This window comes from Pyrus communis, chromosome 11, assembly GCF_041283825.1.
Source record: "Pyrus communis isolate YQ-2024b chromosome 11, ASM4128382v1, whole genome shotgun sequence".
Taxonomy (NCBI): domain Eukaryota; kingdom Viridiplantae; phylum Streptophyta; class Magnoliopsida; order Rosales; family Rosaceae; genus Pyrus; species Pyrus communis.
Window position 1 is genome coordinate 16,306,332 of NC_142575.1, and position 71,645 is coordinate 16,377,976.

General features: G+C 38.4%; 4 protein-coding genes and 1 pseudogene across 6 annotated transcripts; 2 read left to right on the top strand and 3 right to left on the bottom strand.

Moving 5' to 3' along the window:
• The first annotated feature begins 11,343 nt into the window (after nucleotides 1–11,343).
• Nucleotides 11,344–18,275, top strand: LOC137742312 (putative apyrase 6). The gene is made up of 8 exons (XM_068482153.2): nucleotides 11,344–12,124; nucleotides 12,208–12,320; nucleotides 12,429–12,542; nucleotides 13,105–13,159; nucleotides 14,132–14,290; nucleotides 14,900–14,997; nucleotides 17,366–17,562; nucleotides 17,859–18,275. Exons 1-8 carry the CDS (start codon nucleotides 11,557–11,559, stop codon nucleotides 18,127–18,129), a joined length of 1,575 nt encoding a protein of 524 aa, XP_068338254.2. The 5' UTR covers nucleotides 11,344–11,556; the 3' UTR covers nucleotides 18,130–18,275.
• Nucleotides 18,276–18,815: 540 nt separating this feature from the next.
• Nucleotides 18,816–23,591, bottom strand: EMB1379 (embryo defective 1379). 2 transcript variants are annotated; one of them, XM_068482154.2, is made up of 6 exons: nucleotides 23,220–23,591; nucleotides 22,504–22,700; nucleotides 20,640–20,720; nucleotides 19,765–20,004; nucleotides 19,423–19,500; nucleotides 18,816–19,348 (listed from the first exon to the last, which is right to left on the bottom strand). In XM_068482154.2, the coding sequence occupies exons 1-6, from the start codon at nucleotides 23,332–23,334 to the stop codon at nucleotides 19,106–19,108; spliced, it is 954 nt and encodes a 317-aa protein (XP_068338255.1). In that variant the 5' UTR covers nucleotides 23,335–23,591; the 3' UTR covers nucleotides 18,816–19,105. The 2 variants fall into 2 exon arrangements, with proteins under 2 accessions (XP_068338255.1, XP_088535585.1); XM_088679459.1 differs by having other exon boundaries at nucleotides 19,016–19,348; nucleotides 19,426–19,500; nucleotides 23,220–23,587.
• Nucleotides 23,592–25,930: 2,339 nt separating this feature from the next.
• LOC137742048 (Fe(3+) dicitrate transport system permease) lies at nucleotides 25,931–29,292 on the bottom strand. Of its 2 annotated transcripts, XM_068481788.2 has the most exons (4): nucleotides 28,898–29,266; nucleotides 27,229–27,273; nucleotides 26,946–27,108; nucleotides 25,931–26,305 (listed from the first exon to the last, which is right to left on the bottom strand). In XM_068481788.2, the coding sequence occupies exons 1-4, from the start codon at nucleotides 29,043–29,045 to the stop codon at nucleotides 26,098–26,100; spliced, it is 564 nt and encodes a 187-aa protein (XP_068337889.2). In that variant the 5' UTR covers nucleotides 29,046–29,266; the 3' UTR covers nucleotides 25,931–26,097. The 2 variants fall into 2 exon arrangements, with proteins under 2 accessions (XP_068337889.2, XP_068337888.2); XM_068481787.2 differs by having other exon boundaries at nucleotides 26,946–27,273; nucleotides 28,898–29,292.
• Nucleotides 29,293–38,523: 9,231 nt separating this feature from the next.
• Nucleotides 38,524–46,078, top strand: LOC137742961 (serrate RNA effector molecule). The gene is made up of 13 exons (XM_088679240.1): nucleotides 38,524–39,076; nucleotides 40,066–40,184; nucleotides 40,634–40,691; nucleotides 41,550–41,624; nucleotides 41,722–41,796; nucleotides 41,871–41,918; nucleotides 42,096–42,164; nucleotides 42,252–43,052; nucleotides 43,290–43,338; nucleotides 44,164–44,441; nucleotides 44,560–44,742; nucleotides 45,520–45,600; nucleotides 45,728–46,078. Exons 1-12 carry the CDS (start codon nucleotides 38,634–38,636, stop codon nucleotides 45,578–45,580), a joined length of 2,259 nt encoding a protein of 752 aa, XP_088535366.1. The 5' UTR covers nucleotides 38,524–38,633; the 3' UTR covers nucleotides 45,581–45,600; nucleotides 45,728–46,078.
• Nucleotides 46,079–67,317: 21,239 nt separating this feature from the next.
• On the bottom strand, nucleotides 67,318–68,470 carry LOC148692964 (zinc finger BED domain-containing protein DAYSLEEPER-like; annotated as a pseudogene).
• Between the last annotated feature and the right edge of the window lie 3,175 nt (nucleotides 68,471–71,645).

The window sequence follows — 71,645 nt, forward strand, 5'->3', positions numbered from 1 at the left end:
TGCGGAAGCATTCAACAAAATGATGTGCAACCTCCTGAAGAAGGAAATCAGCCAAACAAAGAGAGACTGGCACGAAAAAATAAACGAAGTACTTTGGGCATATAGGACGACACATACCTACTCAAGGTACGCCTTATAAAACTCCTACTTAAGGTACGCCTTATTCTGTTGTATATGGCATGGAAGTTGTTCTGCCACTTGAAAGTTAAACCCCTCACTAAGGATGGTTATACTAGAAGGCTTGACTGAATAGGAAAATGCAAAGATATGACTTCAAGAGTTGGAAGCACTCGACGAAAGAAGTCTCAAAGCTCAACAACACCTGGAATGCTACCAAGCATGGCTATCCAAGGCATTCAACAAGAAGGTCCACCTAAGGTCTTTCCAAACTAGAGATCTTGTCTTGGCATTACGAATGCCTATCATCATAACTCACAAGACAAAAAGTAAGTTCACATCAAAGTGGGATAGACCTTATGTAATACAAGAGGTATACACCAACGGCGCTTACTTTATTATGGTAGAAGACGGTTTAAAGATCAACCCTATCAATAGCAAATTCTTGAAGCGTTACTACCCCTAAACCAAATAAACAAAACTCCTCGCTTGCATGAGCCTAAACTGCACATGGCACAAAGCTCCTCACCTGCATGAGCTTAAATTGCACATGGCAACAATGCTCCTTGTTTGCACGAGCTTAAAAGGTGACACCCAATGCTCTTTGTTCACACGAGCTTAAAAGGCGACACCCAATGCTCCTGGCCTGCAAGAGCATAAACTATGTATGGCAAAACAAAATAAAACAAAAAAAATCAAAATCATCATCATCATCAAAATCACCATCAAAACCATCAAAAAACAATCCAGCATTCCTTTGAACTATCCCTCCTCAACCGAGGGTACGTAGGCAACTTGAAACTTCAAAACTTCAAGTACAGTCACATCACCAACAAAACGCAAACACTTTGAAGAATAAAGAGCAAATTTAAAATGTGAATACTTTATTTCTTTAAAGGAAGAAGTTGGCTCCAAAGCCTTATTACAAGAGGAAAAAAAAAAAAAGGCTTAAAGTACAAAGAACGGAAGACGCTACTTGAAAGCTATGTCCCTAAAACTACGACGACGATCTTCAAGCAAGCCTTCCAAAGTCTTGAAAGTCTCCCCATCGGTGGAAGACAAGATGGGAAACTCCATAGCCATGCCTTTCTATTGCTCTAGGCATGAACTCTCATCTTGATGCTGAGAAAGTGTAGCTTCTTGCTCCAAGAACATTTGTTTATCACACTGGTACGGTACGGGGATCGAGATGAGACATAGTGAGCAACATCCACGCAAATTCGCAACGTTCTACAAAAGCGTTGACGTTCTTATCTCCAGCGAGAAGATTGTCTTATTAAAATGACAACCCGCAAATGAGCGGTAAAGAGATCACATGCAAGGGCTCTAAAAGAGCTAGTGTGAAAGAGAATCATAATTGATAAAAATTCATATCCTTCTTTGAGGACCCATGTTGATACATTGCGACAGTGCAACTTGGCACATGGAATGCACACCCAAATGCGTAAATACAAAAAACGTTAAGTTCGTACCCAGTAACCAACTGTAACATCAAAATGGTTGGCTAGCAATGGGCCTCAAGGCGGACCAACATAAATACGTACAAGATTGCATAGCCTTAGGCAGAAACCAAAAGCTTGGTACGTTCACCAAAATCTGGGAGATCATTTAAATTGCGCTCTATCATCACTAAGCGAGGTTATTTGGGGTAAACATGGGAATTCGATGTTCAATTACAAACCCAAAATACATGCAATACTTTATCGAAAATCATCGATATAAACTCTCCGACATTATCCAGTCTCCCAAACTTTATGGTATAAGTAGGGTGGTGAACCCTTAAAATCGGCCAAGAAGTTTAGCAGCAATGTGTGTGGATAAACATGTGACTAGTTTGTCGATTCATCAACCAAAACCATAACTATTTATATGGTCCACATTTTGGTTGGATTAGTCCACATATATTCCCTTGAATCCACTGTGAAAAAGGGTGATTTCGTATCTTTGAAAGGGATGATTTAGAAAATCAATTTCCCCAACGAGTAGGCTTGGCAAAGTGTGGTTGTAGGCACAAGATCCTTACTTTGGGTAAGGAGATGTGTCGTAGCATCATTATTTGACCTAAGTGTCCCAAAACGTCGTGCAAAGGCAAGTAAATTGCTCAATCACTAGGCTCTAGGTCGGCCACATGTGGTGTGTTCCCAGTTGAGAGACAGCCCATTGGCCCCAAGGCAAAGTTTCAGGCTCATTCTTGGAAGTGGTGCAAAGATATTTCACTTTATTTTCTTCAGTGGTTTCATTGATCATTGTCATCTCGAATATCCTTAAGAAAACTCAACGATGTTCTTCTGGAATGGATAAAGTATAAGGTCTCTAACATGGCAATTCAGTACCATTAATACAACGAGGAGCATGCCAGTGCTCTTAATCAAGTTGGATAGACCTGAAGTCATTGCTAGAGAAATGATTTACGTGTAAAGTTAGTGTGCGTAGTATCGCATTCATCTAAACAACTAATTTTCCCACATTCCTTACTAATCACGTGTTTAATTAAATTTGGTCACATGTATACAAGAAACACGATTCAATTAACTTGTATTCGAGGACAATATCAATAAGATTATCCATAACGAAAAACAAACACCAAACTTGAATCCAAGAACATGGAAAAATGTTCACAAAGTAAACCAAAGTTACTAAGGGGATTTGGCCAACAAGGCCATTCATGTCAAAATTCTGCTCTTCCAACGATGTTTGGTGGAGCAAAATTAGTCTCACATATTGACTATGAGAATGGTAGTCCTCAACATTGGTAGGGGCACAGACAAGTGCATAACCAATGATCTATTCCATCAAGATGGAAGTAGATTCTGCAGGGTTGAGGTTCGGGAACAATATCCCTTATTCTTGAAGTTTTAGGTTTTAGATGCCAAGGATCATGCTTTAGGCATGATGCCACACCTTGGCAGGCTCTAATTTTACCATATATTGTAGAAACAAACTCTAAATTGGATTATGAGAGAGACAGACCCCAAATTGGGTTCGGTAGGCTTTAGTAGAAGCTAGAGGGGTTTGTTCGGTAGGTCTCTGCCAAAGCGGAGTAGTACCATTTGGTGACCTCTGCTGAGGCAGAGCATACCCTTCAGTGCATCCCTATCGAAGCAGGGCATCATCGTTTGGTAAGCTTTGACCAAACTGGGTTGAGCAATTCGGTAGACTCCAACCGAACTGGGTCTATACCATTTGGTAGACTCCAACCAAAGCTGAGTCTATACCTTTCTCTCAAGTTTGTGGTAGTACTCAGATCCAAGAATTTGGTAAACTTCTATTCTCTACATTGCTGCATCAGGAGCGAGTTAGAAACATGGAATGACGAGAAAAGTATTCTCCAGTCAAAATTCGATCGGATTTATAAACTTCAAAATTGTACTCATTCATGGACATAATCATGGTGTACTTTCAGGCAATGTCTTTCATAATTAGACAGTCCGTAGGAGCCAGCCAAAGAGCCATGGAATCCTCGTTCAAGAGGTACTTCCGTTTGTAATGCTTCGGCATAAGTCTTTGAATGAAGATCATGGCAGAGGCTTATTCAGCTCTTCCATGCCATTATTGGCTACAATGGTTTCTCAGCTTCTTAATAGTCAAGTAAAGATTCACGTCTTACACCCCACATAAAGTGGCTTCTATTAGAAACATCCAAATCAAGAAAATCGAACTTATGACGGTTCGACAATCCACTGAATTGAGGGGAAAAAGATTATGATTAGTGCTATGGTAATTAATCATCCATAAGCATCAAAGTTAGAATATTTGAGTTCTAAGACACGGTTTACATGAAAATCAATTTTTCATCGGTGTATTGTTTTATGAAAACTTCGGGTTTCAAACGCACTAAATTCGAAACTACAAGTTTGAGTTTAGTTATTGATAGGAGCATATTTATGCATCTTTGTTAGCCTATTTCCTTGCATTTACGTAGTTAGTTTCTATTTATTATAGTGATTCAAGCTATTTTCGTGTGTTTGTAGGTCAAATTGACTAAAATAGCAAGAAAGTGCATTTTGGTGCATTTTGGAGCAGTTTTGGGCTTGGAATGGATAGCACATGCATGGAGAAAGGTGGATGGACAAAATTGAAGTTCAAGAGAGGCTAGGAATGTGCTAAAGAGTTAAAGAAATTAATTCAAGACTTGGAAGACAAGGAATCAGCAAGAAAAAAAGAAACATGAGTCAAACTTCCTTATTTTGACTTCGTCAATCCTAATCTTTTCCTACTTAATTTCTAGCTGTTAAGGGGGGTTCCTAATTAATTTAGGACACTTAAATATAAGTTCTAGAAGCCCCAATCCCAGTCAAAGAGGGATGCCGCACCAATTCTCCCTTTCCCTTTCCTTGCCGTGCAAGGCTTTCCCTTTCCCTTTCCCAATTCTCTGCCGCATATCCTTTCCCTTTATCCCTAGGATTCTGACATTTATTTCTCATTTTCCTTGTGGATTTGGGATCAAACCTGTTTACCAAATTAAGTTAGGCTTTGTTTTTCTTAAACCTATAAATAAAGGCCCTTGCCGCAGCCTTTAGGGGAGCCATTCACTATTATTCATACTTTCAGCCATTATTTCATACAATTCATCACTCAAACCTTCACCCAACCCTTATGCCGCATCAAAGAAGAATGAAAGAAGACCCCTTGGGACGTGCTTGCCATTCAAGCTTGGATTGTTGGAGCGTTTCTAGGTGTACTCAATCTTTTGTTTTCAATGTTTAATTTAAGTTTTCTTTGTTTTGCTGTGAACATGAGAGGCTAAACTTGTTTTAGCTAGAGGAGACTTTAAAACCATGATTATATTTCCAATATGAATTGATTACCTCCAGTTGTGATTTCATAAATCATGAATGCAATTTACTTAACTGCTTGATTGATAACTTATTCTTGTATGTTGATTGAGGGTGCACACTTAGTTTGCATGCATGAATTTGATGCTAGAATATAAGGGAGTTTCACATAATCGTTATGAACTTATATTCACAAGTAGTGGAGGTTGCTAGTCACAATCGTGTTATGTAAATTCCTGGCAGGAGTATCATGATATTCATAGTTACAAATGTCTTGTCAATGCTTATATTTTCACAAAGCTTAATGATCTTTGATTGTATCTCTATTATGCTATTCATGTAGGGAACTATTGAAGAATAATTTGGTTGCCGATGCGTATTCCATCCAATTCAATAACTTAAGGAAAATCTGAGGGTTAATTAGTGATGTTCACAATTAATCTGGGGTGTTAAGGTTCATGGTTTATTGAAAAAGCAACTGGAAATCAATTTGTATGCAAGTGTGTCATGTGTGGAGAAGGACCCTCTAGCTAGCTTATCACCCATAAATTCACCTAATTTTGTCTAAAGTTGTTTAACTCTTTAAATTTGTTTGTTTTATTTTGAATTCGTCAAAACCAATCCCACCCCCCTTTAATATTTTGTGTTTTACTTAGTTAGAACTTGTTTTAGTTTGTTTCCTTTAATGTTTTGAGTTAAAGTTAAGTTAGAATTCGTCCAAAATCACTCTTAGTTTCTGTTTTGAGTCTATTTGCTTGTTTTGTGCTGTTTTGAGTCTTTTTAGTTTGTTTTGAGTCTTTGAGTCTAGTTAAGTGTTTTTAAGCCTAGTTTTATGTTTTAAGGTCAGTTTAGAGTAGAATAGCAATCCCTCCGAATCCCCGGCCTAGAACGATCCCTACTTACATCTTTACTACAATTGTCAATAAGAGGGTTTAATTTGAGTGCTAGTTTATATCACATCAAATTTTTGGTGTCGTTGCCGGGGATTAGCAACTTTGCTATTCCCCCGTTGTTTCATTTTGTTTCTTTTTCGTGTGTTTTTGTTTTAGTTGCTGACCTTGTTTTGTTTTCTTGTTTTTAGGTACTAGTTTATGACACGAAGCTCTCAACCTGTTCGTGCAAATATCTTGGACTTTGATGACAATTTTGAGCGGACTTTGAGAAGGAAGAGGAATCAACAAGAATCTAATCCACCCAGCCCTGAACCTGAGCTTGAAAAACAAGAACTAGAAGAAGAAGGAGAGGTCACGGCAAGGGAATTAGAGGAAGCACAGGTCATGGCAGTGGATAATCGAACAATCAAGGAACTTTCAGCCTCGGGATTGGACAATGCCGCACCCCTATGCATTCAATATCCTAGGGCAACTTAAGACAAAACCGATGAGTTCGAATTGAAGTCTAGCTTGCTGCATCATATTCCCAAATACCATGGGCTGTCCATGGAAGATCCAAACAAGCACTTGAAGGAATTTGAAGTGGTATGTTCAAGCATGACCCCAACCAACGTGGATGCCAACATTTTGAAGATGAAAGCTTTTTCGTTCTCTCTTTTGGAAAAAAGCTAAGGATTGGTTGTACGAATTGGCACTTGGAACCGTCACTTCTTGGGAAAGCATGAAAAGAGCATTCTTAGAGAAAATTTTCCCAACTTCAAGAGTTATTCTTTTGAGGAAGAAGATTAATGGAATTCAACAAAATCAAGGGGAGTCATTTCTAGTGTATTATGAGTGTTTCAAGACTCTACTTGCATCATGCCCTTAACATTAAATGAAAGAAGAGCTTCTAATTCAATATTTTTACGAAGAACTTCTAATTCAATGTTATGCAGGATGCACCCCTCCATGCCGTGGGCTCTAATGAAGCTTAAAGAGAGGTATCGTTCGACTGGAAGACGTTAAAGCAAGCGCTTCTTGGGAGGCAACCCATGCATTTGAATAAAGACCTAGGAATCGCCAACACTCCACAACCATATTTACGTTCCTAAACCCTACTCTTTATTGCTTTTACTTTGCCATGATAGTTGTGTTTGTCAGTTGTGTTGTTTGGTTGTTTGTGTGTGAGTCTATGTTTGAAACATTGAGGACAATGTTTGATTTAAGTGTGAGGGGGGGTAAACAAGCTGTTTTTGCATGATTTTCGTGGGATTTTATCACCTATCACTTCTAATGTTGTTACTCACTGTTTTAAAGTGTTTTTAGTGTGTTTTGAAGTGTTTTAATGTGTTTTAAACAGAAAATACAAAAATTTTGAAAAAAATTCAAAAATGTTTTGAAAAACCCAAAAATAGTTGTTTTTAGAGTAGTTTTTTATGTTTGTTTATGTCTTAGGGTACCTTCCAACACAATGATGAGGATTTGGTTTTTAATTGCATGACTGTTAAAGAAAGTTACAAACATGGATGAAAGTTTGATTTGCTCTTTGGTTTATGCTTAATTGTAGTTGTCGTTTACGAATTCACATGTAATCACAAAGAAAAAATTAGTTTTTGTAACATGCTTAAAGGAAGGAACTCAAACTAACGCTACAACCCTGAGAGACTTGAGCCTAAACTTTATTTGGAGAGTTATTAATCTTGATTTCTTGTTTTCTAAAGTCATTGCATGATCTCATTGTTTCTTTGCTTGGTTGCTACTTAGAATGCGTTTTCATCATTATAGATCCAAATACTAGAACTCATGTCTGTTTCATTCAAAGCATGGTATTGATTGAATAACATACAATAAGATGAAGTTGTTTAGTTAAACCAGAGCCAAAAAGCCTTACCCTTTGCATATGTATTGTAGGTTTAACCCTTTTGAGCCTTAGCCAGCCTATTTTCTTTGTTAGCCACATTATCCTTACCTAGCCTAGAATAGGGCTATCCATACCCTTGTTCTTAAAGAATAGTGAAGCATGACTTAGAAGGATTCCTTTTGACCAACATATTGTAGAAAACAAGTGTGGGGGAAGGTAAAAGGGCACGAAATTGAAGAAAAAAAAAAGAAGAAAAGAAAAAGTTGTGAAAAGAAAGAAAAAGAGTTGAGAAATAAGTGAGAATAAACTCATAAGTATTGGTTGTTGAAGAAAGGGTCCAAAAGTTTGAATTTGACTATAAGTTTTGTGTGAACCTCCCATGGGTTTTTAAAGTTGATTTCTGCATTCAAAAGTGAATTCTAAGTGTTTATTTCATTACTTTGCTTCTTATTGCTTTAAGAACTTTTGTTTATCCCTAACCTTTCTTTGTTAGCCAATACCTTAACCCCGTTACAACCCTTAAACTTCTATCTTGATTGTTATGTGGTTCAATATGTGGAGTTTGAAATTGGTATGAGCATATGGAATCCCTGGTTCCCGCTTCTAAGTAGTAGCATTCTGTTCATGAGATCATATACATGTCATATTTATAATTCCAGAAAATGTTTTCTTTGTTATAACATATGTGAGCATTAGTCTACATGTTTACATCAATCTTCTCACATATACTTAGTATAGGGAGTGTAGTCAGAAAATCTGTGTGAAAATAGAGAGTATATCTAGTGAGGAATTGAGGGAATTCTCTAAGGCATGTTACTACTTTCAAAATGTTGTTTTAATTGATTAAATGCGAACTAATGAGTGGTAACTGTGGTTAAGTGTTTGCTTAAGTGTAAAAACAGCTAAAATCTGTGGGAGCAGTGATTTTTAATATGTCATGTTCATTGGAAATCCCTGAGGCAAATGTTGGTAGGTTTAGATTGTGTTTTGTTTTGTTTGTTTTGTTTTGCTCGAGGACTAGCAAAAGCTAAGTGTGAGGGAATTTGATAGGAGCATATTTATGCATCTTTGTTAGCCTATTTCCTTGCATTGACTTAGTTAGTTTCTATTTATTATAGTGATTTAAGCTATTTTCGTGTGTTTGTAGGTTCAATTGACTAAAGTAGCAAGAAAGTGCATTTTGGTGCATTTTGGAGCAGTTTTGGGCTTGGAATGGATTTGATTGTATCTCTATTATGTTATTCATATAGGGAACTATTGAAGAATAATTTGATTGCCGATGTGTATTCCATCCAATTCAATGACTTAAGGAAAATCTGAGGGTTAATTAGTGTTGTTCACGGTTAATATGGGGTGTGGTTCATGGTTTATTGAAAAAGTAACTGAAAATCAATTTGTATGCAAGTGTGTCATGTGTGGAGAATGACCCTCTAGCTAGCTTATCACCTATAAATTCACCTAATTTCATCCAAAGTTGTTTAAGTCTTTAAATCTGTTTGTTTTACTTTAAATTCGTCAAAACCAATCCCCCCTTTAATATTTCGTGTTTTACTTAGTTAGAACTTGTTTTAGTTTGTTTCCTTTAGTGTTTTGAGTTAAAGTTAAGTTAGAATTCGTCCAAAATCACTCTTAGTTTCTGTTTTGAGTCTATTTGCTTGTTTTGTGCTGTTTTGAGTCTTTTTAGTTTGTTTTGAATCTTTGAGTCTAGTTAAGTGTTTTTAAGCCTAGTTTTACGTTTTAAAGTCAATTTAGAGTAGATTAGCAATCCCTCATAATCCCCAACCTAGAACAATCCCTACTTACATCTTTACTACAATTGTCAATAAGAGGGTTTAATTTGAGTGCTAGTTTATATCACATCAGTTATGAACTTCTAGTTCTTAAAAAGGAGGTACCTGTAAGAACACAGAATACAATATACAACTAAGTGTAGCAGATTTGGGTTGCTTCAGGAACTCGTGTGTGAGTGCTTCGGGACTACGAAAGTGAGTCAACGGTTCAAAAAAACAAAATAATTTATTGAATCGGTAATGTCCAAAAGTGAGTTTCAGGGCAATAATTTTGGATTAATTGTCAAATTAATGGACTGTTGGTCACTTTACTTGACCATACAGAGTCGATCATAGAAGCAAAAACTAATAATAACATTCAGATTAAATTATAGAGGATGTTAAAAATAGCATTGGATTTGAAAAACCATACCCCAATATCGGTGGGCTTGGGTGTCGTGTGCATGGCAAGGCCCTAAAAGGGTTATTGGGCCACGGGTTGGCTGCAAAGTAGCCTAAGCATGGCTGTAAGCCATGGGCCGAGGTTTTTGGGATAGGCCCAGCAACCCAAGCTACTGGTTGTGGGCCAAATTTGGTGCGGGGGGATACAAGTCCAGCATGGAAGTTGGCCTAGATGGTATGCGAGAAGCCCAACCTTGGGTTGGCTTCGATTTGGGCCGTGGGGAAATAAGCCCAACCATTTGGGCTGGCTTTGGTGATCGCAGGTCGTGATAGGTGGCAAGCCCAACAAGCAAAACTTGCTACATGCAGGGTGGGCCGAGGCAGGACATAGCCCAGCAAAGCTTTTAGGGCCTACTGGTGAACTCAGGGCTTCAGGCTCGTATGGATACCAACCCAGGCCGAGGCCTGGTGCTGTGCAGTGGTGTCAAAACGATGTTGTCCTGGTGATGGCATGGCTGCAAGCCAGCCATGTCGGCTCGGTGGTGCGGTGTGGAGCCGCGACTTAGTCGCAATAAATCCTAGATTTTTTTTTTTCGAATTTTCGATGCTTTGATTCACAAATTCCACATAGCATAATTGCGTATTACATGAACAAGTATATATATTGACAAAATATATGAACATATATACAATATATATAATTGAAAGGAAAGTATAAACTGTTCATGCATCATGGGGAATGTTTTCACGCATCAAGGGTGTTTCAAATATCTTAATTTATTTTAAAACAAACTAATTGGCAGAAAACAGTTGGGCCTTTGAATTTGTAGAAGATCATTCTCTAAAAGTCGGAATTGCATCTCAAATGTGTTGTATCACGTTCAACAAAAAAAAAAAATTAAATTGAATCAATAGCATGTAGATCAATTCAATAAAATAATAAATTAATCATAAAAAGAATGATTAAAATGTAATATTCCCCTGATTGAATATCAAACTCTCTTTAGCGCAGCATCAAGAGCGTACTGATAACGTGTTATAGGCATAATTTACTGAACAATTATGGAGGCCAGAGAGAGATGTGTAATTGTGAGATGTGTTCTATTTCACCCCATTATGCCTTTATTTATAGTAATAGAATAACTAAAATCTTTACCCTTTTAGAATTACAACTCTAATAGGAATTAGACTACCAAAGGGAATATAAAGATATCTTAGATACACTAGTATTTACACAATCATATTTATAATCTAATAGGACTGCAGCATAAATAAATAAATATATATATACACACAGGCCCTTTAAGGAAAGGGATCCCCATTTTTCAAAAAAAATAGGAACACCCTCTTGACTATTAGATTTGATTTTAATGAAATTTTGTAGTTAAGATTAAATCACAGACCACATAATCTCAACTATAGAATTTCATTAAAATCAAATCTAATGGTTTTTTTTCTCAAAATTCTGTAATTAAGATTAAATCACAGACCACATAATCTCAACTATAGAATTTCATTAAAATCAAATTTAATGGTTTTTTTTTTTTAATGGGAATCACTTCCAGGCTTCCTGCGTGTGTGCGCGTGTGTGTATATAACCATCATCTTCCAATTGCATATGCAAATCCCTAAATAATTGGCAAATATGAAATAATTTTGAAACAATCTGACACACTCTGTCTGTGTGCACTTCCCGTGCAAATGTAGGTAAGGGTAGGCAAGAAAGGAAGGGCCAAAACTCGAATCAAAAGTGGCTGCCGATGGATTTGTCAACCCTCCAAATCCAAATCAAATCACAATCCCAATCAAAGAGACCGCCGCCCAGTGGGTTTGGCACTGGCAGCGCCTCCGTCCGCAGCAATCGCCTTCCCTCCAAATGCCTCATCCCCTCCCTCTCCCTCCTCGCCCTCCCTTTCCTCTTCTACCTCCTCTCCACCGCCCACAAACTCCACCTCTCCCCCAAATTCGCCCACTCCCACTCCACCCTCTTCGGCATCGTCATCTCCGCCCGCCCCTCCTCCATCCGCATCCGCGTCTTCCACTTCCTCGACGGCACCGCCCCCTCCAGCTCCTCCTCCTCCCGCCTACCCCTCTCCGCCTTTGCCTCCCACCCCGACCGCGCCGGCCCCTCCCTCGGCCCCTTGCTCCGCTTCGCCACCCTCCAGGTGCCCAAGAAAGAGCGCCCCAACACCAAGCTCCTCTTCTTTTCTGGCTCTGAGCTTGACGCCCTCGGCTCCGACGTCTCCGAGAAGCTTCTCGAGTCGTGCCGGAAGGCTCTCAGGTCGTCCGGGTTTTGGTTCAAAGACGAGTGGGCCCGAGTCATTCCAGGTTACCATAGAATCCTCTGTAATTTAGTTAATTAGATTGAAGTTTGGGGTTGAAATTGAACTGAAAATTGGTGCAAATGGCAGGTGAGGAACAAGGTGTTTATGCCTGGGTGAGTGCCAATTATGCCCTTGGAACTATGACGAGTGAGCCTCAGGAAACCACTGGGGTTGTTGAACTTGGTGGGACTTCTTTGCAGGTTTACACTTTACGTTCATTTGATTTGATTTGAAACCAACTACTACATCATTTCTGTGTTTCTACTTTTATTTCATTTTTGTTGTGTTAATAATGTATGACCGTGCAGGTTACGTTTGCTGCAAAACAATCACGACAAGTGAATTCCTCCCCGTCTCGAATCATCAAGTTGTTTGGAGTTACTTACCACCTTTACAGTCAAGGCTTGCCGCTATTTGGCCAGGTCTTTTATCTGAGCTCCGTTTGTTTGTCGTTTGTTTTACTGTTGATGAAGTTATGCATGAAAATTGGGATCAATGTCAGCAGAATTAGCTCAACTTGTACTGTTTTCGACTTTATGCACTTTGTATGCTTAATCTATATCAGCAGAATTAGTCTAACTAGTTCTTGGTTTATCTTTTAAAAGTCGAGGTAGATTCTCATTCACTGGTCATGTGATTTTTATCTATTAATTAACTCTGATCTGAAACATCATATGTTAAACAGGGGGTGACTTTCACTATGGATATCAATTACATTAAAGTTACCTGTAGTTTTGATTAATTTTTTTTTCTCGGAAAATAGGGAAGGATGGCTAATGGATAATCAAACTCTATTTTCTTCATAAAGCAAAAGAATTTCATAACAGAAGTATGCCCTGTATTTACTTTTCTTATGCTTTATGAATTTTTCCAAGCTTAAACTTAAGTTACTTCACCATGGCGGCAATGTTTCAAGAATACAGTGGAAAATTCTCAATCAAATGTTCCAACAACTCTTTTTTTTATTTTAATTTTTTGATACAGGATGCGGCTTGGGAATCACTATATGAGTTGCAGAAGTCCAGAGAGTTGACGCCTTGTACGATTTATTGGCCTTTCTCTTTTATGATACCATGTGATAAAAGTTGATTAAAGTTGATTTCATGGTACTTCGAACAACTATAGTTATATTATTATTATTATTATATATGTTGCATGAATTCCAACTGGTTGTGGTTTTTGGTTCCATTCACACCATTGGTTTGCATTTTTCTTACTTTTTTTACAATAAAAAATATAGTGTTACTAAAGTATCAGTGGCACACTCTAGTTTCGACATTATTTTAAAGCTCCCCACACCATTTCCTAGTAGTTCAATGTTCAAAGCAGAATATTCTTGACTAGTTTTTTAATTTATTGAGCTTAGTGAGGTTTCTAGAAGCCTGGGTTATTCTACATCTCTATCGTATTTTCCCGGATTTTTAGTTCTTATGTGACTGGTATATAAGGTTATTGGACTTGCATTTCATATGCAATAAAACTTGGGTTGAGAAATGGGAGCATTTTGATAAATGAGAACCGAAAAATAAATGCACAATTCACATAAAGATTAACTAAAAGTATAGAATAAACTTATAATACAATCAATGTAGCATGACTTGAACACAGTTGTTACTTGAAGAAGAATATGTAGGAATGGTTTAGGTCATTTTTTACCATTATTAGATTACGATGCCAAAGAACTTTTGGTTAATACTTTAAAAAACTCGGATTATTACTGTATCCACACTCCTAAAGTTTGAAGACTCTAATCATCATGTCCACTCCATGCTTAGTAGGGTTGACTACCTTGCATCCATTGCTTTGTTGTCTGGGATTCCTGCTGATCTTTATGGCCATGCCTACTTATGCATTGTTGTTTAGTATAAGTACTTAGATATGAAGCAAATCTTAAAATGCAGTATCTTGGTGGATTTGAAACAACTATGCTCTCATGCACTTTCAAACTTTCTGTTATAAAAAGTTAAAAACTGTTGCTGATTGTGGGAAACTGTACTCACCTGTCATGCAGTTTCAAATTCTATGGAGAGAAGTCTTGGTAACCCTTGTATTCCTAGAGGATATAAGCTGACAGTGAATGCTAGTGATGCACAACTTCTAGTTTCCTCAATGGGTGGAAACTTTTCTGCATGCAAATCTGAGGCTTTGGCATCATTAAAGAAAAGACAAGGTAGCATCATCTTCTGCTCCTTCATTGTCATGCGTTTCTAATTTTCCTTTCCATTTGAAATTCAATTTTCTTGTGCTGGTATCCATTTTTTAAATAAACTAATAATGCCCGTTATACCACAATAGAAGTCTTGATAACGAAGTCTCCCCAAAAGGGAGTAAGTTGGAAGCTTGACTTCAGTGTTAAGTTAAATAAACATCAAGGATCTAGGAAAGAACTCTTTTCTAGAAAGAGAATTTCAATATGATGTTGCATGTAGAAAACTATTCGTGATTGGCAGAATTCAATTGCAAATGACCATATTGATCTATTGGATTGGAATAAAATACTGACACAATAAAGGAATACATCTCTATGTCGTGGGTTGACAACATGACGTAATCAGGCTTTAGAAAGAAATTTTACTTCCTGCTTATTGATAAGTTTTATAGTAATATCTACCTAGGTTATTCATAGACATAAACTTTTTTTGTTTACATAATCATTCTGTTAGTGTTAGGGACTGTCTGTTTGATATACTGTGAAGTTACAGCTCTTTGGTTTTTGAGATTCTAAGTTAATTGTATGGATGAAAGATGATCATTAATAGTTGCTCTTTATAAAATGCAGATAAATGCATTGGTGCACCTTGCAAAATTGTCAAATCCTTTCCTTTTGAGTTACGAGGCAAGCCCGTTTCTACCCAGAACTTCTTATTTACTTCTGAGGTTGGTAAATAAAGAGATTAATTTATTTTCTTTTTTAAAATCTAGTTTATCATGAGTGTTCAGTTATAGATCTGGTGTTAAACAACCCATAAATCTTGGTTAGAGCTTTAGATACGTATAAAAAAATTGTTATGATCAGATAAACTTTTGTGAAATTTGGGAATGCAATGATCTTATTTTATTTCTACCAATATTGCTTTATGTTTTATAGTTTTACGTCACAAGTCAACCAGTTTTGTGCCTTTTGGATTAGCCAACTTTTGCCCACTTTGATAGAAAACAAAGTGGTGTGGCATTTAGTGTAATTTTTTCAGTCTGTTTGGGTGTTTTAGTTTGACTTTTCAATACATAGTAGTATAAAAAACTGATCGGATCCTAATATTGAAAATACTTTTGGACCCAAATGAAACTGACCATCAGAAGTAACATCTTTCTACAAGCAACTTGTGTTGAACTTTGCAAACAACATTTAGAAAGGGCAATAGGGAACTTTGCAAACAATATTTAGAAAGGGTGATAGGGATTTCATTATTGAAAATGGAACTTTCTCAAATGTTTTATAGATTATAGGGATTAACGAATATGTACCATTTCTGTCAATTAACTTGATGGAAATGTGATTTTGTAGCCACTTACACAACACAACTTACCAAAACTAAAAGGGGACAATAGTTTGAACGGAAAATGCAGGAACTAAGTTGCACAGACTTCATATATGCAATTTAGCAAATACAGGCTCATTTTCTATCAGAGTGGTTATTTGAGGGCTTCTCTGGTTTAGTTTCAAGATGCTTTAGGAAGCGTTAGCCCGAGTTTGGGCCTGTGTACAAATTTATGGCCCATTTAATCTGACCCTGCTAGGTTGACCTCAACTTGAGTGTTGACCCTCAAGTTTGAACCTAGCTTATTAGAAAATTGCATGCACAACCTATTTACTTTTAGATGCCATAAGTGGGCCGAGTTTGGAAGGCCCCTCGGCAATACTTCCATCTGTTCGTGTTATGCAGCAGCTAGGAAGGCCCCCGGCAAGCGAGCCTAAGCAAGTTCTGTTTGTAGAAAAGCCTAACTGACTCGGGTCTGAGTGTAGCATTTGCAAGCAACATAGCTCATTGTGTGCACCCCCTGGAATCAAGATATTTATCTTGTAAGTATGTGGAGTGGCTCTAAGGACTGCACTTTCTCAGGAATTAGTCAAGTTACTCTGACTAGGTCTAGAAAAGGAAAAAAACAGTAGGAATTTAAAAATTTAAGAGCTGCTAAATCACAGTAAGATACTTGAATAATCAGTGTCACTTGTGAGGTTTTCAATGCCCTTCAGGCCTTATCTTCCAGCAAGTCAATGATTTCAGTGAGAGTGCTAGCAAAAACAATTCCCTTGAATTAGAATTAGATACCTTGCTTGCACAAATCATATGCTAATGCTTCCCACTGCCAGATATCTCTGGTCCCTGAACTTATGAACTCCACTTAAAATGCAGCAAATCTCTAAAGTTGTCAAGGAGCCTAAATTCTAATGGTAAATAGAAGGGAAAACTCAAAAGAAATGTTTAAATCTCAAGGGAGCTTGTCAAGCAATCAAGGCCTATAAATTTAGGAGTAAGTACTGTGCGAACTGTAAAATATTAGGGACTCTGAGGGATTTGGCGTTCTGACATGCCTGAGTGTTGTTCTTTGTGGGTTACTGCTTTTACATTTTAGCACAATGCCCTCACTTCTGTTTTGAGTACAGGTGTTAGTTGTAAGATAGTAATTAGGCCTAATAGTATGGTCTTTCCAGTTGTATTAGTACAGGTGTATTCACATTTTGGATCAAATTACTGAAACGTATTTGGGCATTTTAATTACTGAAACGTTTTTCCTTTCCAGAGATTCGCTTAGCTAACCTCAATGTTCTTATCACTCTAGGTTCTAGGAAAGTATTGATGTTATAGAATTGGTTAAGGATTGCCCAAATACTAGAAACATGTTCCACCTAGGTACCGGCGCGCATTCATTAAATATATCAACGGTTACCTTCTCCCAAGTACATTGGCAACTGAGTATACCCAGGTTGATAAATGTGAATTGACAATTTATAGGAGCGTGTGGCCCAAAGGATTTTTCTTTCATGAAGTGCCTGTTTTCATAATGCTTATAAGGTATTGTTACGTTCAAAGGATGTTGTAAACTTGATTTCACTTAAATCTACCTTGAAGTGTATGGAGTAAGGACACGTAAAGATAACTAAAATCTTCTTATTTCACATATTAGTTCTACTTTTGTTTTTGTTTAGCTTGCATATTTTTCGCTTGATGTCTTGTCTCTATCACTTGTTAATCTTGTCTCTTATCAGTTGTTAATCTGGTACTTCCTCTTCAACCTTGTACAGCTTTTTGGGCTGGTGCCAACAGCTTCTTTGTTTGAATTAGAGGCAGCAGGTCAACATTATTGTGAAGATGATTGGGAGAAACAGAAAAATCAGCATCATAGCATTGTTGATTCAGATCTGTTGAAATATTGTTTTTCATCTGCATATATGGTGGCGCTGTTGCATGACAGTCTAGGAATCCCCATGGATGAGAAAAGGTATGTGGTGAAAATCTGGTGCTATACTCTTTACATATCTATTAGATCAGATGAGTCAACTAAAAATCTGACGGAAATGCTATGAGCTATACAGCCAATATTTTTGGTGTCGACACGAGTATTTCAATAACAATGTTGAAGACTTTCATATGCACTGTGCATGTCTTTCAACTTGATTTAGCATTTTGTAGAGCTATTCATATTCCATGCTACTTTCTACCCTATACAACACGAAGATTAAAGATTATGATGTAGCTTCCCTTGAACTGAAAATTGTAAGATGGACCGCATTTCAGGGTTGGATATGCAAATGAGACCGGAAACATTCTCCTTGATTGGACACTGGGTGCTTTCCTTGTTGAAACAATGCTGGAGCCCCTTGAATGGGAACTTGATAATATCGGCCAGATTGTTGGAAACGAGTCAGTCACTTATTTCTCTTTCTTTGCTTTCCTTTTAATAGCTGTGTTTGCTGTATTCTTTGTACTGCAATCCCGGAAACCACAAATAAAGACTATATACGATTTAGAGAAGGGACGGTATATAATCACCCGTGTACCTAGGTAATCATCACATCTTTCTGTTTTTTTGTTTTATTTCTTTCTCATTTGTTTTCTATGTGTCCATTCATATTCATGATGAATTTGAAATCTGTATTTTTATTCTGAACATTAATTTGAGCACGTTACCAACTCTGCATCTACTTCTTGAAACCCTGCCTTCTATCACAATGCCTCAAATTATTGATTGGGTGTAGCATGATGATGCTTCATACATCGTGAACACGAGAACTGCGAATTCAAATTTACTTAAGAAAGGTGTAGAACTTGGAGTCCCAAGATGAGCATCTTCAGGTGCGGCAATCTTTCTACAACAGAAACCACACGGCGCCTCGGCTCCATGGTAGACAGTTGTGTTAGCAATGCCTCCTCAACACGGGGCAACGGTTCTCCACCACCGCAACCGTTCATTCGCAGTAATGATCGCTTGGCCACCGTCCCCAGCACTTATTCTGGCGATGATGCCGAAACTGTCTGTTTTCTTGGAAATGCGCTGAATGGTTCTCTTGACTTTGTGAACACGGATCGGCATACAGCGTTTCTCCATAAACTATGTGATGCAACTTCTGCTTTTGCTTCTCTGATGTACTTTTCTACCACATATTGAGCATGGTAGGCTAAATTTAGCTGTAAAGCCGAACCGCGAATATAGACATTTTAATAAAATGATATTTTAAACTACTTTAATCTATGTAAATTATAATCATCATAATTTTACTCGCTATTAAGCATCCGAAACCAAAACGCAAAGTGATTGAATATCTTGTGATGAACTCGGTCATCCTTGAAAAGCAAGTTACTTAGCAAGGGGCAATGCACTAGACGAAACAATCCTACTAACTCTTATCATGCCGGATTTCTACAGCATTGCCTTAAGTCTAATCAATCCTACGTTTGTACTTCCGTCACCTTTTCCGATAACTCAAGATTGTTCGAAGCAGAACATACAATATATGCCACTGTACCCACAACTTGAAACCAAATTACTTGAGGCGGATTGAGTTTCGACTGGATCTTCTCGGAGTAGGACCACCAGGTAGGGATGCTTGAGAGGAGCCGCATTCAGCTACATCTCCATCGCCAATTTCATTTCTTCGCAGCCTCTTTTTCTTGGGTCCAACGTGTGGCTGGCTCTCGGTAGGGTAATCTGGCTCTTCTTCCACAGCTTCTGCTTTGGTTACTGTATATTGCCATTGAGTACCACAACTTGGACAAACTCTTCCGCCCTGAAACTCATTGATTAGATTAACTCGATACTACAACTCTCTTCATATTTACTTTGCAATAAGTAAATCAATACCTTCTTTTGCAGAGACATTTTCTTCGCACAATACTGATGAATTCGAACGCTACATCCGTCTTTTTCACACAACACTGCCTGTCAAACATAATCCAGCAAATTATCCGATTCAACAGCTTCAGCAAACGATTAACAAATCAAAGTAGTCAATTTATTTAATAACATAAGTATCCCATGTCCTGTAATCTTGTTATGTAATTCTATTTTTCCTCTTGTTACTCGATATCCTAGAGCAAGAAACAAAATGCTGATAAAAGGAAAGAAGGCGGAATAGCAATGCAGTGGGATGAACAATTTGGCAATACTAAAAAAGTGATGAAGTTTTTGAAACTTTAGGCCGACCTTCACCCCGGCTTCATTGCACACTTCACATGGCGGAACTTCATTATTACGTAACCAACTTCGCAGGTCAAGGAAGGATCTGATACCAAGTCCAATATAATTATCTGGAGTTAAGCTAAGCCATTGGTCCCGTACAAGTTCATCAAGAGTTTTCTCCTTCTGAGATATCGAGAAATTCTTTAGTGCAGGAGGCACATGAGGTAGACCTCCTTCTGATTGCGACATTGAACCCATGAGAACCTAAAAATAGACCACAAAAATTATCAAGTAAATAAGTGCATGAACGAGTTGAATAACCCTTTCCTAAAATAAGTGTTTTCCTATTCAAGTTTTGTATAAATGCATCGCCATGCTATTAAGTATTTTGATTTAATTTCTTTTCATTCTAAGAGGTGGAATAGAATAACCCTTTGACTCAAATTTCTCAGCATCAAAGATTGCTTTCTGTCCGTTCTTTAAAAAACTATGGTGAGTGTCACTCGCATGTTCACATTGGTTAAGTCTTAACAACATACCTATGCCAGGGGTACTCTTATATTTTTTCTCTGAAAATGGGCAAAACAAATGATGTTTGAAGAAAATAAAACAAGACCTTTATCATATTGAATCTGGAGGATAAATGAGAAGGCCTAAAGCCATTAAGTATAACTCTGTCATTTGGTTACTGGTTTACAGCGGTGGTATACAAAAGATTGATGCAAGGAAACGTTGAGAAAGAATCCCACATTGATGAGAGGAGGGACCTTGCATGTGCTTATAAGTAGTTGGCTACCCCCTATATTGCCAATTGGTCTTATGGTGGAACCCCAACTTCTTCAAGAAAGACTAGGCATGCAGGAAATAGAGCTTTTATTATTAAGAAAAAATAGACATACCTGATTCTCTAATCTTAGATTAAGAGCATCAATGTTAGATATGGTTCCTTGAGCTGCAGCATCCTGCACTATTGCTTCTATCTGATATTTAATATCAAAATAACATCAAAAGAAAAGAACAAGATAATATGAATGTAGTTATTTAAGTATACAACTACACAACTTCAAAAGAAATCTAGCTTCTCTTCTTTTTCTTTAAAGTCGAGGACCACCTATTACCAAGCATCTAAACTGGAGTTCAACCATTTATACACTCAAATGACAATATTGACCGGGCTAGCTTCTTGTTCATCCTTAATGAACAAACTCTCGTGATTCCTGAATGTGTCTTTTTTTTTCACACATATGCATATGTGCATGTGCTTGCCCCCACACACACATATTTGATTTTGCACGTGACTGTGCACTTAATGTAGATAGAAACTAAAGAGATTACGCTCAGCATGTCTTTGTATACGCCCGTTCCTGTACTGTATGTGATAGAACTCAAGGTTAAGAGTTTTAGGGCTGATTTGTCCCCGCTCCTATGCCACTTGCAGTAAAGATGATCACACGCCATTGAGGCCAAATCCACTAGAACTTAAAGGGTTATGTGTTTATTAATATTTGTTATTTTTAAAATAGAGACCACTGATTTTGAAGTTACTAAATCTTATACACAGACAGAAATTTAATTAGTAAGAGGCCTAACAAAATTCCATATACTTGCTGAGTGTTTGTAATTAAGCTAGGTCTCTGGTAAGCTAATGGTCAACAGGATCTCCAGGTGCCTTTTTCTTGAGTTTCGAAAATAGTCTAACCATCATCGATTTTCTATTATGACATCCCTAATATTACAACATAAAAAAGGAACAATTTAATAGTCTTGATTATTCTTCAAAATTGGCTACAGAGAGAAAGAAAGGAGTAAATTCTGGACGAATTACAACATGATAAAACTTAATTCACCATTCACCATAACAAATACAAGTACAGGACAGAAGAATGCCATGTTAAACAAAACAGAAAACAGTTTAGAAATTCATAATGGCGAGATATGCCCTAGATTACCATAAGTACAGACTTGCTTTTGGTTGGAAACGAAAAATCTTATAAAAGAAATAATAACTTAGTCATTGAAATATGTGCTGTTTACAAAGTTTTTATGGTCCGCATAAAAAATTGTGGTTATTGGAAGTCTTCTACACACAAAACTATAATGTAAACAAAAACAAGAGTTACCAATCAATTCTTAGCCACCACCAATGCAAGAAGATTCTCTTTTCTTGTAGTTTGTTTTCTTTTCTTTTCCTCTACATCATAGGGGTAAAACCAAATACAGTCTTAGTTCTTTGTCTTTCTCAGAGCTTCTCTGATAGTTTAGATACTTGAACGCTAGCTTCGTCTGATCATTAGTTTCCGGTTTAACTACCAAAAACTAAACCTAATCTTCGCAGACTATATATTGCAAGACCAACGGAAAGCAATATTCGATTACTCCTTAGTCATGTTTTTCATTCTAAAAAGCAGTCATAATCATTATTTTCCATTCATGCAATGGGTTTATTCTCTACCTTTACTGCTCATGTGCGACAATGTTTACTTCAACCAAATGGCATTCACAATAAAATGGTAATTAATGGCTACAAGGGACTCTGATCATTCTGCTGAAACCCATAGCAAGATAGTACAATGAAGGGTATATCTCGAAGAATTAACATTTTGTTCTAGAATAGTAAGATAAATTCTGAGTATCAGACAACCTGCGTTATTTCTTCCCTTCATTAACTCAATTGACCATGAAAAGCCAGTAATAATAGCATTTACATTTTCAAAAGGCTCGGGAAAAAAAAAATAAATAAAACACAAATGTTTTCGGACTTACAATGGCCTTATAGAAAGCAATCTGAGCGACTGAATATTTTGTTCCAAGCTTGGATTCTTCGTCGGAAACATTATTGACAACTCCGTAATAAACTTGACCGTCATATTGGTTTCTGCATCCCCTAACCTCAAACTGAACATAAGAAAGTGCCTTGTTTATCTTGAGAAGAAAATCATCAAACTTCTGCCGATCACTACCTGCTTCAACATGAACAGATTAGACTTCTCGATATCTGCAGAAGAAGATAAGTGCTCAATTAATTCTTGATAGCCCTCCTAATTGCTGCCTATGACTACCTAATTCAGTATCATGACTGTGAACAGGTAGTGAAAATGGAGTAAAAACATCAACCTCTATACAGAGCATGTAATCGCTACAACTACGAAGCCACCATTTCTGCTGTAAAATAAATTATAAAATCAAAAACTAAGGGCCATTCGATAACTATTTTGTTCTCAGTTTTCAGAACTCGTTTGGTAACTACTTTCAATTTTCAGTTTTCAAAAAGGTGAAAACAAAAACGAAATGGTTATGAAACAACCCTAAACAATGAATCAAACTAAAAATGTTAAAAACCAAGCTAAAATTGTTTCTTTAATTTATAATTTTCAGCGTTTTGACACAAGTTAACGGATTAAAACAAAAATAATAATACTTAATTTTAGCCCAACAATTATTGAAAATGGAAATTCAAAAAAAGAAGAGGAAAAGAAGACCTGGGGTTTTGCCGGTGAGGGCGGTGAAGAGGGAGTGGAAGTGGTCCTCCTTGAGCGGGCCGCGCGAAAGCAGAGCTTGAATGACAGTCTGGTGTTTCGAGTTCAGTTCCGTCATATTCAATTCCCCTTCACCTTCCAAATTCTGATCGATTCGCTCGCACAACCCTAAACCCTAACCCTAACAAAGGATACGAAAATGGGCGTCTGTTTCCGTTTGTGTGCAGAGAAAATAGAAGATTTCCCGGAAAATAGTTTTGGGCTTTTGCTCCTCCCAGGGCGGGAAATAATTAGGGTTTTGGGTTATATTTAAGATGGCGGGAGCGGAGATGAACAAACTTTTGTGGATTATTATTTTGGAATTTATCAGTAGGTGCTGTAATTTTCGGGGTTGATAACAATATTTATACATAATCACGAACTGGGGATCCCGTGGTAAAAAATAGATTACGAGGTTTTTTTTTTTTTAAACTAAAAATTGGAGGTTTCGGGTTTGAAATCCGTTGCTGAAATGTCATTTGACATGCATGTGTGAGTCTTCCCGACCCTTGGAAGAAGTGGATAACCGTAATTTGCTACCAGTTATCCCCCAATTTAGTATGATTAGTATTATAGTTAAATTTATAAGTATTACTCCAAAGAAGTCATGATGCATTATCTTAGGGTAATAAGAATTTATGAATAAATCATTGAAAACGTACATCTGGCAAGCATACTCAATATAACCAAGAGGTCACACATGTTAAAAAAAAACACCACACAAGTTCATATACTCATCATGAGTACACTATTTCTTAACCACCACTGAGACTCACATCTAACCAACAAAAAACCTTGCAAATCATAGAACCACCACGATGGCATCACAAGTAAAAAACTACACCACCATCTAATGATCTTGCAACTGTTAGTACAAAAGCACTGACATGAGTCACTCTTACAGACGATGATCTTTTCTCCTCATAATCCTTTGCTATGTGCACGAACCAAACCAAAACAAAATGTGAATGATAGTCGCCACTTAAAGATTTTGTAAAGTCATGGACGCCACAAAGGCTCTCATCGACAAAGCGAGAAATCAACCGCAACTATAAAGACTCTTCTCACAAGCGAGAGTGACCGCAACTAGAAAAGAAACACAATAGGAAAAAGAGGAAAGAAACCAAAAGTATTGGCCACTCAGGGATTTGTTTTGCCCTAATTATAAAATGAATGAGTAACACATGTATTTGGTCTTTGAATTATTATATGAGTTCTAGATAATTTTTTTTAGAAAAATAAGTCTTTAAACTCATGAACGACTACCAATTCCCGCTACTATGAGATTAGATCCAATTTTTTGTTAATCTAAGCCATCTGACATGCATGTGGCACACTTTAGAAGATAGATTGCCAAGAGTTGAATGAAACATTTTTTTTGATAAAGTAGTCTTATGGAATTAACTTTTGATGGTTAGATTCACAACTTATATGCAATGTTAAGAGTAATGAGGGATGTTACTTAGTACTACGCTCTAGTGATATTCCTCTTCACTTGTGAGTGAGAGGTCTTAAGTTCAATTCCCACCAAAGGTGAATTTGAACTATATTATTGCTAGTCCATTGTAAGGCTAAACCCCCTCCCTCTTAATGTAGATAATATCGTTTATTCAAAAAAAAAAAAAAAAAGCTAATGAGGTATAAAATGATTATATTACCCTCTAAAGTGTCTTGTTGATGGAAGAAAATTAATACAATAGCTTTGAATCTTACATTTATTATTTGGGCAATTGGCCGTTCCGTTTAGGGTTCTTAACAGCTTGATAGGTGTATAAGGTCTCATTTAGCACACCCTATAAGACACCGGATAGGATTATTACTTCCGTATTAAATAACCACCGGATAAATAAGCAGGCCATCTTTATTAGTACGCTCCACGGCGTACTAACAATCCATTCCAAAAGCCATGTATAATTTAGTCGGGTTCAAATATACTGAACACAATCCAAAGCCAAGCCTCCTCCTCCTCTTCGTGCTGCCCGTTGGCTCGTCGTCTTCTACACAGGCACCAACCCATCATCACCATTCGAACCCATTCTGTGAAGTCCATATCAGAGCATCTAGTTCTCCACTCGCTCAACATCGATTCCGTGATTCCAGTTTTTGATATGTCGATCTGAGTTCTCTCATTTCCACCTTTCGATTCCATCCAACTACTCCGGCGAGCTCTCCACCTCTAGCGAGACCAGTCCCATCATCGCCGAGAGGGTTTGATCTGACAGACCCAACCCCCCTCGTCCATTCGCCGACCCTGCCTTCCCGTTGATCGTCGACCCACCCCTTTCCCGTCTACCTACTCCATTCGCCTATTTCCCTGTTATTTTCCTTCTATTTACTTTTTTTTTTTCATTTCAACATCAATCATTTTGTAAAATGTTTAGATAATTATTATAGTCCGACGGATTATTTGACGCACATATTAATCCGACACTGCACCAAACAACCGACTAATTTAGTCAATAGTATCTGACAGTTATTTATCCTATCCGATTGAAATAGTCAGTACATTCTGAATTGCCAAATGGAATTGATATAGATGAACTTGTTTACTGTTAGAAGGAGAAGTGAAGAGAAACAATCCACAACGGCACCTGAACCTCTTTGGTTGACAAATCCATGCAGCAACAACCGGAAGATATGAAATCTACGAAAAGGAAACAAAGTGCAAACACAAGTTACCAGAATCGGAATGAACAAATTGAGCAAACATTACAATACTCATTAGTAGGACATAAGTTTGTAACAACTGCACGCACTGCTTACTACAGACGGAAGCAACATTCTCTTGTCGTAAGTTTTCCCGTAAAGGCACAAAACACAATTTGAAGGATGACAAGAATCTTCAAAGGCCACTGATTTTCCTATGCAAATGCCCCCCAGTGCTACCTCCTCCATCATGATCATGGTCATGGAAAATAAGCGTCAGAATTCCTACCATACAAAGCACCGACCCTACAAGAAGTTTGTCATATCGCTCCACCCAGTGAAACTTGAGCTGGCTTGCACCGTAGAATGACAGAGCCACCAGTGAAGTCATCACCGTTATGGTGCTGCAAATTTCCAAATCATCATAAATTACACAGCATATTTCCAAATCAGACCATCATTTTAGTGTTTAGATGATTTCAATCCCCTATAAATTTAACTGCTAGGCCGGCCAGAAAGCAGCTAACTAGCAGCAACCAAGTAATAACATTCAATTCTGGATGCCCAAGAAGCTAAACAGTGTCGTAAACCATAAAAACTAGTTAGGAAAGCACTTCAGGTCCCGAGGTCTACTCAACACAGAATTTGGATGGAATTATATCAGGTTCATGCTTAAATTTATTATTGCTGCCAAACGTTTCACATTGCAAAAGCTTCCGGGGGTTAATAAAGATTGTGTTGATGTGCATTCTAGCTGAATATGAGAATAGAACAGGATAATATCGACTGGAGTCACTGTTTACTGGAGAAGAACGGGGATGTGCACATTTAACTTTGTGTTACTAATCTATAAAATTTTAGAGGGACATAGGATGCAAAAGACCCACTAGTCTTCAAAATGTTTTGTGCCAATTTACTACTTAAAGAAGTTACAAATAAACTTCTCGCATGTGCTCGTGAAAGTTCGAACAGCCAAGTCATAATTAGGTAATTCATTATAGAAACAAACAAGAAAGTCAAAACTTAATCCTAACTTAGTGATACCTGAATAGCAACACTATGATAGCAAGCACCAGCATGGATGATGAATTCCCCACAGCAAGAAATACTGGAAGTGTAGTTGCACAAGGAGACAATGCAGGAACAAGGACAAGTCCAGCAACAGCCATCTTTTCCATGGGTTGGTTGTGTGAATGACTGTGACCGCCTTTTCCAGATAAAAACAACACAATGTAACCGACACCGAGAAATACAAGCAGAAGTGAAGCAAGTTTATGTACTGTTTCCTCGCCGGCGATGGTGTTTGCCATTGTGACCGCTGTTATACCTAATATTGCAGTGGATATTACATGCAAGACTGCTCCAAATGCAGCTGCACAAGAAAATTGAAAAAGTGATCAAAAGTCCTGAAAGCACTTACGACTTGTTTCTTATGCCTTTCCCGCAGCATCTTTAATCGTGTATTAGAGGACCAAGAAAAACGAAAAACAAATGAAATACAGAGATATAGCTTGGTTTAAACATTTAGGTAATCATCCAGATCAAAAACTCATGCAAGGTCCAAACTTCCCATTTATTCTAAACCTCAATCAGGTGACCCAAAAACAACCGAACGCTTCACGATATGGTTACTAAAATTTTCCATTTGAAAAGAAAGAAGATAATGTATTTGTGACATAAGAGGAATGCAATGGTCAAGTCAGGGTCCGCCTGAAGTCAATGTATGACGACCAATTGACTAGTGTTAATAAAAAATATATGACAATGCCATTTTAGCTCCGAAATAAGTTAATACATTACCAGCCCAAAACAGCTTGAAACCCTAACAATTCTGAACTCCAACCCAGAAAAAAGAAATTTAAAAAACTCAAGCTGTAGAAATATAAACGACAAGGTTATTACAACGTGTCCTCGGGGGTCAGGAAAGAAATATGACTGTAGTTCTTAGTAGGATGCCATTACAAAGTGTTCTTGACAAAATAATACATTACTGTTGCACCAAAGATTGGTCCTAAGATCTAATAATTGGTTGATTAAGCCACACCTCAAGAAAAGTAAAGGTGCCCGAGTCAGCTTTTGAACCATATCTACAGGATTGGTTTAAGCTCAAATGGTCATAGCTTTTAATCCGTTAAATTTTAGTCAAACTAACCAACTGGAGCTTGTCTAGAAGCTTTCAAGGGTCATGAATTGCATTGAGGCTTGCAAATAAATGATCTGCTACACAGCTGCGTATCATAGCATAACATGTAGACAAAAGAAGTGAGGAATCTCATGTTGGGTAATGGGTACAAAGTGTATTAGACAGATTGATAGCATAACATGTAGGTAAGGTTCATCAAACGAATACGAAATACATCTAAAGCATATATTCATTTCACAAAATGTTGAACATCTACTGCTTTATAGTAATTATTTAGTAAGAGACCACGACTAGATTACTCAGTATTCTGGTCTAATATGAAAAATTCTCGAACTTCATGAAATAAACACTAATAAGAATCTAAGTTGGAGAACCAAAGACCGCACAAAACAACGTTTTGTTCCTTTTCCCCCAATTTGCAAGATTATCCAACAAGACAAAGCAGCAGCTATAACTCAGTAATATCATATGAAGTAATAGGAAACGATTTGGAAACAAAACCGGACTAGAGAAAGCAAACTGAATTACAATTTCCGACCATTCGTCCAGACTGCTTGGTCTCGAAGCAGACTACGCCTTTGTAATGCCAGTAGACCAACATCAGCTATCAAGCATAACACCTCAATATCCTAAAGTTGTAGTTCATTTCAGCTGAACCTGAAAGCATCCATCTAGTTTAACCCACTAATTTTCTACCATTGACTCAAACAAGTGAAATGCTTAAAGCTCCCACAGCAAGCAGATAAAGGGTAATGGCAGATCTGCAATTTTACCCAGTTTAAACCAGTAAAATCCCAGGAAAGCAAACAACCACAGAAACTGAGAGAGAGACAGAGAGACAGAGAGAACATACTGACGAAGAGGGTGCGGGAGAGAGTCCATTTCTGGGCTCGGCCGACGATGGAGAACGGGAGCCAATGCGTGGGTATGAAGGAATGCAGAAGCGATACGGTTGCGATTCCTCCGATCGTCGACAGATCTTCGGCGCTGAAATTTTCCATCACACCCGAAAACCCAAAAATCCGAATGAAAGAAGCTGTTGGTGGTTCAGCTGTGGAACTTGGTTAGAGATTTTGGGACGGAAATCGAATCGATTGGGTTCCTGCTGCAGCTGCAAACTAGATCGATGATGCTACATTTACATTACAAAGTTTCGGACATGAGACTTGTTGTGCCGATTGCAGTTTTTACAACGTTGAGATTTTGGACATCCCCTTTGGGCTGAATCCGAATTCGATGCTCCAGCCCTTGAACTCTGTTCCTTCGCGTTTTCTACTCTGCGGACCGAGTTTTGCCGTCTATTTATGCGGACAAATGTAGGCCCTTGGATTTGATCTCAACGGCTTTAAGATATATCAATCAAATCGAGCTTAGAGCAGTTTCAGTGTTGCCAAGCCCTTCTGGGCATTAAGCAATTCAATTCCGAATAGTAACTGTCTTTTTCTTCTTTTTTTTTTCCTTTTGAGTACATCAATATTTTTACACTAAGGAATGAGGAGTTCAGCTAAGTCATACAATGGGCAACCTAATTTGATATCGAATTAGTAACTATTTTAACAAATAGTAATTCCTAATTTGACAAGGAATCCTCATCATAATAAATCAATGATGCTTACCTGACAATTCTAATATTTTATCTCCTAATTAATATCTTAGGATTATTTCTTTCTCATCCATCCAAATGACTCACCTTGGCCAATCGAAAGCCGCCATGTATAAGGAAAACCCTACAACCCATGGTCGGCCACCTCGTAGAAATACCTCATCTCCATTATATATGTTGGTAAACTTTACGCTATGCATACAAGCCCTTAACACCAACTCTTTTTAGAGATACTGACTTAGACATTGATCCCTTGTCCTTGATCAAAGTTGTTAAATTATTTTGTAGGTAAAAATTCGTTAAGGCTGAAGATGACAAATTTTTACTACCACAAACATATTGTTTTCTTGGACTGGTATGGAGCAAACATAATGGGAAATAGACGTAGAAAACAACAGAAGAAGGTAACGAGAGCCCAAAACCAGAAGGCAAAAAAAAAAAAAAAAAAAAAAATCAGAGACTAAAAAAATGAAACTTTTATAAAGAATAAGGTTAATAATTAAAATAATTAAACTTGAGCATTTTTTGTTGGAAATTGTATATTATAATATAAAATATCGTAATATATAATTTTAATAATTGAATAAAAAATAGTGTTAACCATATTTCTTAGAAAGATTATGTTATTTAAGTGCATTTCCTTGTCAAATGATGTATAATTATAGATGAAAAGTTGCATCTCTTTAACAAGAAGTACTTCGGTTTTATTTAACCTCATGAAACCATTGGCATTAAGAAATAGAAAATTAGAGTTAATTCTTACTCTTAAGAAATAGGGCTCCCCGCTCTGTTTCTCGTGTTCTTCGTTTGTCAAATTCCAAGTCGTGTCTTGAGAGTACGGAATATATAAAGTTCGCTAGAGTCCGAAAACTGACGTGCTTCAACTTCGGATTATAGATTTTTGAATCTTAGGAGACGGACGCCTACCAAGCTACAATCACAAGAGTAGGGGCAAAATTTTATCTATAGGACATTGTATTTATGCAAGCCTTAATCTTCAAATTTGTCAATCTTTCTTACTTTCTCTCTAGTTATTTATATTAATCTTGCATACTATTGATGTTGTGATTTTCTTTATGAGTATTATCATTGAATTTTTTTTATTTATTATTTTCATATTTTCTAATATTGCTCCAACCCATGTCCTATGATGAAATAGTGTTATCTGCAGTGTGTTTAGGATAAGCTTTGCTTTTAATATTCCTGTACTTGAAAATAACAAGTGGAGTATTACAAGATACTCTTAATGGGAAGTCACCTATCTTGAGTGAGGAATAGGGTCGTTCCTGTGAGAATTTTTTGAAAGGCTTAATTCTATAAAAGCACTCATGAAAAATCGAGAATTGTTCAAGGCTAAAATGAACACAACTGAGCAACCACGGGGTGTCTGAAAAGGGTATTGTGTGATTACTATTGTCTTGGTTTACACAAATGGCGAATCAATTCAAGACATCGCGTTCATTGATTAGTCAAGTAAATCCGATAGTAATTCACTATGGAAGGTTCAAAGCCAAAACCTACCTATCCCAATGTAGTACTTTTCTTACTGAATTCTCTCTCTAGTGTCTGCATTGTCGTTTGCATAGTGTTGAGTCAATTTCCATTCATGTGGGGAATTGTTGGAAAATGTAATATTATTTTTATTAAATTAAATTAAGTAATTGAATGGAAATTAGAAGTGATGCCTTTTGGTAGAAATATGCGTCTATCCTAATGAAGAGTTATAACGTTTGATTCTTCATGAATGGTTACATGCTTTCCAAAGAGGTATCTCAAATTGAAAGAGTAACACTTAATTATTTGTCACATGTCCTTTCATTTAACCTTGGTTAATTTTTTTTTGCTTCTTTTCAAAATTGAAAGAGTAACATTTAGTGTGAAAGTTAACTAGAGTAGGCGAAAAGACACATGTACCTATGGTTAGCATACACCATAGCTACTGTTGTGAGCAAAAATGCTCTCAGAAGACAAATAAGAAAAGTATGTAGCATTCGTCTTGAAATAAAGTGAACCATACCCACCTTAGAGCATCTCCACCAGCGTGGAATTACCTCCCCACCCAAATTTTTTTGCTCCAGCAGTGAACAAACGGGAGGGTGATTGGTTGGCTGCTACCCCTTCAGCAACCTCTTAGGCTTGCGCCCTTGTGCTATAGGAACCACCATAATTTGTGGCCCTACCCATGTGCACCCCAAAAAGCCAAAATAAGCCGTCCACTTTCTCATCTTTCACTGGACTTGCCACTTGGCAGCTGCAACAAGAGTCCCCATGTGCAATGCAATTCTAAATAGCTTCGAATGTTTCACAACCATTGGATTTCCAACGGTCCTTTGTTCCGAACCGTTGGATTTCCAACGTTAAAAAAAGTTGAAAATTATAGATTGTTGCCATATGTCATGATCTAGTGCATTTGAATAAAACAAAGTATGATAAACCAACGGATTGGATAAATTTGAAGGTAAAAAAAAAAAAAAATTAAACACATTTAACAAACTTACAAATAGAATATTTTATATAAGAAAACAATCTTACTAAGTACACATTTACAAAGCATAAAGCATAAAACAATATATTTATGAATAATAATCGTCTTTACTATTTCTTTTTCCAAACTGGTAGGTTTGGACAAAAATAATTATTGTTTAGAGTAAATAATAAGAGTAATTTTAGGCTTTTTTTTTATTAGCACCCCACATAATGTTAAATACATCCCACATTAAAATTTAATTTAAATGACTTATGTACCTTACTACGCAATGACAATTTCGACTTTATAAGTTAAAAAAAAAATCTAAATACATCTCAAATTACTTTTAATGTTGTTGACCCTAAAAATTACAAAAACCTACGTGGCGCGCAGGCCGAGCAACTAATAAGCTAACTAAGTCATTCGGTTGAATGCGGGGCGTGCCAACTCGTCGGCCAAGCTCGGCCGAGGAGTAAAATTTGTTGATGTTGCATTGAGCGCGTTGCTGACTTCTTTACCTTGCGACTGCGATCGAGGAAGGAACACTCTTGGTCTTCGGGTTCTGGAGCCTGAAGACAAGGCTGCTAGTTCTGCGAATTTCACAAATCGTTGGCGCCCGATTCGGCCACCGTGATTATATTTGTAAGAGTATAAGCACGTCAAATCGACACCAGACTATACAGACACAAATATTCAAAGGTGATGTATGTCTTGACTATGAATGTGGTTTGGTCGTCAGAATGCTGAACTCTGAAACTCACCTGTGAGTATCCAATCATAAAATAACTCGGCGTTTAGTACGCTGAATGTCGTAGCTAGTAACACCTTACTTCGCTGAGAAGGCTAATAAGATGACATTTGCCAACAAGGATTCAAAAACCCTTCTCGGCCGAGACTTGGATAGGTAACCAATCGACCTCGACGCAGTGCTGTTTATCCAAACTGAAGGTGCCCCTCGGTTGGCTGATTCTATGGCAACAATGTTGTTTATCCAAACTGAAGGTGTTCGCCGGTTGCTTCCACAGTGTTGTTTATCCAAACTGAATGTGTGTCGGCGAGAAAAAAAAAAATTCTTAAGCTGTTTGAGAGGTTTTACGCATGGTAATTGTGTGTTGAATTCAAGGTCCTCAATTATTGTATGATTTCTTGTATTTATAGCACCAACTCCTTCTTGAGATCGAATTAAACTCCTATCTGGATTGGGAGTTCTTGTTTCGTTCCAACTTTGCTTCGAACAACCCTACTTTTATTAGGACTTTGAACTCACCCCCATTTCGGGGCTTTGTTCATTATTGGTCGAGAATCCTAATTGCACCAGGACTTCCTCGACCCTCTTTGCTTATCTGAACTACTCCTTGCGATAGGACTCGACCATCCCTGCTGAATGACCCGGAATCACTAGGCAGCCCATAGTACTTTTGACCCGGCTTTGGGCCGAGCACAGACAAATACTCGGCTCAACGATATTATTTTGGGCCTAAACATTGCCCCCTCGCTTCTGAGGTCGTCGACTCCCAACCTTTGGTCGGATCTCGACCTTGAAGAAGCGAAAACATCTTTTGCCTTTAGACTTAATTGTTCTCGATAACCACTACCATGCGCATTTATGGAATATGATTGCACGATCCTCGTTACTCCTGACTTATTGCCACATGTCGATTCTCTGATAGACTTAACAACTCTTAATCATGGCCCTCGAAAAAGTGCGCCCTTCAAAACGTCTTCTTTCTCATTAATGCATTAAAACCGTCGCCGCACACAATCGTGCGTCCCAAATCCCCGAAAACCCCGATCCTACCCTTGACGATTCCCGAGATATCCAAATTGATTGGCTATTTCCCGGTTGATTTTCCCTTAAATTCAAAAATTTTCGAATACCAATCGTTTGATCTACCTTTTGAAATGCTTATAAATACTTGACTTTCTTTCATTTGCATCACACGCCTCTAAAAACTTTGAAACCTCATTTCGCCATTCTTGTTTTCTCAACCCAGAAGATCTCAAGCTTATCTCTCACAAACCCCTTTTAAACCCACACGAACCTTTGAATCCTCTCCAACGGCTTCCTTTATCTCAAAGTTGTCCGACAAGTGCAGTAAATGCAAAGGTTTCATTGACCGGAACGCTATCAAAATGCTACGCTTCGAGAGCGACCTGAGCACCAATCATCAAATTCTGGGGCCACTTTTTAAAGATGCAGTGCCATCATGCATCACCAATCTTCTCAAGGAACAGTGCCCAACACCCTTGCTGTAAGGGTTTGACTGGTCGAAATGGTGCTGCGTGCGGCCTCAAGGAGCTTGGTCTTCGACCACTGCAGCCTCGGCAACCTGGGTTGAACGAATGGAAACATTCTTCGGCAAAGAATGGGAAGCTATTGGCATTTACGACGCCATCAAGCTCTCGATCATGGAGATCACCATGGATAAGGAGTTGCTCATGGTGGCCCTGAGGCTAAGTTTGTGGTGTTCGGCCACCAACATTATGATCCTTCCTTTTAGCCCTCTCGGTTCTACCTTCCTTGATATTTCAGCTATCATCGGGACTTCCCCATCTGGTTTCCTGATAGATACTGCCCTATCCGAGTTCTCGTCAAACTCGACCTGAAAGCGCTGTTCGATGAACGGGCCGTCGAGACACTCAACCGAGGAGATCGAGAGCCTTCGAAAAAAGAAGTTCAGAAGCTACACAAGAATTTCTTCAACTACAACACCCTCATCCTTCACTTCGCTGGCCGAGGCGATGAGAGTTTTAGGAAGGGAGAACATGAAGCCTTCCTATTCTACTAGAACAACAAATTCATCTGTTATACCCGGTCAAATAAGTGTTTGGTTGAGAACATGCCGGTGGCTCAAGCCCTGGCTAGCGGTCACTCCTTGGCGTTCAGTCTGGCCATCATCGCCAATCTCTTCTGTTGTTTGGCCAAAACAACCATCAACAAAATTGACCCGCACCAAAATGGACCCCTCTGGGTATTCCAAAATTGACCCCTCTGGGTATTCCAAATCGGCTTGAAGTCCCTATTTTCTAACCTACCGCAGCATTTGGTCTTCAACTGGCTTCTCCACCGGCGTCTCTTCACCGGGCCGACGAAGTCCTTAAACACTTCTTCGCCCTGGATGTCATTTCTAATGACGAGTTCTTAGTCTGTCAGCATCAGGAATGCCCCGCCTCAATCAAGCTTCCGAAGACAGCATGGGATGAGACCGAAGATGCTAATCTTTGTCAACATTGGGGTTCGTTCGTATTAACACGCGACCTTTCCCTCGGTTGCGACACCCGCCGAGCCAGTTGGGAGGTCTATCATTCCTATTTCGTTGCTTGGCAGCTCGGCTACCTCCAGGGTTGCCCAGTACCCCTGCTTGCTTCTCGCTTCCTCCTAAGTCGATGACGTCTTTCTGGTCCCTCCAAGAGGAAATGTAAATCGACGGAACAAGAGTTTCAGGACAAGTGTAAAAAATTTCAGCTCCGACTGACCATTCCTGAATCTTTGGGTACTGATACCTTTGGTGATTGGTGGGAAGAGTACACCAGTGACTTCTTCGGCGTCTCGACCGAAGACGTGGTCACCAAAATCTTTGGTGACCGACCCAACTAAGCTCTTGCAGCCCAATCCAAAGAAATGACCCAAGGTATATTGTTGGTTCTCCCTTTGTACTTCACTTGCGCAATGTTACTGACTCGACTCTGCTATCTCAGGTAGTCGTGTGTTGAAATGAGCGGATGTGGTCGCCACAGCGGTGACCAAGAAAAATTTGGTCCCCTCCTCAAAGAAAACCACAACTACCGGTCGCATTCCACCGACCAAGCGGCCCTATCGGGACGCCGAGACGGAAGATGATGTTCTCGACCTTCGAAATGCGTCAAGAAATTGGCGAAAAAGGGGGAACGGGAGATTCACGTCATCTTTAGCGAGTCCACGGGAGCGATCGCTTTTATCACCTATCCTCTCGTCCCGGTTGTCCAGGCCTTGGCGGACCAACTACCATTGCCTTCTCATCACCCGACCTATCGACAACTGGGGTTATGGCCGAACCGACCGCTGCTCCAACTGTGGTTTCGGAGCCGGTTATTGCACCTGTCTTGGAGGAGACGGCTGCACCCGTCGAGGCTTCCCCCATTCAGCGGCCGACGGTCATTTTAGAAGAGGTATGATTCCATTGTTAATAACCTTCATTTATCTGATTTTCCAATCGTGACAGCTTTTTATTTCAGGACGATGAGAGCAACGAGAGTGATGAGATTTCATTGGAGCGTCGCCCTCGACCAGCCAACCTTTCTCCCGTCAATCCTCCCCCTGTGGTCGAGGCAGCCGTCCAACCGGATCCTCTTATGGTCGATTGTGGGAAGAGACCCCTGGTCGAGCCTGAGGCGACGACCGAAACGCCACTCCATCCATAGGATGAAGACCTCAACATTCCTCCACAAGAAGTTACCTTGACCTTTGTAAGGCTCACTCTTCTCTCTTTATTAATTTTATCATGAACAAGGTCCTCAATTGTTGCATGATTTCTTGTATTTATAGCACCAATTCCTTCTTGAGATTGAATTAAACTCCTATTTGGATTGGGAGTTCTTGTTTCGTTCCAACTTTGCTTCGAACAACCTTACTCCTATTAGGACTTTGAACTCACCCCCTTTCGGGGCTTTATTCATTGTTGGTCGAGAATCCTAATTGCACCAGGACTTCCTCGACCCTCATTGCTTATCTGAACTACTCCTTGTGATAGGACTCGACCATCCCTGCTGAATGACCCGGAATCACCAGGCAGCCCATAGTACTTTTGACACGGCTTTGGGCCGAGCACAAACAAATACTCGGCCCAACGATATTATTTTGGGCCCAAACAAACTTATTATTTACTTTATTCAATTCTCAAAACACTATCACCTCCATTGTAGGAAAAAAATCATAACCAATGAAACTACAAATACGTTGATTAAAATACAAGATCAATGTTCCAGAAGCTTCACTTGAAGTAAGACTTCATATTTCATTATTTTAGTGACTTCAACGACATCGATATTTATTTAAGCCTCCTTTTGCTTCCCAAAATACCTCTGTTATTAAAGCTATAAGTGGTAGTTTTCTGTTCCCTTCTCTTGTCGCCATTTTATGATGCTCCACCTCCTCGGTGGATCACCATTACTTGACTTTGAAGTGGTCTTCCTTGGCTCTGAGATGACCATTATTTTAAGACCACAAAAATGAAAATATGTCTAAACCGCACTTTGGAAATATATGGAATTGCAATAGGTACTAACTACTGACTAATTGAAATGGTCTTCCTTGGCTCTGAGATGGTCATCTCAGTTGCTCAGAGAGGGTTTTGAGCTTGTCAATAGGTACCAACTACTAACTAATCAATGTTGCAGAATTTAGTTGGTGTAGGATTGCTCGAAGAACTCAAAGAAAATGTGCATAGCGTATGTAGAAAATGTTTATTTGGTGTGTTTTAAGATAATTTTTAATTGAAAAAGCAATTGTAAAGTGCATTAGTATATTAAGGTGTATTCAACAACATGTAAGGTGTTAATATAACAAGCCTAATTTCATCGCCCTTCCTCTTTAATTGATATTGCCCTGTACCAAGCGGTAGAGATGCTCTTAGGCCATCTCCAACCGATGGCTGGCCAGATGGCTCGTTTTAGCCCTCTGACCCTCCAAGATTCTCCAAGATATTAATATTTTAATGAACAGTACAAGACCATATTTGCTTCCGTCTCCAACCGAGGGCCAAAGGGTCAGAGGACTCGTTTTAGCCTATCATAAAAAACCGTCTCCAACCGAGGACCATAGGGCCAAACATAATTTATTTTTTAAAAACTACAACTTAAATGTTGTTAAATGTTTTTTAACAAATATGAAAAACTAGAATGTTTTTAATAATTTGTTATATGTTGTTAAAAACTACAAATTTTGTAAAATAAAAGTTATAGGAAAAAATAGAATTTAAAAAAAAAAATGAAAAATAGAAGTTATAGGAAAAATTTCGTAAATAAAAAATAATAATAAAACTGTAAAAAAAAAAATTCAAATCAATCCTGTTAGTTAAAATCGACAAGAATACATGCATATTGGAACCGACAGTAATACATTTATACTAAATAATATGCATGTATTCCTGTCGGTTTTAATCGACATGATTGATTTGAATTCTGGCCAGCTATGCAGCCAACCCTCCAGCCCTCTCCGATTCCGTGGGACCCTCTCAGATTCCACAGCCCTTTGGCCTAGCCCTTAGTTGAAGATGATTTTCAGACTATTTTCGACCTTCTGACCATCTGAACCCTTCGGTCGGAGATAGCCTTAACTACGTGATAGTGTCAGTATTGAAATCGTCTGTTCACACCCTTGACTCATTCGGCAGGGTAAAAAAAAAAAAGAAAAAGAAAAAGAAAAAGAAATAGTGGAATTGAGTCCCATCTCCCTCTCATGAGTCATTAGTCGTTTCCGGGGTTTCATTTTATTCTAGGGTTTGTTTCTTCACGCTCGGGCTCTACAAATCCCCAAAATCTATGGCCGAGATCATGAACATGCCCGTCGACTCCTTAGACCGTCGTTCTGATCGCAAAGACAAGTCCTCCGAAGATCCCCAATCCCCGCCGCAAGAAGCACCAGCTCCGCCTCCGCCTGCCGCACCCTCGCGAAGGCGCGACAGGGACGAAAGGGACAGAGGCAGAGACGATAGGGACCTCGACCGCCCTCCCAGTCGCCGCCCCGATTACTACGATCGAAATCGCTCCCCTCCGCCTCCTGCTATTCGAGAGAGGGATAGAGATAGAGAGAGGGACTATAAGCGCCGGGGCAGCCTCAGTCCTCCACCCCCTTTTAGGGACCGCAGGCACTCTCCACCACGGAGGTCTCCTCCACCTCCGTTCAAGCGGTCTAGGAGGGAAGATGGAGGGTATGATGGCAGGAGAGGGAGTCCCAGAGGAGGGTTTGGACCTGGGGATAGGAGGTGAGTGAGTTTTGTTGGTTTTCCTTGAGTTTTACTACTGGTTGCAGATGATTTTGTGCTTCTATTTTCTGATTGTGTTCTGAGAGAATACGAGGGAATAAGTTAGTGGGTGGAGAAGTTGAAGCATTACATTTTGACCTCGTCGCGAATTTGAACATGGAGGGAGATTTGAGGATGTAAACCAAATTTTGTCCCCAATTATTTCTATTTGTAAGACCCATAATTCCAATTGATGACTGCATCATACAAAAATGTTACAGGAACATAGTTTTTGGCAATGAACCTTGGGTTGAGTACATGGCCTCTTGATAATCTTTGCTGAAAAATAAAACGGTTGAATACATGATCCTTGTGGGTTCTTTGTAAAATTCAGATCTAAATTTTTTGTTTGGTGGATATCCGGCCTTCGTAGTTTGAAATGTTTGCCTGGCTTGTAATTGCAGAGATTTATCTTATTCATATGGCCACAAGTAATTCATCTCTTATTGTCTTCGGGTGGTTGGAAGGTAGCTGTGATGAGCATTCTAGTGGCATCAATTTTTGTGGAAACTTTATAAAAAAAAAAGAATTAGAGTGATTATGCAAAATGAGTTTCCTGTAGTTTCTTATCAAAAATTGGGGATAAGCCTGATTTCTGTTTATCATAACCAGCCTTAATACACTGGCAACGTGGATGCAATTAATTAATTACTTTTAACTAATAAAGGGAAAAATGCCTTGATCTTAGAGGAGGAAGGGGACTCGAATGTGTCTCTTGCTGTAGATGCACCTTGTGTTTTAAACTACTGTCATGCTGTATGCCATTCCTGGTACCTTTAATGCTTATGTGGTCTTGCGGTTGCATATCTGTTGGATCTTTTGGCCTATTTCTTAGTTCAGTTTATGGTTGGTTTTCCTACAGTATAGAGTTTGAAATATTTGGCACTTTATATAGTACTGTCTTTGTTGTTGAATTTTCTTGAACATTGTTCATTTGTTTTGATGCACAGGTTGGGATATGATTATCCAGGTGGATACGATCGTGAGATGGGGGTTAGACCTGCTTATGGTGACGAAAGACCTCATGGTCGGTATGTTGGACGCCCATCTGGCGGCTATGGTCCTGGTGGTAAGTGCCTAAAACTTTTTCAGTGACTTTTTACGGGTTGGTGTGGGTTTCTTCTAGTCTTGATAATAATATGAAGAAGTTTTTATGTGATAATGTGATTTAGAGGTAGCCATTGCTCTATGATCAAGTGACAAGTGATTGGAAGATTATGGATGATAAGATACTTATCCTAATTATTAAAGTCATGTAGTTTTCTTATGTGATGAGCTCTACACGGGAGGTTCAGTGTGAAGCTGATCAAACTTCCATTGCTATATGATCTAAAAGCGTTCTTAAAATCTTTGACCATCTGATCTGACATAGTGTTAAGGAAGTATGCAGTTTAAGCTAATTCAATGGTACAAGAGTCTGATATATGTTGTTGGGAACCACTTAATGTTTACAAATTTTGGTCTTAGAAATTTTAATATTTTTAATTAGAAAATTTTGGTCTTCTTCCTTTTTGTCAGACTGGGATTCAGGAAGGGGTGGTTTTGGTGATGCTTCCTCCACTGGGACTACTCAAAGGTTAGTTGATCCTGTACGTTAGTTCTATTTTTACTCATTATGTATAGTTGCTTGTCCCTTTTTGTATTTTGTATTTCTGTTTGTTTGGGTATGTTTATGATGGTTATTTTTTGCTGACTTAGAATGAAAAGTTAAAATGATTTCTATTGTTTATCTATTATTTGGTTCTCAGATGGGCTTCATTTGAGCACGCTATCCATTAGTTCGGGATTCTTAACTTTATCAAAATTGAAATGTTAACCGAACTTCAAAGTGTGGTATTTAGGGAACTTTGTTATTCAGCATCATAATACATGACAATACTTTATGTGGCTTTTCTCCTTTTCTTTTGTAGTTATTTTTGTTTTTGTTTTGCAAATCTTTAATTAAGGTCGTGTAGGCTAGATTACTAGCATTCTAATTTTTAAGTGGATGATTGTTGAAGCCTACGAATAAGGTTACGCTTGTTGAATTGCTTAGATTAGTCTGTACAGTATACTGTCTATTGACTGTAGCTTAATACTTGCATGATCTATATTATTGAAATGTCTTGTTTAAATTCAAGGATCAACTGATGCAAGGCTATGAAAATGTCATAATTTTCACTTTATAAGTGGTTACAAATAGGTGTTATCTCTCTCTTTTCCATGGTTTTTCTAGTGAAATAAAATGAGTATTGGTATTGGAGAATGATTTTTGGTTTTTATTTGGTTTAATTTGATTTGTTTTTAAATCTACTATGCTCCTTCTTGTCGTGCAACTTAAATAAACCTTCTGACAAGCTTGACTGTTTATTGATTCTCTTAATTTAATTGGTATCTTTGGGTTGGGGATATTTTCTTTTCACCTAGTAATGTGTCATACTGAATAACTTTTCAGAGAAGGGTTGATGTCATACAAACAATTTATTCAGGAGCTTGAAGATGACATTCTTCCATCTGAAGCTGAGCGCAGGTACAGAATGGAGTAATTGTAATGCACGTTACATTTTTTTTTGCTTAACTTATGATTTTGAAGAATACGGTGGTGATTGCAACTTATTATTATGCAGATATCAAGAATACAAGACAGAATATGTGTCCACCCAGAAGCGAGCTTATTTTAATGCTCATAAAGATGATGACTGGTAACAGTGTTTTACTTTGTTTCTTTCCTTTACCTAACATGTGTCCTTCTAACAGAACTAGCTTGTATTTGTAGGCTGAAAGACAAATATCATCCCACAAATCTGCTCACTGTTATCGAAAGGTGTGCACTGCTTACATTTTCAATTAAAAAAAACTTTTATGCACTTAAGCAGAATTTTGTTGGTGAAAATTTTTTCAAGTGTTTCATTTTGCTGGGGTGATGTAATCTTACGAAACTGATATTGTCATTTTAGTTATCATAACTCTACTAAACTATTCTTGTGGCATTTCTTTCTAGGAGGAACGAACTTGCACAAAAAGTAGCAAAAGATTTTCTGCTTGATCTACAGAGTGGGACCTTGGACTTGTAAGAACTGTCTACACCTTGTATGTCTGTTTGATTATGTCTTATGTCTATTAAAGCAGGCTGATAGGATTTTGGTTTTGGGTGCAGAGGCCCAGGTGTCAATTCCGCAGCTTCAAATAAACCAGGACACAATAGTGAACCAAATTCTGAAGATGAAACTGACGTGGGTGGCAAGCGGAAACGGCCTGGCAGGGAACCAAATAAAGAAAATGTTCTTCTTTCAGCTGCTCCTAAGGCTCACCCAGTCAGTTCTGAGCCTAAACGTATACAAGTAGACATTGAACAAGCGCAGGCCCTTGTTCGCAAACTTGACTCTGAAAAAGGAATTGTGGAAAACATTTTATATGGACCTGATAATGACAAAAATAGAGAAAAATTGCACGGTGGCTCCACTGGCCCTGTTATTATAATACGGGGTTTGACATCTGTAAAGGGCTTGGAGGGCATTGAGCTACTAGATACTCTTATTACTTATCTCTGGCGCATCCATGGTTTAGATTATTATGGAATGAGTGAATCAAACGAAGCTAAGGGTCTACGGCATGTGAGAGCAGAGGGGAAGAGTTCCAATCTGACTAGTAATGGAAATGAGTGGGAAGAGAAATTAGACTTGCGTTGGCAAGAAAGGTTGCAGAGTCAAGATCCCTTGGAAATAATGACTGCTAAGGAAAAGATAGATACTACTGCTTCCGAATCCTTGGATCCCTATGTTCGGAAGATCAGGGATGAAAAGTATGGCTGGAAGTATGGTTGTGGAGCCAAGGGTTGCACAAAGCTCTTTCATGCTGCTGAGTTTGTGCACAAACATCTTAAATTGAAACACCCTGAACTTGTGATGGAGGTGACTTCCAAACTGCGTGAGGAGCTGTATTTCCAGAATTATATGAAGTATGTATTTTCTATTTAAAGTAAAACAACAATGCAAGGTTTTTTTGTTTTTTTTGTTTTTTTGAGTACATCAATATTTTACACTAAGGGGAGGGGGAGTTCGGTTAAGCGACACAATGGGCAACCTAATTTAGTATAAAAGAACCATGCAAGTTGCTATCATGTTATTCTTTGGATTCAAATAGTCATCAAGTTTCTCTCTTTATGTGGTTTTTAACAATATATTTTCATGCACAGTGATGTGGATGCACCTGGTGGAACTCCTATTATGCAGCAACCTGTACTGGTAAGAATCTTAGAAATCAACATATTAATGTTTCTACTATGGCTGTGTACATTATACTTTTCCTATGTATGCAATTGCAAAATATGCACCCAGGAAACAAATTGGTAACATAATATCAGATTTTTGCCTCCATCCTCTCTCTCTCTCTCTCTCTCTATGCAATTCAAGGTTTAATAAAGATTTGGGATATTAGAAACTTGACCAGTTGGCATTGTTATAGTTTATTACATGACTATGTGGTCTGTTTCAAACTGTATATTTTCTAAGTTGTATTAGTCTTTCCATACAGGAGGCAGATAAAATTGAGACAAGGATAACCTATTGATAATCCCAATATCACAATGAAATGAATCATATGATCTCTAAATGCATCTAAATGGAAATAATATTTATAGGACAATACCTGAGCAGACTTTTAAGTTTGCTTTCTTATAGTTGAGATGCATTTCTGTATGCACGTAGGGACAAAACCTGCTTTGACTTTGGTTTTTCCCCCTATTTAAAAGTGCATAGTTTTGGTTGTATCAATATCTGTTTTGTCTTGCTTAGAGTTGTTATGCTATTTTTGTAGGATACTAGTTGTATCAATATTGGGTTATTCATATGATAAGCTAGCATTAGGTTTATTCGGAACTGGGTGTACTAGTTTTAATAGTTCGTTTTCCTTTATTTCACAAACTTCGCAGTAGTCTATTGCAGGAAACTTATTTCTATTAATATTTCAAATTGTTGGTTAAATATGTTATTCCTCTAAAAATCATTTTTCATGTTATGGTTAGCGTTGTATTTGATTCACTTGCGTCACGCTGATTTTGTCATTTATAGAGGGACAAACCACAGAGGCGCAGGCCTGTAGAGAATAGATTGAAAGACGAACGTGGTAACCGTAGAGAACGAGACAATCGAGTCAATGGTGGTGAGAGATTTGATAGGTCTGAGAACATGCAATCAAGTGAATTCCAGCCCAATAATGATGGTCCAGATGGAGGGAATCCTGATGAACCGATGTTTGATAATTTTGGTGGGCAAGGAATGCGTGTTGGTCCTCCTTTCCCATCGGATATACCGCCACCACCTGTATTGATGCCTGTGCCTGGTGCTGGGTATGTTCACAATTATTTGACATTTTTTTTTTCATTATATTTGAAATGGCATTGGTCTCTCTCTCATTTTCTTTTCATTCCTTCTTTGAGATCAAATAGCGTATTGTTTTTATTGCAGTCCGTTAGGACCTTTTGTTCCTGCTCCTCCTGAAGTTGCAATGCAAATGTTGCGAGATCAAGGTGGTCCTCCACCTTTTGAAGGTAGTGGTAGAAATGTGTGGTCTGGACCCCAAATGAGTGGGCCGTCCCCAATTCTTGCTTTATCTCCAGCTTTTCGACAGGATCCTCGACGTTTAAGAAGGTAACTTATGTTTGAAAATAATTGAACTGTAGGCTTCCTTACGGATCTGGTGATTGGTGTTGGAGCCAAGTGCAGTATATATTGGTTTTCTGGTTGAAACTTCTAGCGATGCTAGTAATTAGATTTAATTATGTTCCTTAACTTTCAGACGTTGAGGGAAATAAGTTCACAAGTGTGTCGCTCTTCTGCTTGGTTTCCACTCTCCCTATGTGTTCTTTGTAGGGAAAATCTTCTACTAGCTTAATCAGAAATAATTGTAAATAATTGATTACAACTTACATGGGATGTATGACTGCCAAACATGTGTATTATCCCTGAATTTGGACGGGGTATATCTGCTTAGCTGTAGTCTGGGTTTTCTTTTTAACCTTTTAACTTTTTCAGTTTGATTTCTCTTTTTCCATGTATTGGCATGATTGGTTTATATGGTTGTTGGTGCTATTATTGTTGGTATAGTCAAACCCGTTTTAGCATTATACGTCATAGCATATATATTAATAAAGCAGCATGAAAGACAGTCATGTGATTGTTGAGTGTTGGTGCTTCGCTTCTTTGTCAGTAAATTAGTGTCTTATTTTCCCCCTTTGGTGTTGGTGGAACTTATTTGCCAGTGTAACCAAAAATGAAAAGTTGACTTGTTTGCCGGTTATTCCGCTGTAAAAAATGGAGATAACATGATATTCAACTTTTTGGTTTTTGATCGCCAACAATATCAATATTTTTGTTAATTATGAGGCTGTAGACACGAATTATTGATCAGATTTTTAATTTATGCAGTTATCAAGATCTAGATGCCCCAGAAGATGAAGTGACAGTGATAGACTACAGGAGCTTGTAGATATTTTTGTTGGCAGGATGGTAAAAAACTTGAACTCTGTATGTCCTGCATATTATTTCCAGGCAAAGGCAACTCCCGTACGGTCTCTCGAGGTCAATCACTGAAAGTTTGTTGCATCTTGACTTTGACTGCATTTTGAAATTGTAGTAAAATGACTAGCAGGACATGGGCCCTGAGAATCCACTGCTCTTTTTCGTTGATGGGTGCTGCTGAGATGGTGAGATGTGCTGGGGATGTAAGTCATGTTTTTTAGATCCACTTTTGAAATATTGAGAGGTAACGACGATGCGTATTTTTGAGTTCCGAGTGGGAAATGTTGATGTTTCTTAGAAATCGTAATGGCTGGCTGTAAATCGGAGTTGTAGACACCATAGATTCCAGATGCCTTTGCATTTGTTTCCTTTCCATCTTATTGGGTTAAATTGTTAACGACTAATACTGAACTGTAGATTAGTTAGTCATTTGTTTCTCAAGTGAAGACCTTTTTCTTTGTTCAAATTATTCTCATTAATCATTACTGTCGGATCTGAAGCACGCGGTACTGGTGGTGTGTTTCGGAAATTTCATCGTCTTCTTCCCCCTGTATTTTGGGTTTGGAAGTGATCTGGTTCGTTTTGGTCGTTTTATTCTGTCTAGTAAACGGTTACTACGCTTGAAATTATTGACTGTTACCAGTGCTGATAAAGTACGGGGAGGCGTGAATTTGCTAGTTCCCTGCTCATTTGCTTCAGTTCGTATCTCCATGAGCTCTCCCAAGTGCCCTGAATTCCTCGATTTGATTGATGGAGAAGTTGTTCTATTTGCACGACCCACGAGTAAGGCAGATCCCTTTTTTGGGGTTTTGTTTGATATAAAAAGGACGAGCATTTGGAGGGAGCCAGATATTTCAACGTGCTCGGAAGATGGGGCGGTACGCTCATCTTATTATACAAGTGGAGGAGAGTTTGCAATGATCATATATTTCTACTTTAAAGAGGAAGGAGGATTGAGGTATGCCAAACAATGGGTCAGTTGTTAACTAAATATCAAACTCAATATAAATATAACGCTTCTTTGTCATCTAAGTGAGTTAAATCTGACACTAGTGAAGAGGAAAACCACTGGATTATAATATTAGTTGGCACTTTGATTTTCTTTTAAAATATGCCATCAAATGACCAAGGAAAAAAAATTGTGTACAAGAGCATCTCCAACATAGTCCACAAAAGTGACTCTAAATACATATTTGTTAACTTTCGTAATAATTTGAATACTAAATTTGCTACATTGCAGTTACACTTCTTGTTGATTCATTTGGAGGAGACATGTCCGTCGCGTATATTCATCTATTCTATGTATATAAAGAGTGACACACCCCGACCGAGATCAGGGCATGCTGGCCGTCACGTGGAAGTGACGTAACCATGTGCACAGTGCGGAAACTAATAAAATAATAATAAAAGTACAAATAAATAAAAACCAGCTATACACAACGTAAGAACATACATGTGCAAGCGTAAGTGTGAAAACAAAGTTCAGAGCACGAAGACCTAATGCAGTCCGAGAGAAACAACGCTACAAAAACACACCCAAAGGTGGTCCTACACTGGTGATAATCTGTCAGATATGCCCGAAAATCCTCTGGGGAGCCACCAAAAGTGCTAGCCAACTAGAACCTGGAGGGGCACAAAACAGAAAGTGTGAGTGGGCAAAAACAAAGTTTTTCAAAAACTATTTCATAAACAAAGTTCTAACCCCTCGCCGTAAAACCTGTATACTTCCTAGAAAAATAGGATATATACATATATATATAAATCATGCTCGGAAATATGCCATGTCAAAGGTCTCTAAATAGAATGCAAGTGCTCAGGAAATGTCAAATCAATGCCATGTAATCTGTCAGCCGGAGTCACCTAACGTGACCTGTACGGCTGATCTAGAGCTCAAATCTCCAACTCACTAACAATACCTGCACACAAGTCGGAACCACCTAGAGTGACAATTCGTGAAGGAAAATTTTTGTCCTAGCTAAGAACATGTGAGAACATTTGAACACATAAGCAAACTAATAACACTTTAAAGTAGGCATGCATTAGAAAACAATTCTAAAACCCATGACTTTCAAAGCCTAGTGAATGGTGAACCACAAGACTCTTTAACAACATTAAAGAGAAGAAAGGATTTTGAGATTCATTACCCTTGAAGCTGATCCTTGTTTACACAAGGGATTCACCCAAGTGGAGGGCCTTCAAGTCACCTCCTAGCTCATTAGATCTTCTTTTTGATGTTCTTCCTTTTGATACTCCTTTGCTTCTTGAGGATGTGAGGAAATGATCTCCAAGAACACCAAAGGTTTGGTGTCTCTTAAGTCTCCACACCAAGGATGAGGTGTGAAGAAAAAATGGATGACTTAGAGGAAGAAAGATTGCTAGCTATCCTTCCCCTAAGTGGCCGGCCTCTATAGAGAAAAAGAGAGAAAAACTTTCTCTTCTTTGCCTCAAGAAAACCCTAAGTGAGGGAATGGCTATAAAGTTGCCTTTATACCACCTCACTAGTGAGTGGCAAACTTGTAATAAGTCAATCAACTCACTCTCCTTAAGTGGCCTATTTTAGCTTTGCTTTTGGGCTATTTTTTTCCATTTAGTTTTAGTTGTCACACAACATAAACTCAATGGGCCTTATGGACCAAAAACTCTTTTGCGCCCCGAAACCCGAAACTAACTTAAAAGCCCAATACGAACCTTTTGTATAATTAATTAATCTTGACCACTCTCAATTAAACCATTTAATTGCTTATCCATCTCATTCATATTTCTTCACTTTCATTCTTACTCAGTGTATGATCCATTATGTTCCAATTAGCGAGGCAGTGGGCGATTGTTACTCTTAACGATTGATTGGGAATTGAAACTACATTTCAATTCCCCCTTTGATGTAGATTAGTATTTGCTAATCTTCAAGGCTTCCACAAACCATGAGTGACACCTAGCAGTATGTCATGGCTACTCAAGCTAAGCAGAAGTGGTTAGAGAACCTATCCAGTTACAATTACAATGCAACACGGTCATTCTCTAATACAATACTCTTAATCACATTGTTTGAGTGATAGTTTGTTTCATGTTATTATCCAATGTGATACTTTTCTATATGATTCAATTGAATATGATTTGGAACAAACTTCCTAAGTCATATTCGTATGCTTTGGCCAAAGACTCCCAAATCATATCTCAGAGTATTCTCCCTCCACCATGGAAGGTTAGAGATCCTTTGTTGTGCATTCATATGCCTACATGACTAGATAGCTTGACCTCAACAATGTCGTGGACACTCTCGATGGAATGTCTTTGACATGATCAAAGATCAAGGACCTAACCATTAAACATTTATGATGCCTCAGGTCAAATGACTACTTTGCATATTACAATGTACGAGTTCTTACATGATATGTATGTTCGAACTCTCTTTTGATTGTTGTTCAGTGTACTTAATTACCTTTTGAGCACCTATGTGTTTGTCTCAGTGTCCAACGCAAAATGACTTGAGACTAGTCATACTCACGCTTAAGTTAACATAACACATACTAACCTTAGTGGATTGTCAATGCTCAATTGGCAATCCTATGGCTAGGAACATTTTAGGAACGAACATAAGAGAAAGGTCTCATTAATCTAACTTACTTAGATCACTTCTCTCTTAGATTAATTACATTCCTTGGATTCCTTTATTGCTTAAACACATAATACAATAAATAGTGAACAATAAGCTTTGCCCTTCATTAAACATACAATAGTTTAACACAACAAGTATTCCAAAAGCTATTACATCAAATAAGTGGCTTTGTGGGCATACTTCCAACAATTCAAAGTATGGGTTAACGGTTTTAATCATCACCCGATCGTGTTGCTAAAATCTAGGTACGATTCCAAGGTTTAGCCTTTCGCCTTCGTGATAGGTTTGAGGTTCCCTAAATAAAGGTGTTTTGTTGGATAAATTCCTAATCGGTAAGCTTTTGTAACTAAGTTCTCTCAATAATGTAGGAGTTGTTTGAAAGATACAAGGAAAATTGGTGTAGTATGAGAAAGTGGATCGATTGTACTTCACTCCACCATTTGGTGCTATCCCAGATAAAATTTTGAGAAATGACGCGAAAGGTAGACGTCCTCGAAACGTACCATACTAGTTTCTTTCACTATGCCATGTACTAAAGGCCTTCACAACTTTTTCGATACTCAATTCACTCTTACAGCGAGAAATTAACTTGTGCTTCAATTCTAGTGTTTGTTGGTGGAAGTGACCACAATGATGAATGGTTAAGAATGTTTTGGTTACCTAGATGGTTAAAACAGTTGACACAAATGCGAGTTTACTGTCCTCCTTAAAGGCTTACTCCTAAGTTTCCACGATTGTAATTTCTTCGGCCCAAGTAGTCACTGTTAATCAGTCTATCAGTCACGCTACTAATTAACGCATATATGATATTTTGATATTGTTAGTTACCCTGAAATTGTGAACCAGTGTTTTGGCAAAAAGGTATCACTCCCAGATACTAGCATCTATCTGGTATCAGAAATCATACTGCCTGAATACTGATTTACAATTTTGGAATATCAGACAACATCGTCAACAAGTAGCGCTACAATAGGCTGATTATAGGTTAGAGCCCGCTTAGGTAGATGGTTTCGGATGATTGGTAAGGAACTGGTCCTGTGAGGTGGTTTCGTTGATTCTAGGAGAAATTGATTACTGCTAATCGAAGGTATAACAATTCATACTCTTATGCCTATACTCATCGAAATGATGAGTATAGCATCGAAAGAATTTTTGGAAACTAGTGTTGGTTGAAATGTTCTAAGGTTGGGAAAAGGAATTTGCTAATGATCTACTCGAGATGGGGTTCAACGAAATATAATATTCCTCCTGAAGATCCATAATGATCATTGGTGCATTTGAAAAGATTAGTGTTATCAGGAACCATAAGTGATTGTCCCCCAAATGTTTTTCTGTCGAGTGCTACCACTTTAGCACCAGATTGTTGCTCTAGACATTCTTGGAATCTCGACGAAGGTAAACTTCATAGGAATTCTGATAGATCGTATACTAACAGATATTGCCAAGAAATCAAAACTATTTTTGGTTTCTTATCTCGAAAGGGTTGGTAATGATGATAAGATAATAATGGTGAGATTGATTAGTAAATCTCAGCTTTGGGGCCATCAACTTGTCTCAATTTGGAATTTTCCTTGGTAGGGAGGTTTTCCTTTTAAAGTTTAAAGGCATTCGCCAATATGATCTTCAAAAATGTCGATAAGTCGTCTAAAATGTCCAAAACTCAGAAAAAGTTAACACGTTGAGGAGGCAAGATTTGACACTTAGGTTCAAGAACCAAGAATGCTTACATCATGCATGTGACAAATGCAATACTGCCAAAACTTATGCTTTGATACCAAACTGACACACCCCGACCTAGAATGTCCACCTGAACTCTGAATTAGGCTGTGTTGGTTGACACTAGTAGGGTGACGAAGCCATAAAGTGTAGTGATGTGGAAAAAGTGAATAAATTTAAAAGTGCCAAAATATAAGAGTGCGCTTGCGAGCTGGAACGAACCCATTTCACAAGTGATGTCAGAATATAAGTAAAGTACATGAAGTAGGATGAGAATTATATCATCGAAGGTAACCACCTATACCAAGATTTGCTAATAATCCTCATCAACACGAAAACTCAGCACTAAAACCTGGAAGGGCGAAAAACAAGGGTGAGTGGGCGTAAAACAAGTATAATTTCCAAAATATACATACTACGTATAGTAAGAAAATATTTACCGTAGCCTGTAATATCTCAAGAATTCAGTACGGCACAATATTTCGTAAGTAAACACATGACGTCTGTAATCACATAATCTCGCATAAGCAAACATATTGTATTAAGTGCTCATCGACGCATGCTGACGCACGAGTTCATACAGAGATATTTTGACATGAATATGATTGGGTGTAACAATGATATACACTCCAGTACTACAATCACGTGAAGATTGATGCTATGAGCAACACATACGAGTCCTAATTGCCTATAGCAATCTAGGACAGGACTGACACCTAGAATGGACCCAAAGTGAGCGTACAATGCGATGTGCATATACATGTGAAATATTAGCCTTGACCTGAGCGACTACTAACACCGATGCAGCAAATGATGAGCAGATAACATAAATATAGTCATGCCACAATTATTTGATAATTCTAGTCAACATAATATTATGCATAGCCGTAAATTTAATTAAGGCATCTCGTAAGATTTATAATGATTTCCTAATTCTCATCGTTACGTTATTTCCTATAAATGTTAATTTAATTTACGACAGTCATATAGAAAATTCATTATTAGATGTATATATGGAAACTAAACAAATATATGTATATATCAAAGAAAAGACCCACTCACAAATCATGTCGTCGAGTTGAACCCGCCTCGCGGGCATCGAAGATCCTTGCAATGTGTGTCACCTAGAAACGAAACCATTTACGTAAATATAACATACTAATGTAATTACGCGTTTTCGTACAAAGTACAGCTAATAAAGGAATTACTTTAAAACTATCAAATTTTGGAAAACAGAGGGCGGATTCGGATTTGGTACGTCGAGAAACCTAAGGAAGGACCTCAAGTTCCTCCACATGTCGCCACAAGGTGGCTGCACAGGTAGCCACTCGCTGGCCACCACGCGCGTCCACGAGTTGTCGACATGATTTCCAGATTTTTGCAAGTTTTTCCCTCGACTTTCAGAGCTTATTTCGTGCTCAATTCTTAACCATATTCGATGATACAAAAGCCAACTTGAAGCTAGAATTGTAGGGAATCGACCTTTGCCTATTGGAAGCCCAATCGTGGGTTGGTGTTGGTCGGGAATTTGGTCTGAAAGTGGTCGGATGGCCACGGTTTTGCTTTTCCAAAAAATTGGGGAAATCTCCCCTTCGTCCCTACAGTCTCCAAACCCTACCAAAACAAGTGCAAAACCCTAAGATCTTCCACAAACATCGAAAATGAAGGGAAAAAAGTGTTCCCAAGGCCTACCTTGGTCGGAACCGGCGAGAACTCGTCGAAGAAGATGATGAATAGTGGCAATAGCCACTGTGCAATGCAAGCTCCACGTCTGGGTTTGATGTTCATGGTCTGAGCTTGGCAGAGATAGAGAAGGACAAGTCGCGGTGGTGGTCCGATGGTCAAACTTGCCGGAGTGGTAAAGTGGTCGTGGTTCAGTGTTACTGTGCACGGAGAGTGCAAAAAGAGTTTGAGATGAGAGAGTTTTAGAGAGATAGAGGTCTAAGAGAGTTTGAGAGAAAATGAGAAGCTGAGATAGTGAGATGATACACGAAAATGAGGGGAGGAATTGTGTGGTTGGTTTTTGGCCTTTTTGGCCTCTCTGTTTTCAGAGAAGAAGATGATAATGAGGGAGCGAGAGTTTTAAAATAATAAACTTAGTAAGAGGGAATAAGGTGTCAACAAGAGTGTGGTCTAAGAGTTTAAAAGAAATAAGAGAGTTTGAAAGAGAGGGGCCTAGATTTTTGGAGAGAGAAGACACGGGACAGGACAGGAGTTGGGTGTGGGCCCCACATGACTCACAAAGCAGGCCACAAAATATCTCTAAACATGAAATTACCAAAACACCCTTCACGTTCGTAAATCCGTAAAATCTCCATCGTAACTCCAAATTCGATTCCGCTTATGCCCATGCATTCATATCATTGCGTACTATGCAATTACGCTAAATGAATGAGTTATACATGTAGACATGTAAATTTCGTTACATGTAAATGGTGCATCACAAAGCTCCACGTGACATATGATCCATCACAAATGGACAAGTCATCAATGACATGTGGCACAAATCAAGCAAATGAAGCTCCAAAGCATTCCTAAAATACGACAAAGGGGAAGAAATTTCCTTAAGATCGGCAAGGGGCCCAAATTGCTCCCAAAACCGGAATGAAAGCTAAAGCATATTTACAAAACAAGCAAGAATTGAAGATTGCTCGCAAAATTGGCAAGAAAACCCTATAGATTTTGGCCAAGCAAGGGAAAGTAGCTGAAATTAAAACACAAAACATGCCTAAATTCTCTCATGGACGAATCAAGACACAAATCAAAGCCAAATCCATCCAAAGGCAAGCTTTGAGAACTCTATAAATACAAGGTACTTAGACAAGCATAAAGGTCAACAATTTCTACATTGAAGGGCCGAAATTCTCACAAAAGAAGAACCTCTGCCAAATCTTTGAAGACTAATACGCTGCTAAAGTTCTCTTTGAAGAACATACAACCAAAGCCGGAGCACTCCCTTGAAGAATCTACAAGAACTTGTGCTGATTCCTTCAAGACCTTGTTGCAAGCTTAAAACTTCTAACGATGTTCGATTAAAGATCAAGTCGCCATGACCCTTGAATCAACAAAATCCCACATCAACATCACCTTTGCCACAGGTCATACGTAAACCTAAAGGTGAAGACTATCCATGCATTATTTCAAGCTCAAAACTTGAAGCAATCGTCTAATCCTTCATCCGAGATCAAGTCATCGTGACCCTTGGATCAACAACCTACGCATCTACATCAAATTTGAAGATTGAATAAGAGGAAAATTGTAAACAGAGATTGTAACCCTACAAATTCATCAATACAAATCTACTTTGTACATGTGTTCTCATTTCATTTGTTACATAATTTTCGTGTTTACGGATTTGGCACACTTAGTGGGACCTCTATGCCTTTCATATCTGTCTTCAAATCCACACAAAACACATATGGCATCAAGAAATGATCAAGTTGTTCCTGCAACCAACACAAAGAACAAGAACATCCTTACCGCAAGTGGTGGCACTTTGGGCGTCACAACCCGAAGCAAGGAAAAAGCTCTATTTTCCATGCCTTCCACCCCTACATCAACTCTACCGAAGGAGCAAGAGCACCCGAGGCATAAGCCCATGATTACTTTGGCCTCGCTAAGGGCACCAAGGGAAGAAAGCCCACGGAGGTACTCCAAGTCGATAACTTTTGATGCCAACTCAAGTAGCAGCTCGTATCCCGTAGCAATGCAAGTTATGACTTTTGGTGCAACTTCAATGAAAGAGCAGCTGGCACAAATAAGCGAATCAATCGCAAGGTTGACAAAGACCGTGGAGGAAAAGGACTTGCAGATTGTTACACTCGTCAACTGTCTGGAGGTGCATCATGAAGAGAAAGTTGACCCGAAGGTTGATCTACCAAAGGAGGAAACTGACAAAAATGAGGAGCCTCTGATGGACAAAGTTGAGGAGAAGCTAGAGGTGGACTAAGCTACAATGCTTATAAGATATCTCTCTATCTAACAACTACAAGAGATGATCATATGCACAGTTAAGGCGCAATATGAAAGAAGCTCGCATGATTCTATATTATACTTAAAGCCATATTCTAAAAGGATTAACGCTTTAAGGATGCCAAAAGGTTATTAACCACCCAAATTCATGCAATTCGATGGAAAAAGGCAATCTTAAACAACATATTGCCCATTTCATTAAAACCTACAACAATGTTGGGATGGAGGGAGACTACCTTGTCAAGCAATTCATGCGCTCGCTAAAAGGTAATGCCTTTGACTGGTACACTAAACTCGAGCCGAAGTCTATCAACAGTTGGAACCAGCTTGAAAGGGAATTCCTCAACTGCTTTTACAGCATTCACCGCACAGTAAGCATCCTGGAGCTGACGAGTACGAAATAGTGGAAAGATAAACCTGTCGTTGACTACATCAATAGGTGGCATTCATTAAGTCTGGATTGCAAAGATCGGCTTTTCGAAACCTCCACCATTGAGATGTGTGTTCAAGGCATGCACTGAGGGTAACATTACATCCTCTAATGTCTAAAACCGAGAACATTTGAAGAATTGGCTAATCAATCCCATGATATGGAGCTAAGTATTGCCAATCATGGGAAGAAGGAGCCGATCACCGACTTAAAAAAGGATAAAGTGTTCGCCCCAAAGGTATACAAGATTGGGAAAAAGCCCGCTAAGGAAGCTTTTGCCATCCATACTACCCCCATCAAGACCTTCTTCGTGCCTGTCAAGATCTCCTCAGAAAACAAAACGAAGAAGATGAAGAGAGGTGAGCCTTCTCGTACCCAAGACAGGTATAAAAACACCTTTAGGGTTCCCTAGAGTAGGAAACGTGCCTTTTTCCTAACTTTGACGTGGCTGCAAAGCTAGACGACTTGCTAGAAAAGAAGGTGATTGAGTTACCAGAATGTAAGTACCCCGAAGAGATGAATCGCATTAACGATCTTAGGTACTGCAAATACCATCGTATCGTAAGTTATCATGTCGGTAAGTACTTTTGTCCTTAAGGAGCTCATCATGATGCTAGCACAACAAGGGCAGATTGAGCTTGACCTTGAAGACATGGCCGCAACACATATTACTTCGATTGCCTTTAGAACCTTCAAAACCATAGTGATGCCTAACCATTCCCGTCCATGCTCAAGCTACACGGCACCTTCTGCATAACCATCGCTGGGGGCAAACGTCCAAGATGCACCTACCGACAATGAAGAAGGTTGGACATTGGTGACCTACAAAAAGACAAGGAACGCAAGACCACAAGTCACACGGCCAAATGTGGAACAAGGGAGAAAACACCATCGCCGTAACAATAAGAAGCCTAAAAGGAGTGTAAGAGCTTCTAAGCCAACATACATATGGGAACTTATGGAGCAAGAGGCTCGCATTCCCGTCTCCTTGCACAAGTACTTCCCAAATGACTTCTTCTAATAGTGTATTACTGTTGCCTGTCACATGGCTGAAGTGGAGATAGAAGAGCCCTCAAAAGGCAAAGTTATCGCCATCGAGGAAGAGAAGACCCTCACGTCCAAAGAAAGCCTGCCGACATACTTTAGCATCGAGCAAGCACTATGATTGCCTAAGGAGATGTAAAAAGCACTAGTAGCGGTCTTGGTGAGTCCCGACGACCATGAGGTGCAAGTAAGCAAGGATGAAGGCTTGAAGCTTTGGCCATATGAATATACCACATGCTGTGCCGCCCATGACGCAATCAACTTCACTAACGAAGACTTGCTACTAGGGTTAAAGCCTCATAACCGTCATCTTTTCGTCTCTGGGTACGTGAGAGAGACTAAAATCAACCATGTGCTTGTGGATGGTGGGTTGGCCATAAACATCATGCCAAAGTCAACATTGATCACAATCAACATCAAGGTGGATAACCTATCCCAAAGCTGCTTCCTAATCCAAGGTTTTAACCAAGGAGGACAAAGCGCGATGGGCATGATCCGAGTGGAGATGACCATTGGTGAACTCAAATCAAGCACGTTATTCCACGTGATTGTTGCTAGAACTTTCTACAGTTTGCTCTTAGGAAGGCCTTGGATCCACGATAATGGAGTAATGTCGTCCATCATTCATCAATGCTTAAAATTTTACTAAGAAGGAGTAAAGGTGATAAAAGGCAACACGAAGCCATTCACCAAAGCCGAATCACACTTCGCGGACGCCAAGTTCTACATGGATGAAGACATGGTGCCCAAAGCTTTTCCAAAAGGAATCAAATCCACAGGCAAAGTCGCACCTAAGAAATAAGAGTGGTAAGTCGTGCCCAAGAAATAAGAAGGGGAAGTCGTGCCATCTTCAAGCAAAAATGACGATGAGCCTACTAAGCCAATAACAATTAAAGGGAGTGTGACGCCCTTAAAAGGACCAAACACACCCGTCTTCCGATACATCCCAATGTTGAGAAGAAAGAATGGGCAATCCCTATTCGAAACTAGAACAAATAAAGCCGATATACAGCTGCATAAGGACGATGTAAAGCTGCTCAAGGCAAATGCAGTTTTACCTCTGACACATCTAGGCAACACTAAAGTTTCAAAACCACCACAAGGTTTCGTAAAACCCCTGCCAAATGAGGCAGAATCAAGCTCTCTTTAAACCAAGAGGACCGAAGAAGGTTTTGACCCAAACACCTATAAACTCATGTCAAAGGCTGGGTATGATTTTGCCTCCTCTTCAAATCTTGGAAAGAAAAATGCAAACATCGTCAACGACAAAGAATGTGACCTCACTGAGACTAAAAAAAAAGTTGAAGAAGCATGGTTGCGGAGTTGACAACAACAAAGCTGGACTTGGCTTCACACCAAATACACCTGTGAAGATTTCAAGCAAAGCGAAAAATGCTAGCACTCAACACATCAGCTGAACATTGAACAAAATCAAGAAGAGCCTAAACACGCCCTTCAAAAGTCAGTCTTTAATAGGCTGAATCGTTCAAAACCCAGAATCTCGGCACTTGATTGCATTGGTGGTCAAGACCGAACTTCCGTCTTTAAGCGGCTTAACACACCAACACCCCAAAGCTCTGTTTTTTAAAGGTTGTAAAAACCTAAGAAACAAAGCAACACGACTAGCTTTCCTCCACAACGGTCGACCTTGGAAAGACTTGAAAAAACCAAGTAGCCTTCTAGAAAGAGGAAGACAACGCCAAAAGAAGAAAAACTCGACGGTCTAGCAGCAAATGACGAGGTTCGAAGCTTGATTCTTTCAAGGATGAAGCGCCAAGAAACCTTAGAAATTGATACAAAAAGACAATTGAAGGTAAAGAGGCGCACCATCATTCACACTGGCTAATCTTTATGTCAACAAGCCTAAGAGGACAACACTAAAGATGAGATCCCAAAAGTCTTCAACATCACAATCCAAGAAGACAAAGAAGATGAAATCCTAAAGGAAGACGTCATTGCTGCGCCATAGCTTGAGGATGGAAGTAAGCCACATTTGATGATCTCAATGAGCTCAACTTAGGCATAAACGAGGAACCGAAGCCTATCTTCGTAAGTACATTACTAAGTACGGATAAAATCAAGGAGTACTACCAACTATTAATGGAGTACAAAGACATCTTTGCTTGGACCTACAAAGAAATTCTCGGCCTTGACCCTACCATCATCGTGCATCATCTTGCAATCAAGCCTGGAACGCGATTGATAAAGCAAATTTAAAGACACTATTGATCCGAGCTTAGCCTACAAATTGAGGCTGAGATTGATAAGTTAATCGAAGCAGGCTTCATTCGAGAGGTGCAATACCCTAAATGGATCTCCAACATTGTCATTGTCCTTAAGAAATCTGGACAAATACGTGTTTGCATAGATTTTCGCGACCTCGACGATGCTTGCCTGAATGATGACTTTCCCTTGCTAATCATCAAAATCATGGTGGACACAACCACTGGCCACAAGGCACTATCATTCATGGATAACTCTTCTGGATACAATTAAATCCGCATGGCTCCTGAAGACGAGGAACTAACAGCTTTTCGCATTTCAAAAGGTATCTATTACTACAAGGTAATGCCTATTGGCTTGAAGAATGCTGGAGCTACATATCAACGCGCAATGCAGAAGATTTTCAATGACATGCTACACAAAAATGTAGAATGTTACGTGAACGACGTAGTTATCAAGACCAAAAAGCGATTTGATCACTTGAAAGATTTATGAATAGTGTTCAACAAACTACGACACTACAACCTTAAAACGAACTCGTTGAAGTGTGCATTTGGCGTCACTTCTGGGAAGTTCCTTTACTTCATTACCAAGCACCATGGCATTGAAGTAGACCAATCAAGGATCAAGGCCATCCAAAGTATGGCCGAACCAAGGAACTTACACAAGCTAAAAACTTTACAAGGGTGGCTAGTCTTCATCAGACACTTCATCTCCAACCTCGCTAGACCTTGTCAACTCTTCAGTCAACTCATGAAGAATCACACTCCGTTTATATAGGATGACGCCTGTCGCAATGCCTTTGAGAGCATAAAAAGGTACTTGGCAAGCCCACTTATCTTAGGAGCTTTCGTTCCTGGAAAGCTGCTCCAATATATTGCTGCATAAGAGGGTTCCATTGGAGCATTCTTGGCACAAGAAAATGAAAACCAAAAGGAAAAAGCACTTTACTACCTAAGTAGAACTCTCACTGGTACTGAGCTTAACTACTCACCGATCGAGAAGATGTACCTCGCCCTAGTCTTTGCCATCCAAAAGCTAAGACACTATATGCATGCTCACACCATCCACTTGGTTACTAAAGCCAACCCGGTCAAGTACGTTATGTCTAAACCCGTTCTGACAAGGCGACTAGCTAAATGTGCTTTGCTTCTCAATCAATACGAGATCATCTACGTCTCAGCTAAAGTCGTCAAGGGACAAGCACTAGCAGATTTCCTTGCCGATCATCCAATCCCAACCAATTGGAAAATCTCAGATGACTTGCCTAATGAGGAGGTGTTCTACATTGACATCTCCCCAACATGGACAATGTTCTTCGACGGATCCGCACAAATGGACAGAGTAAGGGAAAAAGTAGTATTCATGTTGCCATAAAGATAAGTACAACTCTATTCCTTCCGACTAAGTGAGCTATGCTCCAACAATGTCGCTAAGTACCAAGTGCTGATCATTGAACTCAAATGGTGATCGACATGGAAATCACAATACTAGAAATGTATGGCGACTCTAAACTTATAATCAATCAACTCTTAACTGAATATGAAGTAAGGAAAGATGATCTCATCCCATACTTTCGGCTAGCAACTCAACTACTACAAAAGTTCGAGGCCGTGATGCTAGAACATGTGCCAAGAAAAAAAAATCAAATGACAGACACTCTCGCTAATCTAGCCTCAAGTATGACATTAGAAGAAGGCAAAGTTGTGGATGTGCAAGTTTGCCAAAGATGGGTGATCCCACTTGTTACTGAAATGCTACTAGAAAACACAAACATCGACTTAGTACTTCCAGTCAACACTAAACAATGGAGACAACCGTTGATTGACTACATAGAGCATGGAAAGCTTCGAGACGATCCTAGACACTGCTCTGAAATATGTCGACGAGCACCTCACTTCCTCTACTACAAGGGAACACTCTATCGACGTTATTTTGAAGGAGTATTTCTAAGATACCTAGGTGAGGAAGAAGCCAGTCAAGCCATGGAAGAAGTTGAGTATGCGCATCAGTCTGGACCAAAATTATATTTCTAGCTCAAAATAATGGGTTACTACCGGCCGAGATTGGTGAAGGATTGCCTGGAACACGCCAAAAGGTGTCAAGCCTACCAATTTCATGCCAACTTCATACATCAACCACCTAGGCCATTACACCCTACAGTTGCTTCATGGCCATTTAATGCATGGGGATTGGACGTCGTAGGACCAATCACACCAAAGATATCTGCAAGAAAAATTACATCCTAGCTGCAATATATTACTTCTCCAAGTGGGCTGAAGACGTACCTCTAAGGGAAGTAAAAAAGGAAACTATCGTCTGTTTCATCAAGAAGCATATTATCCACCGATATGGTGTGCCTCGCTACATCATCACTAACAACGGAAAACAGTTCTCTAACTGACTCATGGACGAGCTATGTGAGAAATACAAGTTCAAGCAGCACAAGTCTTCCATGAATCATGCTTCGGCCAACGATCTCGCAGAAGAATACAACAAAACGTTGTGCAACCTCCTGAAGAAGGTAATCGACCGAACAAAGAGAGACTGGCAAGAAAGAATAAGTGAAGCACTTTGGCCATATAGGACGACACATAGAACTCTTACCCAAGCTATGCCTTATTCTCTCGTATATGGCATGGAAGCTATTCTGCCACTCAAAAGTCACCCCTCACTAAGGATGGCTATATAAGAAGGCTTGACTGAAGCATGGAAGCTATTCTGCCACTCGAAAGTCACCCCTCACTAAGGATGGCTATGTAAGAAGGCTTGACTGAAGAGGAAAATGCAAAACTACGACTTCAAGAGTTGGAAGTACTTGATGAAAGGAGGCTTGAAGCTTAACAACACGTGGAATGCTACTAAGCACGGCTATCCAAGGCCTTCAATAAGAAGGTCCGCCCAAGGTCTTTCCAAATTGGAGATCTTGTCTTGGCATTATGAAGGCCTATCATCGTAACTCACAGGATAAAAAGCAAGTTCACATCAAAGTGGGATGGACCTTATGTAATACAAGAGGTCTACACCTACTGCGCTTACGTAATCATGGTGGAAGACGACTTAAAGATCGGCCCCATCAATGGTAGATTCTTAAAGCGTTACTACCCTTAAACCAAACAAGCAATGCTTCTTGCCTGCATAAGCCTAAACTACACATGGCACAAAGCTCCTCGCTTACACGAGCATAAACTGCACATGGCAACAATGCTCCTTGTTCATACGAGCTTAAAAGGCAACACACAATGCTCCTTGTTCGTACGAGCTTAAAAAGGCGACACCCAACACTCATGGCCCGCAAAACCATAAACTATGTACAGCGAAAAAAAAAAAAAAAAAAAAATCCATCATCAAAATCGACATCTCCCCTTGAGCCATGTGAACTGTGTTGGTCGCTGAACACCAATGCTTAAAAAATGCACGAAAGATGGAAGGATGATGATCATAACTAAACAAAGATGCGTATATGGCATGATAAGGGCCCACGTTAGTAAACACATCTTTGGATTGACTCAAGACATCTTCAAGCCACTCCTAGTAAAACTCAGCAAAGACGGCTTCTCCAGTAGTCGACAAGGTGCTATGCCAAGTCATAGCTTCGCTACTGATGCGATCACCAATAAGCTCAGACGAAGGATTTAAGATAAGAATCCTCGATGTACTCATCTTCTTCTTCGTATTTGGTTGACCAAAATTTGTCACCTCCTAAGATACTTCAAAAGACCACGACTTGATATGCATTGAGTTGTTTTTCGCAGGAAGAACAAGTGCCTTAGGGCCAATCAACGGTGCACAAAGCTTCAACGTCATTTCCCCTATCTTGCGAATCGCATTCCTTCATGTGAATAGTGATGGTATTGCTCTTAAAGCACTTGAAAAATACCATGGCTATAACAAAACAAACAAGTCAACATAAGCATAAGAGTGTGGCAGCAAAAAGAAAAAAATTGCTTCACTAAAGCAAAAGACATGCGAGAAAAACCTCAAAGCTTGATAGCACATCAAAGAGAGCAGCTACAAGACGGTCCATCAAAACACACTACAGTAGCAAAGAAAATCAAAATGCTACGCAATCGCACTATGCAACCCCGCAGCGATTACGCAAGAAGTTTCTTGCACGACAATGTCATCACCGAGGGAAACTGCGACCAAAAAGCACTACACAACGTAACCTTGCTATAGTCTTTTGCACAGCACCACGCGGTAAAAAGTGACACACTGCAACAAGCACCAAGCAACAAAAGGCACGGCTCCAAGTAGCAAAACCTACGACACTAAGCAGCAGCAAGCACATGGCAAACATAGAGGCAATGCACGGCAAGGGTGGCCTGTGACAAACACGCACATAATTGTCCTATAAATAAAGGTCAATTGCTTCCTAATACTATAAAGGAAATATATACCAAATAGCAAAAGGAAAATCAAAAGAAGGAAGCACATTCCAGCTACAAGAAGGAAACAAATTCCAATAAAAGAAAAAGGAAATCCCTCCAAGGCAGGGACAAGTCTTCAAGTTTCCCAAATCAAAAGGGAAAACACCTTCCTTGGCCGAAAAAAAAAATGGAAAGGGAAAAAAAAAAAATGCAATTCCTACTTACCCAATGGCAAGCATTTAAGCTTTTCAAAACCTTGAAGGAAATCACCAAAGCTTTCCAAAACCTTGTAGGAAATCACCAAAGTTTTCCAAAACCTTGAAGGAAATCACCTTCATTGCCAAAATTGAAGGAGGTTCCTAGTTAAGGAAGGAAAAAACATTTTTCCCACACCTATATGGAAAAAATCCAAGCCTCAAAATACACCAAATGTATTTTGTCAAAAAAAAAAAAAAAATGAAAAAATCAATACGCATAATAAGTATGTGCCAATTTATCCATTTAAAAAAAAATTCATTTAAGATCAAGCCTCTACGACCTTTATATTAAATTTTCATTTCATTCAAGATCAAGCCTCTACAGCCCTTGACAAAATTCATCATTTCAATTCAAGAAATACGCCTCAACGACCCTTAAAGAAATGTTTCTTTCAAGAAATACGCCTCTACGGCCCTTGAAGAAGCAAACTAATTCAAGATTAAGTCTCAACAACCCTTGAGTTAGAACATTCACATTGCAGGACTTCAAAACATGTTTCATACACATGACAAGCACATGCCTACAACGCGCCTTGAAGTGAGGGCATTTGTAGACATGTAAATTTCATTGCATGTAAATGATGCATCATAAATCTCCATGTGGAATATGACTCATCACAAATAGACAAGTCATCAATGACAGGTGGAATGATGCCTCTTCAAAATCAAGTCGGGGACACCTCTCCTTTGTCTATTGAATTAATCAACATTTGATTGTAACTTTTCACAAGAGAAGTTATCAATCCATATACAACTTCCTGGAAAGTTACAATATGATATGAGCATATTTATGTGACTTAGTTAGCTTGTTCTTGTGCATTTGTGTTGTTATTTCTTAGTTAATGTAGTATTTCAAGTCATTTTCGTGTGTTTGTAGGTCCAAAGGGTTAAAGTACCAAGAAAGTGTATTTTGGTGCATTTTGGAGCAGTTTTGGGCACTAAATGGATAGCTTGTTTATGGAGCAAGGTGGATGGACGAATTTGGAATCAAATGAGGCTAGGAACATGCTACAAATCAAAAAAGGAAAGTTCAAGACAAAGAAGATAAGGAAAGAGCAACAAATATAGAAACTTATCCTAACAACCTTATCTTATCCTAACCTAATCTTGTTCCACCTTAATCCTAGCTGCAAGTGGACCTAAAAACATGATTTCTAGAAGCCTTATCTAACCCTAAAAGGGTGCTGCACCCTTCCCCCTTTTATCTCTTCTAGAAAACTCAAAATCAGCCACAAAACACCTAGTTTCTAGAAGGCCCAATTTTGGACGAATTTCCTAAACCTTTTTCCTTTTGGATTCTGATTTGTTAGGCCTTATTCCTTATGGATTTGGGTTATACAAATCCTTTTCTGAAATTAATTGGGCCAAACCCTCTCCTAAGTGGATTTAAGTTACTTGTGCCGAACCCTAGGGCCCTAATCCATAAAATCTGCTAAGTTGTAACCCTAATCTAATTAACCCTAGGGTTGGCCGAACTATATATACATATTTTCAGCCACAAATTCGGATCAACCCCTTATGCCATTCAGAAAATCCTTGCCGCAAGCCTTAGACCCCATTCTCCATCATCCATTCAATCCCCACACCTCCATACACCATCTGCCGTAACCCTTCACCATAACCAGCCATCATTCATCATCCCAAGCAAGAATACATCGTTCATAACCCCCAAAACCATCACCCACATCTTGTGCCGCAGCAAGGAAGAAGAAAGAAAGCCCTACCCATGTATGCCATTCGACTTGGAATTGCTGGGACGTTTTAGATGTAATCTTTCTTGTATTTTTCAATGTTTAATTTCAAGAATCTTTGCTTTGTGAGTATGAGGAACTAATCCCCTCTTGGCTAGGGGGAATTTCGAAACCATGGCTATATTTGCATTATGATTTGATTACTTTCAGTTGTGATTTCATGAATTGTGAATCCAATTTACTTATCTATTTGAATCAAAACTTGTTTATGTATGTGGGTTGAGAGCGCACACTTAATTTGCATGCATAAATCTGATGCTAGGATATAAGGGATCTTCACCTAATCGTTGTGAACTTATATTCATGAGTAGTAAAGGTTGTTAATCACAATCATGTTAAGTAGATTCTTGGCATAAGTATCATGCGCTTTCATAGTTACGAACGCCTCGTCAACACTTATGATTTTCATAGAATTTAATGATCTTTGATTGTTTTTCTATTATGCGCTTTCATGTAGAGAACTTTTGAGGAATAATTTGATTGCAATGCGCTAATTCCATTCAATTCAATGACCTAAGAAAAATTTGAGAGTTAATTTAAGTGTACCTAATTAACTTGGGGTGTTGAGGTTAATGATTCATTGAAAAAGCAACTGGAGATTGTTTTGTATGCAAGTATTTCATGTGTGGAGAAAGACCTCCTAGCTAGGCCATCATCCATCTAATTTCACCAATTTCGTGCAAGTCTGCCTAGTTTAAATTCTTGTTTTGTTTATTTTATTTTCGTCCAAAACCAAATCCCCCTTTAGTTTAGAGTGTCTAACTAGTTAAAATCTGTTTTAGATTGTGTTTTCAAGTGTTTTGAGTGAAGTTAAAACCAAAATTCGTCCAATTTTGTGTTTAGAGTCAAATCTGCCCAATTTGTGTTTTTTAGGCGGTTTTGAGTGTTTTTAGCTTATTTTGAGTCTTGTGAACTTGTTTTGAGTCTTTTAAGTTGAGTTAAGTGTTTTAAAGTTTAGTTTTAGTTATTTGAGTCAGTTTAAAGTGTTTAGCAATCCCTCCTAATCCCCAGTTTAAGAACGATCCCTACTTACTTATATACTACAATTGTCAAAAGAGGGTTTAATTTGTGTTTTAAGTTAATTTTCGCATCACATTACCTATCCAATTGAGGTTTTGTACCATAGGATTATTGACCCACCAATGGACAATTTTCTATTTCTATTTAATTTAGAAATTTGACATTTAAATTTTTCTTATTAAATTTTCAACAGTTCCCCACATGAATGGAAATATGGCTTAACATTATGCAAATGAAATGTAGACATTTGAGAGAGTTCTAATTAGAAAAATATTGCATCAGGATAGGTAGCTTTTTGGCTGTGAACTTTCCATAGTAAGGTAAAATTGAATTTACTTGGCTAATCAATGAACATGATGTCTTCCTCTCCCTCTTTATCTAAAGTAATGAACAATGTATACAAATAGAGGGCACTGGTTTTGGCCAACATGGAATATCCTCTAAAAATTTACATAGCCACTAGGCTTCCTCTCCCTCTTTATCTAAAGCAATGAACTCAGATTTTATTGTGGATCTTGCTATACATGTTTGTTTAGTAGATCTCCATGAAACAATTGCGCCACCAATTGTGAAGACATATCCACTTGTGGATTTTGTATCTTTGGTATCATATATCCAATTAGCACCACTGTATCCTTCAAGTACAATAGGATATCTGGTATAATACAATCCACAATTTTTTGTGTCTTAAGTATATTAGAACTCTGACTATAGTCTTCCAATAATCCTTTCTAGATTACTATTATATCTACTTAGTATGTTGATAGAGTATGCTATATCAGGTTTTGTGCAGTTCATAAGATACATTAGACTAGGGATGGTAGCGGGGCGGATTGGGTTCAGATGTGCCATCCTCATAACCGAGCCGGTTTCCCCGTACCTGAAACTGTAAAAAACCCAAACAGGTATTCCCCGTAACTGAACCCGTTGGGTAACGAATTCCCCATCGGGTAACGGTTTTCCCATTATGAATTTATGATATTTCTTTCTTATGAAAAATTAAGCAAGTGTTACAACACACTTGCTAAAATTCAACTAATTAAACAATGATTCTTAAACAAACAAAATGGACACTATAAGGATCATATCCAAAACATCAACCACTTTCAAATGAAAATCTTAAAATAACAACAATACTTAGATGTTCTGGAAAAGTTGATCATAATTTGATATACTCCATCAAAAACAAGAAATTCAGTAGCGAAAAAGAAAAGAAATCCAAAATGCTTCACCACCTAAGGCCTTGCCCACATAACTTAATAACAACTATTATTTTTCTTGTGTCCGCAAAACAAGCAGCCATAATTCATGATGTTCCAGTTCCCCCTTCACAACCATCTTTGCATAACCCCTTCAATGAAAACAATGAAAAAGAAATAAGCATGATTTAAAAATATTCAGTTACAAAAATTTAATATGCATAATTCAATGTATGTATGTGCAATACGGTGTATATAACTATGAAAAAAGAAATAAGCCAATGTATGTAACTATTCAGTAAGAAAGGCAACAATCTATGCCTGTGAAACAACTTCCAAAATCTACAAAAAGACAGCAACCCCTAGCAGTTGAAAACACCTTTTCTTCTGAGATGTCTCTCTTGCTTTTCTTGTAAATATATATACATATATACAATATATATTCAGATACACACACACATCCATCTGGTCTTAATATTTCTGCCATCGCTACTATTCAGTAACAAAAATATAATATGCATGATTACCAATACTTACCTCATCCGCATCCATATCCTCAAAGTTTGAGCAGCAGCCAGTATGTTCATCGGAAGAAGAAGCTGTTTGTAAAAGAGCAAACTTACATTAGCTTGTAAATTGAAAGTAGATTTAGTACATAAGAGCAAAAAATATGATACAATGCAGATAATATTAAGAGTTTGAATACCTTTAATTTCATTCCATAACCAATCTTGAGCACATATTAAGGCTTCTAACGTCTTCAGATGAAGTCTATTATGGTGAGGACTTACAAACCTCCCACCAGTACTAAAAACTGACTCAGAAGCAACTGTGGACACTGGAATAGCCAAAATATCTTTGGCCAAAGAACTCAAGATTGGATACTTAGTGACATTTGATTTCCACCAACACAAAATGTCGAAGTCAAACGTTCTAGGCAAAACAGTCTCATCCAAATAGTGGTCAACTTTTGACTTCACATTATTTGTGGTCGTCGTACTAGACACAAAACGATCATAACTGTCCATTAAAGGATCAATATCTTCAAATTCAAACAAATTCAAGTGTGATGAAGAAGCAAATGACGTTTGAGACCCCATGTTGGAGTTGAGATTGGACCCATACTCTTTCACCAACTCATAACAAATGTTGCGAATTTTCTCAATTTCACTTGAAGCACTTCTTCCATAGATGAGAGGAAAAAAAATACTCAATCAACTTCATCTTAAATCTGGGATCCAAAACAGTTGTTATAGCCATTATTTCATTAATTACACTCCAATACTTATCAAACTTCTCAATCATGTTCGCTACCATATGTTTTATTTCATCATATGGAGAGTTAAGCCACCGTGACAATGAAATTCTAATCTCACAGACTTTTGGAAAATAAAGATTGGCAGAGGGGTATTTAGTTCCAGAGAACAACTCTGAGATATTATAAAACAATTTCAACTTCTCACAAGTCTCTTTTCACATCAACCAATCTTTCTCCTCCGGTAAACACTTATATTGTGATTCTCGTTGTTTTAAACAATAAAAAACATCCTTGTAGATCAAGGTAGTTTGAATCATCAAAAACGTGGAATTCCACCGAGTCTTACAATCAAGCACCAACTTCGTTGTGCTTGGAATTTTCAATTGACGTGCTGCCTCTTCAAACTTTTCCTCTCTCTTTTGTGTTGCTGACCAATAAGCAACACTATTACGAATTCTCTCAACACCACTACCAATCATTTCCAAGCCATCCTTAACAATCAAATTTAATATATGTGCACAACACCACATATGAAAAATTCTGCCACCTAGCGAAAGTGAACTAGTGGAAAGCTTTTCAAGTATTTTTTTCGATCATGGAATCATTCATAGTGCAATTATCAACAGTTAAGGTATAAAGCTTACGATCAAGGTTCCAATCTAGCAAGCAACCCATCAAAGCATCTGTAAGTGTCTCAGCAATATAGGGACAAGGTACATAGATAAACCTGAAGAAAAAATTACAAGAAAAATAATTATTAAAAAGAATCCAATCAAGTTTTATGCTATCTACCTTTCAGACTTGCAATAACACAAAAACTTCAAAAACACCATGTGAAACTACCAATCTTGACATGGGAACCCCTCTGAAATATGGTACATCAATGATCACTATCTTAGTAAATTGGCTAGGTTGTTTAGTTGTGTTTAGATTAGGTGTTGGTACCTTGGCCAAGAATGATGCAAAAGATATGAAACATTTTTTTCTTCAAACTTTGGACTTGTTTTTGTATTAGATACTTTGTACTATATATACCTATAATTTATGGTTTTATGCTTCCGGAATTAAAAGTCTAAGTTTTTGCTTTTTGTCTCTGACCAATCCTAAAATTAGAAGTTAAATGAACAAGATAATAATATTAAAAAAAAATACCTTATAATTCGGCATTGCAACAACCAAGAATCATCAATAAAATGTGTTGTAATCACCATGTATCCCTTTTTCTGGTTATTTGCAGTCCACATATCAGTAGTTATAGCAACTCTGCCTTTTATCTTGTCTAACAATTGCATTGTTTTGGACCTCTCATAGTCAAAAATTTTAAAAATATCACTCTTGATTGTGTTTCATGACACCAACTTGAACAATGGTTGAACAACACTCATGAACCTTCGGAATCCAAAATGCTCCACCATGGAAAGAGGGTACTCCTGTAATATTATCATTATAGCAAGCTCTTTCCTTGCATTTTCTTGATCAAATGCATAGAGCTCTACTTTTCCATCTCCTCTATTTTGTGTCAATGTTTGCTTCAATCTTTTTTGTTTCCGATACACACATACCTTTAAATGATTTCGCAAATGGCTGGTACCGTTTACGGTTGCTCCACCAAGTTTTTTTTACAATCCATGCATATTGCCATCAATAATTTGTCTGGTGAAATGTTTCCATACCTCACTTCGGAGATTCTATGTATTACATTCACCTCCAAGTTCCTCAACCCTTTCCTCAGCATCTTCCTCACCCTCACCTTCTAAATCTTGAGTATCGACCACATTTGGAGTTGCTATATTTTGGGGGCTAGTAGTGTGATTTGTTGCTTCTTGAATCTGAACGATTGGATTTGGTTGAGATTCTTGATTAGCATCAATTGGATCAGATTGTTGAGAACGAAATTTGCTTTTAGTCGTAGTGGATTACTGCAAACAAAATTAAAAGAATACAAATTAACAACAAACTAATTAATTAAACAAGAAAGAACCTAATAATTAAACAAGTACACAAGTGTTTTTAACTAGTACACAAATATTAGGAATGCCATGACTTTTAGTGTACCTGATCCAACAGATATAGAAATTGAGCTCAAGCGAAGGCTTGCTCAGATGACTGACCATTTGATTCATAAACAAGCCCAGGTTTGATTCTTGAAGCAATATCTACTACTGCTAATTTGTAAGAGAAAACAAATAGGTTTTTCTCCCCAAAATTGAAGTATTGAACCATCTTTTCTGACCTTCGAGTTGTTTCAGATTCCATGATTGATTGAAAGCATTAAAATTTTTGGAATAAAGTTAGAGTTAGAGACCTTTGAAGTCTTGCACACTCAAGACTTTGGAGTCTCCCAGCCAGAATCCCTTAAGACCTTTGGAGACCTTTCATTCTTTTATAAAAAAAATATATAAATAATAAATATTTATATTTATATTTTTTATTAAATAATGAAAACGGGGCGGGTTCGGGTACGGGCTCGGGGCGAATACCCCTATGACCATAACCGAACCTGAAACCGAACAATTTACCCAACGGTTACTCATAACTGTAAAAAACTCGAAATTTGATCCCCGAAACCGAACCGTTCGGATCGGTTACCTACGGGGATCGGGTTTAACAAATTAAATTGCCATCCCTACATTAAACTCCCAATGATATGAGCATATTCTTTTTGGTACATAGGATGACCATCATTCTTCACAAGCTTAAGATTTTGGACAAATGGTGTTCTTAGTGGACTAATGTCATACTTGTTAAATTTTCAAGCACCTTCTCAATATAATGTAACTGAGATAAAACTATCTATTAGATGTTCTAGAAATTTTAATTCCTAGAATTACATCCGCAACTCCCATATCTTTCATGTCAAAATTATTGGTTAGTATTTTCTTGGTAGATTTAATCATGGCAATATTGCTACCAATAATTAACATATCGTCCACGTAAAGACAAACAATGATAAAACCATCTTTAATTAGTGCTTGAAGTGTAAACACATTTGTCACTCATTGATGTTGAATCCATTTGACATTATTGCTTTGTCAAATTTCAAATGTCATTGTTTGGGTACTTGTTTTAAGCCATACAAAGACTTAACAAGTTTACACACTTTCTTCTCTTGTCCAGGAACAATAATTCCTTTTGGTTGTTCCATATAAATTTCCTTATCTACGTCACCATTTAGGA

Excerpts from the sequence above, each read along its gene's own strand:
- LOC137742312 (XM_068482153.2), top strand. The coding sequence starts at position 11,557 with ATGGATTTGTCAACCCTCCAAATCCAAATCAAATCACAATCCCAATCA. Across the intron at positions 12,125-12,207 it reads GTGGGCCCGAGTCATTCCAG|GTGAGGAACAAGGTGTTTAT; the intron begins GTTACCATAGAA and ends TGCAAATGGCAG. Across the intron at positions 13,160-14,131 it reads GTCCAGAGAGTTGACGCCTT|TTTCAAATTCTATGGAGAGA; the intron begins GTACGATTTATT and ends CCTGTCATGCAG.
- LOC137742961 (XM_088679240.1), top strand. The coding sequence starts at position 38,634 with ATGGCCGAGATCATGAACATGCCCGTCGACTCCTTAGACCGTCGTTCT. Across the intron at positions 39,077-40,065 it reads TTTGGACCTGGGGATAGGAG|GTTGGGATATGATTATCCAG; the intron begins GTGAGTGAGTTT and ends TTTGATGCACAG. Across the intron at positions 40,185-40,633 it reads TGGCGGCTATGGTCCTGGTG|ACTGGGATTCAGGAAGGGGT; the intron begins GTAAGTGCCTAA and ends CCTTTTTGTCAG.
- LOC137742048 (XM_068481787.2), bottom strand. The coding sequence starts at position 29,045 with ATGGAAAATTTCAGCGCCGAAGATCTGTCGACGATCGGAGGAATCGCA. Across the intron at positions 27,274-28,897 it reads CTCCCGCACCCTCTTCGTCA|CTGCATTTGGAGCAGTCTTG; the intron begins GTATGTTCTCTC and ends TTTCTTGTGCAG. Across the intron at positions 26,306-26,945 it reads ATCATAGTGTTGCTATTCAG|CACCATAACGGTGATGACTT; the intron begins GTATCACTAAGT and ends GGAAATTTGCAG.
- EMB1379 (XM_068482154.2), bottom strand. The coding sequence starts at position 23,334 with ATGACGGAACTGAACTCGAAACACCAGACTGTCATTCAAGCTCTGCTT. Across the intron at positions 20,721-22,503 it reads TTGCTTTCTATAAGGCCATT|ATAGAAGCAATAGTGCAGGA; the intron begins GTAAGTCCGAAA and ends ATTAAATATCAG. Across the intron at positions 20,005-20,639 it reads ATCTAAGATTAGAGAATCAG|GTTCTCATGGGTTCAATGTC; the intron begins GTATGTCTATTT and ends GTCTATTTTTAG.